The sequence below is a fragment of the Eumetopias jubatus genome, unplaced genomic scaffold, assembly GCF_037043125.1.
Source record: "Eumetopias jubatus isolate StellerSeaLion01/CBP00866 unplaced genomic scaffold, mEumJub1_p1.0 scaffold_1, whole genome shotgun sequence".
NCBI lineage: Eukaryota > Metazoa > Chordata > Mammalia > Carnivora > Otariidae > Eumetopias > Eumetopias jubatus.
In genome coordinates, this window is record NW_028274807.1 from 207,313,794 (window position 1) to 207,377,327 (window position 63,534).

Consider the following 63,534-nt stretch of genomic DNA (forward strand, 5'->3'; position numbering starts at 1 on the left):
AAGACAGTATGTACATCCATTGAGCTGAGGCAAGGGAAGGACTTGGGGGCCTCAATGCCCTTTAAGTTTATATTCAGTGACTCTTGGTTTTATCTCTGTCTTCATACTTATTTTCAGAAATATTACCAATTCATTTTTTAAGTTTTTATATAAAATCCAGTTACTTAACATACAGTGTAATATTAGTTTCAGGAGATGGATTAAGTGATTCAACACTTCCATACAACATGGGTGCTCATCGCAAGTGCTCTCCTTCATCCCCATCACCTATTTCACCCATCTCCCACCCCCTCTGGTAACCAGCAGTGTGTTCTCCAGAGTTAAGGGTCTGTTTCCTGGTTTTCTCTCTCTCTCTCTCTTTTTCCATACCCTTGATTGTTTTGTGTCTTAAATTCCAGACAATAAGAAAACCTGGATAGCAGCCTAGTTATTCTGGAGAAGAATCCAAACATTAAACAACTGGCAATATTTTTGAAATTGGTGTGAGGACAAATAAAAACAGAAGGAACAATTGGTATCTATTTAAAGAGAATTTAGAGTTTCAAATCCCCTCCTTGCCTCTACTTGGTCAACATCTGCAATGTCTTCTCTCACCCCAGCAGAAATCTGGGGTATTATTCTCTGGAGATGTCTCTGAACTGCAGGATGGTAGACACATACCCTAATCCAAACTCTAACCCTAGCCCTAACCATAACACCTAACCCTAACCTAATCCTAACCCTCTGGAGGGGTCCCTGAAGTGCAGGATACCAAACACATACCCTCACTCTGGCCCTAAACCTAACTGTAACCCTAACCTTGGCCCTAATCCTAACACTAATGCTGGGCCTGAGGGGAAAAAAAAAGTAGAAGTGGTATATATATGCAATGGAATATTACTCGGCCATCAAAAGAAGAATGAAATCTTGCCGTTTGCAACAACTTTGGTGGAGATAGAGAGTATTATGCGAAATAAGTCAGAGAAAGACAAATACCACATGGTTTCACTCATGTATGGAGTTTAAGGGAAAAAAAAACCCCACAAATGATCAAATGGAAAAGAAAAAGAAAGAAAGAAAGAGGCAAACCAAGAAACAGACTCTTAACTATAACATACTGAGGGTTACCAGAGAAGAGGTGGGTAAGGGAATGGGAGAAATAGGTGATGGGGATTTAGGAAGGCACTTGTCGTGATGAGCACTGGGTGATGTATGGAAGTGTTGAATCACTATATTGTCCACCTGAAGCTAAGATTACACTGTAGGTTAACTAACTGGGATTTATTTTTTTGTTTGTTTTTTAAATTTTATTATGTTATGTTAGTCACCATACATTACATCATTAGTTTTTGATGTGGTGATCCACGATCCATTGTTTTCATATAACACCCAGTGCTCCATGCAGTACCTGCCCTCCCTAATACCCATCACCGGGCTAACCCGTCCCCCCACCCCCCTCCCCTCTAGAACCCTCAGGTTGTTTCTCAGAGTCCATCGTCTCTCATGGTTCGTCTCCCCCTCCGATTCCCCCCCTTCATTTTTCCCTTCCTTCTCCTAACGTCCTCCATGCTGTTCCTTATGTTCCACAAATAAGTGAAACCGTATGATAATTGACTTTCTCTGCTTGATTTATTTCACTTAGCATCATCTCCTCCAGTCCCATCCATGTGGACGTAAAAGTTGGGTATTCATCCATTCTGATGGCTGAGTCATATTCCATTGTATATATGGACCACATCTTCTTTATCCATTCATCTGTTGAAGGGCATCTCGGCTCTTTCCACAGTTTGGCTATTGCAGACATTGCTGCTATGAACATTGGGGTGCATATGGCCCTTCTCTTCACTACCTCTGTGTCTTTGGGGCAAATACCCACTAACTGGGATTTAAATAAAAATCTTAAAACATGAGTAGTTTCAAAGCAAAATTATATGGAAACTCAAACACTAACTGAAACAGGATATAAAATAGCAGTAATTTCCTGATAACCTTGAGTATAATTAAATTGTCAAAGACCTAGAAACAAAATAATGTAACAGAGAATGTTCCTAGAACATTCTGGCCCATGGAAGATGCTCAGTTATTATTTGTTGAATGAATCAGGAAATAGGTCTCAAAGTATATGGACATTTACCATATAGCAAAGTTGTATTTCGATTTAGTTGGAATGGATTAAACTGCTAAATAAAAGCCGGCATAAATGCATATCCAACTGGAAGAATATGAAATAGGGCCCTCCCATCAGAATTCTACAAAAAAGGGGCGGAGCAAGATGGCGGAGGAGTAGGAGACCTAGATTTCTTCTGGTCTCAGGAATTCAGCTGAATAGGGATCAAACCATTCTGAACACCTACGAACTCAACAGGAGATCGAACAGGAGAGTAGCAAGAACTCTCTGAACAGAGAAGCGACCACTTACTGGAAGGTAGGGCGTGCGGAGAAGTGAATCCAAGGCGATAATCGGGAGGATAGACGGCGGGGGAGGGGCCTCCGCCGGCCGCTTCTGGCAAGTGATAGAGCCGCGGAGCACAAAATTGGACCTTTTAGAAGTTGGCTCGACTGAGGGACGTCGCTGCAGTGGCTAAGCGGGGGGTGGAATCCTCCCGGGACAGTGTGGTCTCAGAACCCTTGGGGTCACAGAGAGACCGGGGGTACCTGAGTGCGCCAGAGCTCCCAGGTATCGGAGCGGGGAAGCCGGCTGCAGAGACAGAGCAGAGTCGCGGGCTCTCAGCTCGGGGTTGCCATAAACTGTGATCTGCGGCCCAGTCGGGGCACGGCTCCCCCAGCAGGGACCCAACAAGCAGCAGATCCGGGGAGACTCCCCTTCCTTCCCGGGGAGGAGTGGTGCGGGAACGCACTGCAGGGATCTGCTGGGTTTGGACACTCCGTGCGGGGTCGAGTGCCAGAGATAGCAACGCTCGATCACAGGCTGGGTGAGCACGGAGTGCGGCCGGAGACCGGGGACACGGAAATGACTGCTTTTCTCTGGGGGCACACTGAGGAGCGGGGCCCCGAGTTCTCAGCTCCTCCGGGTGGAGATTGGGAGGCCACCATTTCTGCCCTGGTCCTCCAAAGCTGTACCGAGAGCTTGCAGGGAACAAAAGCTCCTGAGAGCAAACAGGAGAAGCTTCCTTAGCCCGGACCGACAAGGGCGGGGCAATTCCGCCTCCGGCAAAGACATTTGGAAACCACAGCAACAGGTCCCTCCCCCAGAAGATCAGCACAAACAGCCAGCAAGTCAAGACCAATTTGATCGATCAAGGAGAATGGGAGAACTCCAGCGCTAGGGGAATACTGCACATAGATTCATGGCTTTTTTTTTTTTTTCTAACATGATCCATTATTTCATCAAAGTTAATTTTTGTTGACTGTTTTTTTTTTATTTTTCTTTTTCCCTTTTTCAACCAACATCTTATCAATCCCTTTTTAGAAAAAAACAAACATTTTTTATTTTTCATTTTTAGAGTCATATTTTATCCCTTCATAGTAGTTACCCTTATTTTTGGCATATATATATATAAGTTGTTCTCTCTTTAAAATTTTGAGGTACAGTTTCTTCTAACAGATCAAAATATACCCTAAATCACTAGTGTATGGCTTTGTTCTAGTCTCCTGCCTGATCACATTCTCTCCCTTTTTCCTTTTTTTTTTCTTAAATCTTCTTTCTTTTTTCAAACAACTTATCTTACCAAGTCCTTTTATAAAATCTTTTATAATTTTCATCTTTACAGTCATCTTCCATCCCTTCATTGTATCAACCCTTATTTTGTACATATATGTCTTTCTTCCTTTAAAATTGTAGGAGGCACTTTTTTCTAACAGACCAAAATACGCCCAAAATCTAGTGTGTGGCACTGATCTATGCACTAGCCTGATCATATTTGATCATATTCTGCTTTTTTTGTATTGTTTTGTTTTTATCTTTTTTTATCTTTTTTTTTTCTTTTTCTCTTTCTTTTTTCTTTCTTTCCCTTTCTTTTCCCCTGGTTTCAGGTCTTTTCTGATTTGTATACAGTATATTTGCTGGGGACATTGTAAACCTGTTAGCATTTTGTTCTCTCATTCATCTATTCTCCTCTGGACAAAATGAGAATACGGAAGAAATCACCTCAGCAAAAAGAACAAGAGGTAGTACCGTCAGCCAGGGACCTACTCAATACGGACATTAGTACGATGTCGGACCTAGAGTTCAGAATCATGACTTTAAAGATACTAGCTGGGCTTGAAAAAAGCGTGGAAATTATTAGAGAAACCCTTTCTGGAGAAATAAAAGAACTAAAATCTAACCAAATCGAAATCAAAAAGGCTATTGATGAGGTGCAATCAAAAATGGGGACACTAAATGCTAGGATAAATAAGGCAGAAGAGAGAATCAGCGATATAGAAGACCAAATGATGGAAAATAAAGAGGCTGAGAAACAGAGAGAGAAACAACTACAGGATCACGAGGGCAGAATTCGAGAGATAAGTGATACGATAAGATGAAACAACATTAGAATAATTGGGATCCCAGAAGAAGAAGAGAGAGAGAGAGGGGCAGAAGGTATATTGGAGCAAATTATAGCAGAGAACTTCCCTAATGTGAGGAAGGAAACAGGCATTAAAATCCAGGAGGCACAGAGAACCCCTCTTAAAATCAATACTAATAGGTCAACACCCCGACATCTAATAGTAAAACTTACGAGTCTCAGAGACAAAGAGAAAATCCTGAAAGCAGCTCGGGAGAAGAGATATGTAACCTACAATGGTAGAAACATTAGATTGGCAACAGACCTATCCACAGAGACCTGGCAGGCCAGAAAGGACTGGCAAGATATCTTCAGAGCACTAAACGAGAAAAATATGCAGCCAAGAATACTATATCCAGCTAGGCTGTCATTGAAAATAGAAGGAGAGATAAAAAGCTTCCAGAACAAACAAAAACTAAAGGAATTTGCAAACACGAAACCAGCCCTCCAAGAAATATTGAGAGGGGTCCTCTAAGAAAAGAGAGAACCTAAAAGCAGCAAAGAGCAGAAAAGAACACAGACAACAGACAGTTAACAGTCACCTTACCGGTAATACAATGGCACTAAATGCATACCTTTCAATAGTTACCCGGAATGTAAATGGGCTAAATGCCCCAATCAAAAGACACAGGCTATCAGACTGGATTAAAAAACAAGACCTATCCATATGCTGTCTGCAAGAGACTCATTTTAGACCCAAAGACACCCCCAGATTGAAAGTGAGGGGGTGGAAAACCATTTACCATGCTAATGGACACCAAAAGAAAGCTGGGGTGGCAATCCTTATATCAGACAAACTAGATTTTAAAACAAAGACTGTAATAAGAGTTGAGGAAGGACACTCTATCCTACTTAAAGGGTCTATCCAACAAGAAGATCTAACAATTGTAAATATCTATGCCCCGAACATGGGAGCAGCCAATTATATGAGGCAATTAATAACAAAAGCAAAGAAACACATTGACAACAATACTATAATAGTGGGGGACTTTAACACCCCCCTGACTGAAATGGACAGATCATCTAAGCAAAAGATCAACAAGGAAATAAAGACTTTAAATGACACACTGGACCAAATGGACCTCACAGACATATTCAGAACATTCCATCCCAAAGCAACGGAATACACATTCTTCTCTAGTGCCCATGGAACATTCTCCAGAATTGATCACATCCTAGGTCACAAATCAGGTCTCAACTGGTACCAAAAGATTGGGATCATTCCCTGCATATTTTCAGACCACAATGCTTTGAAACTAGAACTCAACCACAAGAGGAAAGTCGGAAAGAACTCAAATACATGGAGGCTAAAGAGCATCCTACTAAAGAATGAATGGGTCAACCAATAAATTAAAGAAGAATTAAAAAAATTCTTGGAAACAAATGAAAATGAAAACACAACTGTTCAAAATCTTTGGGATACAGCAAAGGCAGTCCTGAGAGGAAAGTATATAGCAATACAAGCCTTTCTCAAGAAACAAGAAAGCTCTCAAATACACAACCTAACCCTACACCTAAAGGAGCTGGAGAAAGAACAGCCAATAAAGCCTAAACCCAGCAGGAGAAGAGAAATCATAAAGATCAGAGCAGAAATCAATGAACTAGAAACCAAAAGAACAGTAGAACAGACCAACGAAACTAGGAGCTGGTTCTTTGAAAGAATGAACAAGATTGATAAACCCCTGGCCAGACTGATCAAAAAGAAAAGAGAAATGACCCAAATCAACAAAATCATGAATGAAAGAGGGGAGATCACAACCAACACCAAAGAAATACAAACAATTATAAGAACATATTATGAGCAACTCTATGCCAGCAAATTAGATAACCTGGAAGAAATGGGTGCATTCCTAGAGATGTATCAACTACCAAAATTGAACCAGGAAGAAATAGAAAACCTGAACAGACCTATAACCACTAAGGAAATTGAAACAGTCATCAAAAATCTCCCAAGAAACAAAAGCCCAGGGCCAGATGGCTTCCCAGGGGAATTCTATCAGACAATTCAAGAAGAATTAATACCTATTCTCCTGAAACTGTTCCAAAAATAGAAATGGAAGGGAAACTTCCAAACTCATTTTATGAGGCCAGCATTACCTTGATCCCAAAACCAGACAAAGACCCCATCAAAAAAGAGAATTACAGACCAATATCCTTGATGAACATGGATGCAAAAATTCTCACCAAAATACTAGCCAATAGGATCCAACAGTACATTAAAAGGATTATTCACCATGACCAAGTGGGATTTATTCCTGGGTTGCAAGGCTGGTTCAACATCCGCAAATCAATCAACGTGATACAATACATTAACAAAAGAAAGAGCAAGAATCATATGATCCTCTGAATAGATGCAGAAAAAGCATTTGACAAAGTACAACATCCTTTCTTGATCAAAACTCTTCAGAGTATAGGGATAGAGGGTACATAGCTCAATATCATAAAAGCCATCTTTGAAAAACCTACAGCGAATATCATTCTCAATGGGGAAAGGCTGAGAGCTTTTCCCCTAAGGTCAGGAATGCGGCAGGGATGTCCACTCCCACCACTGCTATTCAATATAGTATTAGAAGTCCTAGCCACAGCAATCAGACAACAAAAAGAAATCAAAGGCATCCAAATCGGCAAAGAGGAAGTCAAACTCTCACTCTTTGCAGATGATATGATACTGTATGTGGAAAACCCAAAAGACTCCACCCCAAAACTGCTAGAACTCATACAGGAATTCAGTAAAGTAGCAGGATATAAAATCAATGCAAAGAAATAAGTGGCATTCCTATACACCAACAACAAGCCAGAAGAGAGACAAATCAAGGAGTCGATCCCATTTACAATTGCACCCAAAACCATTAGATACCATTAGAATAAATCTAACCAAAGAGGCAAAGGATCTGTACTCAGAAAATTATAAAATACTCAGGAAAGAAATTGAAGAAGACACAAAGAAATGGAAAAACGTTCCATGCTCATGGATTGGAAGAAGCAACATTGTGAAGATGTCAATGCTACCTAGAGCAATCTACACATTCAATGCAATCCCCATCAAAATACCATCCACTTTTTTCAAAGAAATGGAACAAATAATCCTAAAATTTGTATGGAACCAGAAAAGACCCAGAATAGCCAGAGGAACACTGAAAAAGAAAAGCAAAGCTGGCGGCATCACAATTGCGGACTTCCAGCTCTATTACAAAGCTGTCATCATCAAGACAGTATGGTACTGGCACAAAAACAGACACATAGATCAATGGAACAGAATCGAGAGCCCAGAAATGGACCCTCAACTCTATGGTCAACTTATTTTTGACAAAGCAGGAAAGAATGTCCAATGGCAAAAAGACAGTCTCTTCAACAAATGGTGTTGGGAAAATTGGACAGCCACATGCAGAAGAATGAAACTGGACCATTTCCTTACACCACACACAAAAATAGACTCCAAATGGTTGAAAAACCTAAACGTGAGACAGGAGTCCATCCAAATCCTAAAGGAGAACACAGGTAGCAACCTTTTTGACCTTAGCCGCAGCAACTTCTTCCTAGAAACATCGCCAAAGGCACGGGAAGCCAGGGCAAAAATGAACTATTGGGATTTCATCAAGATAAAAAGCTTTTGCACAGCCAAAGAAATAGTCCACAAAACCAAAAGACAACCGACAGATTGGGAGAAAATATTTGCAAATGACATATCAGACAAAGGGCTAGTATCCAAAATCTATAAAGAACTTACCAAACTCAACACCCAAAGAACAAATAATCCAATCAAGAAATGGGCAGAAGACATGAACAGACATTTCTCCAAAGAAGACATCCAAATGGCCAACAGGCACATGAAAAAGTGCTCAACATCGCTCGGCATCAGGGAAATCCAAATCAAAACCTCCATGAGATACCACCTCACACCCGTCAGAATGGCTGAAATTAACAAGTCAGGGAACGACAGATGTTGGCGGGGATGTGGAGAAAGGGGGACCCTCCTACACTGTTGGTGGGAATGCAAGCTGGTGCAACCACTCTGGAAAACAGTATGGAGGTTCCTCAAACAGTTGAAATTAGAGCTACCATTCGATCCAGCAATTGCACTACTGGGTATTTACCACAAAGATACAAATGTAGGGATCCGAAGGGGTACGTGTACCCCAATGTTTATAGCAGCAATGTGCACAATAGCCAAACTGTGGAAAGAGCCAAGATGTCCATCGACAGATGAATGGATAAAGATGAAGTGGTATATATACACAATGGAATATTATGCAGCTATCAAAAGGAATGAGATCTTGCCATATGCAACGACGTGGATGGAACTGGAGGGTGTTATGCTGAGTGAAATAAGTCAATCAGAGAAAGACATGTATCACATGACCTCACTGATATGAGGAATTCTTAATCTCAGGAAACAAACTGAGTGTTACTGGAGTGGTTGGGGGTGGGAGGGATGGGGTGGCTGGGTGATAGACATTGGGGAGGGTATGTGCTATGGTGAGCGCTGTGAATTGTGCAAGACTGTTGAATCACAGATCTGTACTTCCGAAACAAATAACGCAACATATTTTAAGAAAAAAGAAAAAGAAGAAGATAAAAGGAGAGGAAGAAAAGGAGAGTATGTCAGAGGGGGAGACGAACCATGAGAGATGATGGACTCTGAAAAACAAACTGAGGGTTCTAGAGGGGAGGGGGTAGGGGAATGGGTTAGCCTGGTGATGGGTATTGAGGAGGGCTCGTTTTGCATGGAGCACTGGGTGTTATGAACAAACAATGAATCATGGAACACTGCATCAAAAACTAATGATGTAATATATGGTGATTAACATAACAATAAAAAAATTAAAAGAAAAAAAAGCAATTCTACAAAAAAACCAGACAAATTATGACTTCAGTGTAATAGCAACCAATACAATATAAATGAACATCAAGAAAACTACATATAAAATTTACAGGTGGCCAAATTCATCTTAATAAAGTAAGAAAATCAGAAGTAAGGAGATAGATACATTTTAATTAAATTTTAAAGTTTTATGGTCAAAATATGTTCTGAAAGTTAATTGAGAAACAATTGTTTAAGGAAATAGCCTGAAATGCTGAAAACTGAAATTAAAAAAAAAGAAGGAGTTGGGTAACTTATGGTCATAGAAAAATAAAAACCAATCAGAAAGGTCATCAAATACATAGTTTGCTAAAACAGGGATAGTTTAAGAAAACAACAAGAAATGTCTCTTTCACCCAGCAGCCAGGGGAACAAACTTACAGAGCTGTTACATTGTTTGTGGTTGGAACTTTTAAACTGGTGGCCAAGGGGTTACTCTGAATTTGCTGGCAGGAAAGTAAGTGTTACAAGGTTGAAGGCAGAACCTGAAGGCAGCTGGGTTCCAAATACTGATATTCTTTAACTCAGGGTTTCTCTGTCTCTGCACATGGACATTCTGGCCAGATCCTGCCCTGGGGTGGGGTGTATCCTGTGCATTGTACGGTGTTTAGACATTCCTGTCCTCCACGCACCCCTCTCCACTGTGACAGGCAAAGCTGGCTCCAAACAGTGATCAGTGACCCCCACAGGGGACAAAATCATACCCAATTAGAACCACACATTGAGTGTAACAATCTCAAACTACTTTTTCCAGCATTGCTATAATAGCAATTTAATGATAAAGAACATGAAAGACCACCAAAAGTGTGAGTAGCAGTCACTCTGTGGAATTGATATTAGCACTGAATAAATACATTAATTATTTAATCAAGCAAACAAAGAAACACAGTGATCACTCATTTTGAGTTGAGTTGAATTGGCTCTCAGGTGATGAGGGGTCAATGTTCTTGGTTTCCATTCTCTCTGACCGTGTCATCCACTGTCCACTGGGATGTTGGACTCACCTGCTGGGGTGTCTGGCAGGAAGACGTCCTTGTGGAAGTGTGGAAGTCTGAATTCCTCCCTGGACAGCAGATGATAGGGGTAAAGCTCTGTCCTCAGTTGATGGCAGCAGGAAAGAGTAAAGCATCAGCCCCCAGCCAGAATTAGGACTCAGAACAAAGAGAGAAAAACCATGGCCCTTCCTGTCCAAGGTTGTACAGGGTGACAGACTAGAGATAAGGACGTATTTACAACTCCCTGTGTCTGCTCATTAGGCACACTTCCCTCTTGTGACTCCAGCATGGTTCCCAAGTGGAAAACTGTTTTGCACACAAAGGAATTTTTTCTAATGAACCTCTGTTCCCAAGAGACCCATTTAGAAGTTGTGAATCCAGTTTTTTTTTTCACTCTCTTTCTCTGAACTTGCCCTCTTCCTGATGTGTGAATCTCCTAGCACCTTCTCTCAGCTCCGGCGTATAATTTTCTCCAAGTCTACGACCCAGGAACCCACTTGGATTAGGTTTCTCTATCTTCAAAGCATTGAGACATGGTGGAGACCCAACCCTGGTGTCTCCAGACTGTTCTTCTTTTCAATAAGGCAGAGAAGTAAGTTCCTCTGATAATAAACCTTGGCCACTACACACGCTTCAAGACACATTTGTCATTACAATTAGGAATTTCTTACTTCATCTCAAGTTAAAAACTGTCACTTGACTCTTGTTATAAAATATTTGTTAGTTCTAAGTGATATACCTAGGTCTTTGTGAGAGCTATCACCTGTACTGAGTGACTTATAGGGATTGTTTGATTTTATTTTGGCAAACATATTATCCTTGAGGAAGTATATTTCTTAACTCCATTCTCCATGCAGAAATGGTGCTTGGTGACATCTAGAGATATGCCCCCAAGTTAATGTTTGACTACGTGTTGGGCCGTGAATGTGATTCTCTCAGGATGCTTCTAGTTCTCAAGCTCTGGGGCAGTGGTTCTCAACCAGAAATGAATTTTCGCCTGAGGATGTCTGGTAATGTCTGATGCTCTGAACACCTACATCCACGAGATAGGAGCCTCCAAAAATAGAATTACGCTGTCCCAAATGTCAAAGAGAACAAATGAGAAAATCTTTTTCTAGACCAACACTTCTTCAACTTCCTATTGTCTACAAGGTGTCCATGAATCCACACAGATCCCATTACAAACGCAGAATCTGATCACTGTCCTATGTAGCCCAGACTCTGCATTTCGAGCAAGCTCCCAGGTGATGCTGATGTTAGGGTCCTGGTCTGTGGACCACTGTTTGATTAGCAAAGCTATGATCGTGTGTTAGGTGTAGGTAGTTTTATGTATTCTGCACCAATAATCATCATTGCTTGTAATTTTGAAGGAACAGGGTATTCACTCATTCTAGAGACTGTGTAAATTCTGTGTTTGTTTCTTTTATATGCTGTTCCTCCAGTGACACATATTAAAACACTTCTGAAAAAAACTTTTTGAAAAGCAGAATAAGGGCCTCCCAAATATGTGCGCAACCTAATCCCCAGGACCTATGCACATGTTATTGTTTGTAGCAAGGGAGAATTAAGGTGGGAGATTGAACGGAGTTCCCAATCAACTAACATTCAGATGAAATATCAGCTAGGGTTGGAGAAATTGGCAAACACTGTGTACTGTTGGTGAATATGCATGTTGGTGAAGCCACTGTGGAATACAGTAATAATTAAAACCAGAGTTAACATGTGATCCTGTATTTGCACTTCTGGATGTTTACCCAAGGAAAACAAAAACATTAATTGGAAAAGATGCATGCATCTGTATGTTTATTTGCAGCATTATATACAATGTTCTACAGATGGAAACAACCAATGGATATATGTATATATCCATATGCATACATATATATGGAAATATACACCACATCTTTTTTAAAAAAATTTTTTGTTGTTATGTTAATCACCATACATTACATCATTAGTTCTTGATGTAGTGTTCCATGATTCATTGCTTGTGCATAACACCCAGTGCTCCACGCAGAACGTGCCCTCCTTAATACCCATCAACAGGCTAACCCATCCCCCCACCCCCCTCCCCTCTAGAACCCTCAGTTTGTTTTTCAGAGTCCATCATCTCTCATGGTTCCTCTCCCCCTCCGACTTACTCCCCTTCATTCTTCCCCTCCTGCTATCTTTTTCTTCTTTTTTTTTTATCTTAACATATCTTGCATTATTTGTTTCAGAACTACAGATCTGTGATTCAACAGTCTTGCACAATTCACAGCGCTCACCATAGCACATACCCTCCCCAATGTCTATCATCCAGCCACCCCATCCCTCCCACCCCCCACCACTCAGCAACCCTCAGTTTGTTTCCTGAGATTAAGAATTCCTCATATCAATGAGGTCATAGGATACATGTCTTTCTCTGATTGACTTATTTCACTCAGCATAACACCCTCCAGTTCCATCCACGTCATTGCAAATGGCAAGATCTCATCCCTTTTGATGGCTGCATAATATTCCATTGTGTATATATACCACTTCTTCTTTATCCACTCATCTGTCAATGGACATCTTGGCTCATTCCACAGTTTGGCTATAGTGGACATTGTTGCTATAAACATTGGGGTGCACGTACCCCTTCGATCCCTACATTTGTATCTTTGTGGTAAATACCCAGTAGTGCAATTGCTGGATCGTATGGTAGCTCTATTTTCAACTTTTTGAGGAACCTCCATACTGTTTTCCAAAGTGGCTACACCAGCTTGCATTCCCACCAGCAGTGTAGGAGGGTGCCCCTTTCTCCACATCCCTGCCAGCATCTGTCGTTTCCTGACTTGTTAATTTTAGCCATTCTGACGGGTGTGAGGTGGTATCTCATGGAGCTTTTGATTTGGATTTCCCTGATGCCAAGCGATATTGAGCACTTTTTCATGTGCCTGTTGGCCATTTGGATGTCTTCCTTGGAAAAATGTCTGTTCATGTCTTCTGCCCATTTCTTGATTGGATTATTTGTTCTTTGGGTGTTGAGTTGGATAAGTTCTTTATAGATTTTGGATACTAGTCCTTTATCTGGTATGTCATTTGCAGATATCTTCTCCCATTCTGTCAGTTGTCTTTTGGTTTTGTGGACTGTTTCTTGCTGTGCAAAAGCTTTTTATCTTGATGAAATCCCAATAGTGCATTTTTGCCCTGGCTTCCCTTGCTTTTGGCGATGTTTCTAGGAAGAAGTTGCTGCAGCTGAGGTCGAAGAGGTTGCTACCTGTGTTCTCCTTTAGGATTTTGATGGACTCCTGTCTCACGTTTAGGTCTTTCAACCATTTGGAGTCTATTTTTGTGTGTGGTGTAAGGAAATGGTCCAGTTTCATTCTTCTGCATGTGGCTGTCCAATTTTCCCAACACCATTTGTTGAAGAGACTGTCTTTTTGCCATTGGACATTCTTTCCTGTTTTGTCAAAGATGAGTTGACCATAGAGTTGAGGTTCCATTTCTGGGCTCTCGATTCTGTTCCATTGATCTATGTGTCTGTTTTTGTGCCAGTATCATACTGTCTTGATGATGACAGCTTTGTAATAGAGTTGGAAGTCCGGAATTGTGATGCCGCCAGCTTTGCTTTTCTTTTTCAATAGTCCTCTGGCTATTCGGGGTCTCTTCTTACACAACATCTTCTTTATCCATATATCCATATATAAAATGACATTTAGGAGGGCGGAGCAAGATGGAGGAGGAGTAGGAGACCTGGATTTCGTCTGGTCTCAGGAATTCAGCTGGATAGGGATCAAACCATTCTGAACACCTACGAAAACAACAGGAGATCGAAGAAAAGTATAGCAACGACTCTCTGAACAGAGAAGCGACCACTTACTGGAAGGTAGGACGTGCGGAGAAGTGAATCCGAGGCGATATTCGAGAGGATAGACGGCGGAAGAGGGGCCTCTGTGGGCCGCTTCTGGCAAGTGATAGAGCCGCGGAGCACAAAATCGGAACTTTTAGAAGTCAGCTCCGCTGAGGGACGTCACTCCAGTGGCTAAGCGGGGGGTGGAACCCTCGCGGGACAGTGTGGTCTCAGGACCCTCGGGGTCACAGAAAGACCGGGGGTGCCTGAGTGCGCCAGAGCTCCCAGGTATTGGAGCGGGGAAGCCGGCTGCAGAGACGGAGCTGAGGCGCGGGCTCTCAGCTCAGGGTGGCCATAAACTGCGATCCGCAGCCCATTCCGGCCACTGTTCCTCCAGCAGGGACCCAACAAGCGGCAGAGCCAGGGAGACTCCCCTTCCTCCCCCGGGAGGAGCGGCGCGGGAGCGCACCGCAGGGATCTGCTGGGTTTGGAGACTCCACACAGGGTCGGGTGCGAGAGATAGAAACGCTTGGTCACAGGCCGGGTGAGCACGGAGTGCGGCCGGAGACCGGGGAGATGGGAGTGACTGCTTTTCTCTGGGGGCGCACTGAGGAGCAGGGCCCTGAGTTCTCATTTCCTCTGGGGCGGAGATTGGGAGGACGCCATTTCACTCTCATCCTCCAAAGCCGAACGGAAAGATTGCAGGGAACAAAAGCTCCAAACCTGAGCAGATTACTTAGCCCGGACCAACATGGGTGGGGCAATTCCGCCTCCAGCAAAGACGTGTGGGAACCACGGCCAACAGGCCCCTCCCCCAGAGGATCAGCAAGACAGCCAGCCAAGACCAAGTTTACCGATCAAAGAGAACGGCAGAGCTTCAGTGCTAGGGGAATACCGCACATATAATTCATGACTTTTTTTACCATGATTCTTTAGTCTTTCAAAGTTAATTTTTTACCTGTTTTTTTATTCGATTTTTTCTTTTTCCCTTTTTCAACCAACATCTTATCAAACCCTTTTTTTAAAAAAAATTTTATTTTTCATTTTTAGAGTCCTATTCTTTCCCTTCATAGTAGTTACCCTTATTTTTGGCATATATATTAGTTGTTCTCTTTTTAAAATTTTGAGATACAGTTTCTTCTAACAGATCAAAATATACCCTAAATCTCTAGTGTATGGATTTGTTCTAGTCTCCTGCCTGATCACATTCTCTCCCCTTTTTTTTCTTTCTTTCTTTCCTTTTTTTCAAATCCTCTTCTTTCTTTTTTCAAACATCTTCTTATCAATTCCTTTTTAAAAATGTTTTATACTTTTCATCTTTACAGTCATATGCCATCCCTTCATCATATCAACCCTTATTTTGTACATATATAAGTCTTTCTTTAAAATTTTAGGAGGCACGTTTTTCTAACAGACCAAAATACACCCAAAATCTAGTGTGTGGCACTAATCTATGCGCCAGCCTGATCATATTTGAGCATATTCTGTTTTTTTTGTATTGTTGTGGTTTTGTTTGTTTTTCTCTTTTTCTTTTTCTTTTTTTTTCCTCTTTCTTTTTTCTTTCTATCCCTTTCTTTTCCCCTGGTTTCAGGTCTTTTCTGATTTGTTTAGAGTATATTTTCTGGGGACGTTGTTAACGTGTTAGCATTTTGTTCTCTCATTCATCTATTCTCCTCTGGACAAAAGGACAAGACGAAAAAAATCACCTCAACAAAAAGAACAAGAGGTAGTACCGTCTGCCAGGGACCTACTCAATACGGACATCAGTGCGATGTCAGACCTAGAGTTCAGAATCATGACTTTAAAGATACTAGCTGGGCTTGAAAAAAGCGTGGAAATTATTAGAGACACCCTTTCTGGAGAAATAAAAGAAGTAAAATCTAACCAAGTCGAAATCAAAAAGGCTATTCATGAGGTGCGATCAAAAATGGGGGCACTAACTGCTAGGATAAATGAGGCAGAAGAGAGAATCAGCGATATAGAAGACCAAATGATGGAAAATAAAGAAGCTGAGAAAAAGAGAGATAAACAACGACTGGATCACGAGGGAAGAATTCGAGAGATAAGCGATATGATAAGACGATATGACATTAGAATAATTGGGATCCCAGAAGAAGAAGAAAGAGAGAGAGGGGCAGAAGGTATAATGGAGCAAATTATAGTGGAGAACTTCCCTAATGTGGGGAAGGAAACAGGCATCAAAATCCAGGAGGCACAGAGAACCCCTCTCAAAATCAATAAAAATAGGTCAACACCCCGACATCTAATAGTAAAACTTACGAATCTCAGAGACAAACAGAAATTCCTGGAAGCAGCTCAGGATAAGAGATATGTAACCTATAATGGTAGAAACATTAGATTGGCAACAGACTTCTCCACAGAGAACTGGCAGGCCAGAAAAGATTGACATGATATCTTCAGAGCACTAAAAGAGAAAAATATGCAGCCAAGAATACTATATCCACCTAGGCTGTCATTGAAAATAGAAGGAGAGATAAAAAGCTTCCAGGACAAACAAAAACTAAAGGAATTTGAAACCACGAAACCAGCCCTCCAACAAATATTGAAAGGGGTCCTCTAAGCAAAGAGACAGCCTAAAAGCAGCATAGACCAGAAAGGAACACAGACAATATGTAGTAACAGTCACCTTAGAGGCAAAACAATGACACTAAATTCATATCTTTCAATAGTTACCCTGAATGTAAAAGGGCTAAATGCCCAATCAAAAGACATAGGCTATCAGATTGGATTAAAAAACAAGACCCATCCACATGCTGTCTGCAAGAGACTCATTTTAGACCCAAAGACACCCCCAAATTGAAAGTGAGGGGGTGGAAAACCATTTACCATGCTAATGGACACCAAAAGAAAGCTGGGGCGGCAATTCTTCTTCAGACAAATTAGATTTAAAACAAAGACTGCAATAAGAGAAGAGGAAGGACACTCTATCCTACTTAAAGGGACTATCCACTAAGAAGATGAAACAATTGTAAATATCTATGCCCCGAACATGGGAGCAGCCAATTATATAAGGCAATCAATAACAAAAGCAAAGAAACACATTGACAACAAAACAATAATAGTGGGGGACTTTAACACCCCCCCTCACTGAAATGGACAGATCATCTAAGCAAAAGATCAAGAAGGAAATAAAGACTTTAAATGACACACTGGACCAAATGGACTTCACAGACATATTCAGAACATTCCATCCCAAAGCAACGGAATACACATTCTTCTCTACTGCCCATGTCACATTTTCCAGAATAGATCACATCCTAGGTCACAAATCAGTTCTCAACTGGTACCAAAAGATTGGGATCTTTCCCTGCATATTTTCAGACCACAATGCTTTGAAACTAGAACTCAATCACAAGAGGAAAGCCAGAAGGAACTCAAATACATGGAGGCTAAAGAGCATCCTACTAAAGATTGAATGGGTCAACCAGGAAATTAAAGAAGAATTTAAAAAATTCATGGAAACCAATGAAAGTGGAAACGCAACTCTTCAAAATCTTTGGGATGCAGCAAGGGCAGTCCTGAGAGGAAAGTATATAGCAATACAAGCCTTTCTCAAGAAACAAGAAAGCTCTCAAATACACAACCTAACCCTACACCTAAAGGAGCTAGAGAAAAAACAGCCAATAAAGCCTAAACCCAGCAGGAGAAGAGAAATCATAAAGATCAGAGCAGAAATCAATGAACTAGAAACCAAAAGAACAGTAGAACAGATCAACGAAACTAGGAGCTGGTTCTTTGAAAGAATTATAAGATTGAGAAACCACTGGCCAAACTTATCAAAAAGAAAAGAGAAATGACCCAAATCAACAAAATCATAAATGAAAGAGGAGACATACAACCAACACCAAAGAAATACAAACAATTATAAGAACATATTTGAGCAACTCTATGCCAGCAAATTAGATAACCTGGAAGAAATGGATGCATTCCTAGAGATGTATCAACTACCAAAACTGAACCACGAGAAATAGAATACCTGAACAGACCTATAAACACTAAGGAAATTGAAGCAGTCATCAAAAATCTCCCAAGAAACAAAAGCCCAGGGCCAGATAGCTTCCCAGGGGAATTCTACCAAACATTTCAAGAAGAATTAATACCTATTCTCCTGAAACTGTCCCAAAAAATAGAAATGGAAGGAAAACTTCCAAACTCATTTTATGAGGGCAGCATTACCTTGATCCCCAAACCACACAAAGACCCCATCAAAAAGGAGAATTACAGACCAATATCCTTGATGAACATGGACGCAAAAATTCTCACCAAAATACTAGCCAATAGGATCCAACAGTACATTAAAAGGATTATTCACCACGACCAAGTGGGATTTATCCCTGGGCTGCAAGGTTGGTTCAACATCCGCAAATCAATCAACGTGATACAATGTATTAACAAAAGAAAGAACAAGAATCATATGATCCTCTCAATAGATGCAGAAAAAGCATTTGACAAAGTACAGCATCCTTTCTTCATCAAAACTCTTCAGAGTATAGGGATAGAAGGTACATACCTCAATATCATAAAACCCATCTATGAAAAATCTACAGCGAATATCATTCTCAATGGGGAAAAACTGAGAGCTTTCTCCCTAAGGTCAGGAACGTGGCAGGGATGTCCACTCTCACCACTGCTATTCAACATAGTTAGAAGTCCTAGCCACAGCAATCAGACAACAAAAAGAAATCAAAGGCATCCAAATCCGCAAAGAGGAGGTCAAACTCTCACTCTTTGCAGATAATATGATACTTTATGTGGAAAACCCAAAAGACTGCACCCCAAAACTGCTAGAACTCAGGAATTCAGTAAAGTGGCAGGATATAAAATCAATGCACAGAAATCAGTTGGATTCCTATACATCAACAACAAGACAGAAGAGAGACAAATTAAAGAGTTGATGCCATTTACAATTGCACCCACAACCATAAGATACCTAGGAATAAATCTAACCAAAGAGGCAAAGGATCTGTACTCAGAAAACTATAAAATACTCAGGAAAGAAATTGAAGAAGACACAAAGAAATGGAAAAACGTTCCATGCTCATGGATTGGAAGAAAAAACATTGTGAAGATGTCAACGCTACCTAGAGCAATCTACACATTCAATGCAATCCCCATCAAAATACCATCCACTTTTTTCAAAGAAATGGAACAAATAATCCTAAAATTTGTATGGAACCAGAAAAGACCCCAAATAGCCAGAGGAATATTGAAAAAGAAAACAAAGCTGGCGGCATCACAATTCCCGACTTCTGGCTCTATTACAAAGCTGTCATCATCAAGACAGTATGGTACTGGCACAAAAACAGACACATAGATCAATGGAACAGAATTGAGAGCCCAGAAATGGAACCTCAGCTCTATAGTCAACTACTCTTTGACAAAGCAGGAAAGAAAGTCCAATGGAAAAAAGTCTCTTCAACAAATGTTGTTGGGAAAATTGGACAGCCACATGCTGAAGAATGAAACTGGACCATTTCCTTACACCACACATGAAAATAGACTCCAAATGGTTGAAAGACCTAAACGTGAGAGAGGAGTCCATCAAAATCCTAAAGGAGAACACAGGTAGCAACGTCCTCAACCTCAGCCGCAGCAACTTCTTCCTAGAAACATCACCAAAGGCAAGTGAAGCTAGGGCAAAAATGAATGGGATTTCATCAAGATAAAAAGCTGTTGCACAGCAAAAGAAACAGTCCACAACATCAAAGGACAACCCACAGAATGGGAGAAAATATTTGCAAATGACTATCAGATAAAGGGCTAGTATCCAAAATCTATAAAGAACTTATCAAACTCAACACTCAAAGAACAAATAACCCAATCAAGAAATGGGCAGAAGACATGAACAGACACTTTTCCAAAGAAGACATCCAGATGTCCAATAGACACATGAAAAAGTATTCAACATCACTCAGCACAAGGGAAATCCAAATCAAAACCTCCATGAGATACCACCTCACACCAGTCAGAATGGCTAAAATTAACAAGTCAGGAAACGACAGATGTTGGTGGGGATGCGGAGAAAGGGGAACCCTCCTACACTGTTGGTGGGAATGCAAGCTGGTGCAACCCCTCTGGAAAACAGTATGGAGGTTCCTCAAACAGTTGAAAATAGAGCTACCATACAATCCAGCAATGCACTACTGGGTATTTACCACAAAGATACAAATGTAGGGATCCAAAGGGGTATGTGCCCCCCGATGATTATAGCAGCAATGTCCACAATAGCCAAACTGTAGAAAGAGCCAAGATGTCCATCGACAGATGAATGGATAAAGAAGAAGTGGTATATAAACACAATGGAATATTATGCAGCCATGAAAGGAATGAGATCTTGCCATTTGCAATGACATGGATGGAACTGGAGGGTGTTATGCTGAGTGAAATATGTCAATCAGAGAAAGACCTGTATCATATGACCTCACTGATATGAGGAAGTCTTAATCTCAGGAAACAAACTGAGGGTTTTGGAATGGTGGGGTGTGGGAAGGATGGGGTGGCTGGGTGATAGACACTGGGGAGGGTATGTGCTATGATAAGCGCTGTGAATTGTGCAAGGCTGTTGATATCACCGATGTGTACCTCTGAAACAAATAATGCAATATATGTTAAGAAAAAAAAAAAGATAGCAGGAGGGAAGAATGAAGGGGGGTAATTCGGAGGGTGAAGACAGTCAAGGAGAGATGATGGACTCTGAAAAATAAACTGGGGGTTTTAGAGGGGAATGGGGTGCGGGGATAGGTTAACCTGGTGATGGGTTTTAAAGAGGGCACGTTCTGCATGGAGCACTGGGTGTTATGCACAAACAATGAATCATGGAACACTACATCAAAAACTAATGATGTAATGTATGGTGATTAACATAACAATAAATAATTTTAAAGAAAAACAACTTATGTACACTCCTAAATTATACATACAACTTGCACTATATACTCTTCACCTTTGTACAGGTCCTTTAATTCTCCAAAGTGTACCCTTTACATATACAAGTTATTGTGTATAATTTTACACCAATGATTTATTCTGTGGAAAAAAATCTAATGGTGCATGGCTACGGGTAGGATCTAGAGCACGGGGAGCTGAGTCTCACTTAAGAAGGGTGCGAGATAGCACTTCCAACGGGGAAGAAAGCCAAGTGTTAATATGGATATACGAACAATGGAATTAAATTTAAGTAATTCACATGATAACCCAATTTATTCTGTGAATAGATTAACCCACATATGGAAATGTAGTAATAAGAGCCCATGAATTGGCTGAGACAGAAGAGCACACAACCACACACAATACCATGGATGAGGGTTTGAAACACCATGCAGAGATTCACACCTGATTCTAGATCCATGAGGAGCCAGCAGAGTTCAGAAACACTCCCTAGCATATAATTCCATTTGATTTTAAAGGTATTATGATATCCCATTTGACAAGGACAGCCTGTTATACAGCAATAGCTGACTGACACAATAATCCAAGCGAACAGACATGAGGCAATTAGCGTGCACTGTTTTTTGTCTGTGGCATACGATCTGACATTAAGGAGAGCAATTAGTCATTCTGCTATTCAAGTTTCCTTCCAATGACTTTATGAGCAGTGACTGGGTGTGGGCCACCTTCCAGGTAACTGGGAATATTTGAAGGACATGCTTGTTGTGTAGAACTGCTGACCCTGAACCACAGGACCAGAAGGACATCCAGCTCTTGTGTGAAGCATCCTCTGCTCATGCAAGTGGATGGGATTTCTGAGCAGGAAGGAGATACGAAATGGATGATACCGATGTTGTTCCTTCACTGCATTTTAGGAAAATTTTAGGAAAAGGGAGTTATTTCATCGAAAAATAAGAGAGTCATATTAGCAGGTAGCATTAGAAGTTTTCAAGTGGAAATAGGAAAACAAATCTGTGATAAAACAGGTGCACTAAGCAATCCGTCACCTCAATGAATAAACCCCCTCAGTTGTGGACTCCAAACATCTCTGCTTCAATAAATAGATGCACAGCATAAAAAATAAATATTTTGATTATTAACAAAATGGTTGGTTTGAAATGTTGCACGCTTGTAGTTCTTATTTTTTTATCTTTTAATTCCAGTATAATTAACGTACATAGTCATATTAGTTTCATGTGTACAATATAGTGATTCAGCAATTCTATACATTACTCAGTGTTCATAACAATAAGTGTATTCTTAATCCTCAGCACATATTTCACCCAACCTCCACCCACCTCCCCTCTGGCAACCACCACTTTTTTCCCAATATTGAAGAGTCTAGATTTTTGCTTGTCTCTTTTTTTCATGGTTTGTTTTGTGTCCTAAATTCCACATATGGGTGAAATCATATGGTATCAGTCTTTCTTTGACTGACTGATTTCTCTTATTATTATACCCTCTAAGTCCGTCTGTGTTGTAGATGGCTACATTGAATAAAAATCTTCTGCACAGCAAAGGAAACAGTCAACAAAACTAAAAGACAACTACTGAGTGGTAAAAGATATTTGCAAATGATCTATCCAATAAGGGATTAATATCCAAACTATATAAAAAAGTATACCAAAAAAATTAATGGTAATTCAATTAAAAATGACAAGAAACATGAATACACATTTCTCCAAAGAAGACATCCAGATGATCAACAGACCCATGAAAAGATGGTCAATGGCACTCATCAGCAGGGAAACACAAATCAAAATCACAATGAGATATCAACTGATACCTGTCAGAATGGATAAAATTAACCACAGAGGAAACAACTGATGTTGGCAAAGATGTGGAGAAAGGGGAACCCTCTTGCACAGTTGGTGGGAATGCAAACTGGTGCAGCCACTTGGGACACAGAGTGGAGGGGCTCAAACAATTGAAAATAGAACTACCCTATGATCCATGGATCCCACTACTTGGATTTACCCAAAGAAAATTCATCCTCATACTTGTGGTCATCAGAGAAACTAAGAAAATATCAGGTCAATCTATTTATTCAAATTTTCTTCCCATGTAGACTTCCACCGGAGATATATTTTTACTCATCAGTGTTTAATAGTGACTATGGTAGGCATTCTGGAATATAATAGAATAAATAGTTGAATAATAGAATAAAACAAGAAACTAGTTTTAAAGCACAGGAACATGTTTGTAGAGAAAGTCCCTGACTTTAAGCTTTTGATTTCTGAAGCTTCCATTTCAGAGACAACCATGCTGAATAAACACATTGTCAGGTGTGTGACACTATTACCAGATAAGCACTCAGGCTGCCCCAGCCATGAAGAACCTCCTCAGAAAGCCCTGGGTAAACTGGATACTGACACATGAGTGACCATGCCTTCCCTTTCCTGGCCAGAATTTCACTCTTATGTTTTAAACTAGTCAATATAGAGTGAACCTAGGAACCCCTAGCCACTCTGTCCATGGATCCCAATAATGGGCCCCCTAGACCTTTTGGTTATCTCTACAAGAACCTTTGTTAATAAACCTCATCTTGTTAGAGTTCTCTGATGAGTGATGCTGAGCTGTGTCTTGCATTCACAATAAGAACCCAAGGGCAGGTGCAGCCACAGCAGAAGCTCTGGTGAGGGAAGCATCTGTGGGAATGTCCACAAGTACAGGGGTGCAGGGGAGTGTCCAGGCTTTCCTAGTCAGAGCACCCCTGTCAGTAGCCTGAGACCTAAACAGAACAAGATTAGAGACCACATTATTAGGAAGAGGAGTGAAGGTGTGATGTAAAAAGACTGACAGTCTCAAGGTAAAAACTGCTGTTTTGTATTCTCCTCTACAGTAAAGTTATGTGAAGGGCTCTTGGCCAAGTGTAGTTTCTTCCATATGAAAAATACAACCATAATTATTTTTTAGGAATTCTAGAGAAAATTTACTTGGCACAATATTAAGTGGTTTAAAAAGAAATTATTTTTAAGAAATCCAACTTGCCCTATGTAAGATGTAGAAATTTCCAGGGACCTGTGATCCAAGGCTTGGGAAAACAATGGGGACATATGAAAATCTAGAGAGGGGAACACTGTCTGTGTACCAGACAGAGCAGAAGCTTAATAAAGTGAGTTAAGCAAATGCATGGAGAAGTTGAATTCAAACGAACGGAAATTCCAGAAAATATATACAAGGAGCAGATTCTATTTCCACAGACTGATCAAAGAATAGCAGTTCCTGGCTCTGAGTCTGTGAGCCCTTCAAACATGGGCACTTCTTCAGCCCCAGGACGATGGCCCCTTACATCACTGGAACCCCAGTGATTCTTTTCAGAGCCCTCTTTATGTCTCTGTTCCTCAGGCTGTAGATGAAGGGGTTCAGGATGGGCGTGACCACCGTGTACATCACCGAGGCTACTGCACTTGAGTGGGAGCTCTGGGGAGCAGCAGAGCTAAGGTACACTCCTAGAATTGTACAATAAAACAAGGAGACAACGGAGAGGTGAGATGTACAGGTGGAAAATGCTTTATACTTGCCCTGAGCTGAGGATATCCTACGTATGGAGGAAACAATCTTCGAGTAGGAATAAAGAATCCCAGCCAGGGGAGAGCCACCAAGGAGCACAATCCCGAAATACATAACCATATCATTAAGGAAGGTGTCGGAACAGGCCTGCCCAACTACTTGATTGAATTCACAGAAAAAATGGGGGATTTCCACCTTTGTACGGAAGGACAGCCACAACACCGTTAAACTCTGTAACAAGGAATTGAGAACACTGATGACCCAGGACACCAGAACCAGCAGTCCACAGAGCCGAGGGTTCATGATGACCGTGTAGTGCAGGGGGTGACAGATGGCCACGAAGCGGTCATAGGCCATCACAGTCAGGAGAAAGTCATCCCAACCTCCAAAGAGTATGAAAAAGTACATCTGTGTGAGGCAGCCGGCATAGGTGATGACTTGGCTCTGAGTCTGGATGTTCCACAGCATCTTGGGGATGGTGGTGGAGGTGAAGCAGATGTCTGCAAAGGACAGGCTGGCGAGGAAGAAGTACATGGGGGTGTGGAGATGGGAGTCTGAGCTGACGGCCAGGATGATGAGCAGGTTCCCAAGCACAGTGATTAGGTACATGCAGAGGAAAAGCCCAAATATGATGTTCTGTAATTCTGGTTCCTCTGATAATCCCAGAAGAAGAAACTCTGAAATTCCTGTGTCATTGTCTCCTTCCATGTGGTGGTGGTGACTACAAGGAAAGAAAAAAAAAAAAGCATAAAAGTGTTGAATTATATGGGCTTCATTTATTTATTTATTTATTTTCTTTTCTTAAGTTTTTCTTTAAATGTCAGTTAGTGGGGCGCTTGGGTGGTTCAGTCGTCAAGCGTCTGCCTTCCACTCAGGTCATGATCCCAGGGTCCTGGGATCCAGCCCCACATCAAGCTCCCTGCTCGGTGGGAAGCCTGCTTCTCCCTCTCCCATTCCCCCTGCTTGTGTTCCCTCTCTTGCTGTCTCTCTCTCTGTCAAATAAATAAATACAATCTTAAAAAAAAAAAGGAGGTTCATCAAATGCAGGAAAGAAATGGACATGAGAGGTCACAGAGATCTAATAACCTGAAGGGATTCCTGAGAGACTGTGATGAGCAGAAAGCTTCCCCGGTTCTGGCAGCCTTCCAGCCCCTGCCACATGCCCTTGCTTCCCAGAATTATTAACAAAGCAGAAAAATAACAGTGTATCTAAACAAGAAAATAGTGGTCTTTTTATGATGTCAGACATTTTACTGATTGAATATCCCTCTAGAAAAATGTGCAAAGGGAATAAACCTGCAATTTACAATAGAAAATACACACTGTAGGACACAATGTAGGACATTAGAAGGGGATTTTTAAAGATGAAATAATAAAAGACTTTTCTGAATGATTTTAAGTGCCAAATTTTTGAATCAGAAAACCAGGTTTTGAACATCAGATCTACCACATATACAATGTTGGAACTTGGGAGAGACAATCAATCCATTCCAAATGGGAATATCCTCACTCAGAGAGTGGGGACAGCAGTACCCATCCTCCTAGGGTGGATACAGCATTGGTCACTACATGTAGGAAGCTTATAGCACTGTTCCTTCCTGTGAGTAAATGAGTTATTTTCACCATTGAACAGATTTGGGTGCGTTTTCTCTGCTTTTCACAAATGCCTCCATCGTTTTACACACTTTTTGGTCATGAAGTAATACAAGAAAAGCTACTTAGCCTACCCCTTGTTGCATATTAAATACACTTTTCCATGTGAATACTCAGTGTGAGAGAAGGTTCTGAGAAATGTGTATCTCAGGAACTGCTGTCGCAAGGGAATAGTTACCTGCATGGGTCTGGGTCTTTCTATAAATACAGAACATGTACAAAACCACCACATTCTAAACAGTCAAATACTCTGATTTCCTGCTCCCCTTAGCTGCAAAACTCCTTGGACATGTTCTAATTTCTCTGGAATCACTTTAGGTTGCCCACTCCTTCCCCTGTCTCATCCAACTGGACTTCCATTCCCACCATGTATCATCAACAACGATGCCTGTATTGCTGGGTCCTATGGACACTTCTCTTTTGAACACACTACGTAAATTAATTATAAATGAGTGTACCTAGTCTCAGGTGACCTCAGGTCAAAGTTCTCAGCTTCCATTCTCTCTGCTCCTTTCCTGAAGTACCTGCTGAGCTCTCAGGCTCACCTGGTTGGGGTCTCTAAGATGAAAGTCTCCATGTGGAGGTCTGAATTCCTCCCCGGATGGTTGATGCTCGAGACCGCAGCTCTGTTCCCAGACAGGACAGCAGGAAGCAAAGAGGCATGGGTCCCCCAGCCAGACTTAGGAACCCAGAAATAACAACCGTGTTGTGGCCATCCAAGGTTTCACATGCTGAAGCTCTGCAGCAGAGGAGATATTTACAGCTCTGTGTCTGCTCATTAGGCACTGTTTCCATTGTTACTCCCACCTCAGAGCACTGCATTCCCAGTGGGCAACTGGTCTGGACAGAAAGGCAACTTTTCCTGCTGATATTTTGTTCCTGGGAGGCCAGATTAGAAGTCAAGTGAATCCATTTTTTTTTTAATCCTCTTTCTCATGAATTTACCTGCCTTCCAGAGTTCTAACCTCCTTGACTTTACCTTAACTCTGAGATACTGAATTTCTTTAGTTGATGGTTTACTTTACCATTTACAGCTTTAGGGTGATTTTAGTAAATAGACTCCAAATGGTCGAAAGACCTAAACGTGCAAGAGGAGTCCATCAAAACCCTAAAGGAGAACAGAGGCAGCAACCTCTTCGACCTCAGCCGCAGCAACTTCTTCCTAGAAACATCGCCAAAGGCAAGGGAAGCAAGGGCAAAAATGAACTCTTGGGATTTCATCAAGATAAAAAGGTTTTGCACAGCCAAAGAAACAGTCAACAAAACCAAAAGACAACTGACAGAATGGGAGAAGATATCTGCAAATGACATATCAGATAAAGGGCTAGTATTCCAAATCTATAAAGAACTTCTTAAACTCAACACCCAAAGAACAAATAATCCAATCAAGAAATGGGCAGAAGACATGAACAGACATTTTTCGAAAGAAGACATCCAAATGGCCAACAGACACATGAAAAAGTGCTCAACATCGCTCGGCATCAGGGAAATCCAAATCAAAACCTCCATGAGATACCACCTCACACCCGTCAGAATGGCTAAAATTAACAAGTCAGGAAATGATAGATGTTGTCGGGGATGGGGAGAAAGGGGAACCCTCCTACACTGTTGGTGGGAATGCAAGCTGGTGCAACCACTCTGGAAAACAGTATGGAGGTTCCTCAAACAGTTGAAAATAGAGTTACCATACAATCCAGTAATTACACTACTGGGTATTTACCACAAAGATACAAATGTAAGGATCCCAAGGGGTACGTGCACCCCAATGTTTATAGCAGCAATGTCCACAACAGCCAAACTGTGGAAAGAGCCAAGACATCCATCGACAGATGAGTGGATAAAGAAGAGGTGGTATATATACACAATGGAATATTATGCAGCCATCAAAAGGAATGAGATCTTGCCATTGCAACAACGTGGATGGAACTGGAGGGTGTTATGCTGAGTGAAATAAGTCAATTGTCAATCAAAGAAAGACATGTATCCTATGACCTCACTAATATGAGGAATTCTTAACCTCTGGAAACAAACTGAGTGTTGCTGGGTTGGTGCGGTGTGGGAGGGACAGGGTGGCTGGGTGATAGACATTGGGGAGGGTATGTGCTATGGTGAGTACTCTGAATTGTGCAAGACTGTTGAATCACAGATCTTTACCTCTGAAACAAATAATGTAATATATGTTAAGAAAAAAAAATAAGATAGCAGGAGGGGAAGAATGAAGAGGGGGAATCGGAAGGGGAGACGAACCATGAGAGATGATGGACTCTGAAAAACAAACTGAGGGTTCCAGAGGGGAGGGGGATGCGGGGATGTGTTAGCCTGGTGATGGGTATTAAAAAGGAACGTTCTGTGTGGAGCACTGGGTGCTATGCACAAACAATGAATCATGGAACACTAAATCAAAAACTAATGATGTAAGGTGTGGTGATTAACATAACAATAAAAAATTTTTTAAAAATTTAAGGAGGGCTCCTGGGTGGCTCAGTTGGTTCAGCGACTGCCTTCGGCTCAGGTCATGATCCTGGAGTCCCGGGATTGAGTCCCACATTGGGCTCCCTGCTCAGCAGGGAGTCTGCTTCTCCCTCTGACCCTCTTCCCTCTCGTGCTCTCTAGCTCTCATTCTCTCTCTCTCAAATAAATAAAAATATCTTAAAAAAAGTTTAAAAAAAATTTAAGGAAAAAAATGACATTTATACACACACACAACACAGACACACACACACACATACACGCATATATATATAATGGCAATGCAATATACATGGCAAGATTTCATTCTTTTTTATGGCTGAGTAATATTCCATTTTATTATATATATAATAAATGCAAATTTATATATATGATAGTAATATATATAAATACAAATTTATAATACATGATAGTAATATATTAATACTAATATATAAATCATAAATTTATAATATGTGATATATAAAATATATATTTATTTATTATATAAATAAAATGGAATATTACTCAGGCATGACAAGGAATGAATTCATGCCATTAACGATGAGGTGGACAGAGCTAGAGTGTATTATCCTAAGCAGAATAAGTCAGTCAGAGATATACAAATACCATATGATCTCACTCATGTGTGGAATTTAAGAAATAAATGAACAAAGGGAAAAAGATAGAGGCAACCCAAGAAACGTTCTTTTTTTTAAGAATTTATTTATGTATTTGAGAGAGAGTGAGAGAGAGAGCATAAGAGGGGGAAGGTCAGAGGAGAAGCAGACTCCCTGCTGTGCAAGAACCCTGATGAGGGACTCGATCCCAGGACCCTGGGATCATGGCCTGAGCCAAAGGCAGACGCTTAACAGACTGATCCACCCAGGTGCCCCCAAGAAACAGAGTCTTAACTATAGAAAACAAACCAGACGGGGGGGATGAGGCTGGGGGAGAATGGGTGATACATGTGATGGGGACTAAGGAGGGCAGTTGTGATGAGCATCAGGTGATGTATGGAAGTGCTGAATCATTATACTGTATCCCTGAAACTAATAAAACACTGTATATTAATTATACCTCAATTAAAAAATTTTTAAAGAAGAAATAAAAAATGAATGTAAAAAAAGATGAAAAGATAAAAAGATTAGCTATGATTGTCCAGGTGGGACAAACGTAATCACAGCAGTCCTCCAACGTTGAGGGAGACAAAACCTATGGCATCAGAGAGACTGAAAATGCTGCCCTGCTGTCTCTGAAGGTGGAGGAAGAGCCATGAGCCCAGGAATGCAGGTGGCCAGCAAGAGGGACTGGAATTGGAAAGGAAACAGATCCTTCCTTGAGCCTCCAGAAGGAGCTCAGCCCTGCAGACATGCTGTTATTAGCCCGATGAGACTGCTTCCCAAGCTTCTGACTGCAGAACTGTAAGAGCATGTATGTGTTTGTTTTAAGGAACTAGTGTGGGGATATTTCACAGCAGCGGGAGGAATCTCATATGGACATAGTCATGAAATTATTTGGGAAAAATGAATTTAGGCCCCTCAATTCCTTCATCAGTTTCCCTTGGATAAGGGTGATTTATATAAAAAAAACCCACAGTAGATAGGAAGGAAATTTTAATATGATTTGGAGCTATTCTGCCCCATCAGCTAGTACAGTGAATTCTCTGTGGCATAAATATGAGAGTGGTTTGACTCCGAGGGCTTTGAGGTAGTGGCATTTGAAAGGAACTCATGATCAAAGTTAAAGTCTCTCACTGTAATTTAAATCTTTGTCTGTATTTCTGCATCCTTTTATTTCATGTTCATTCTTTCAGTGCCATCCTCTCCAGTTTTCTCAAGATTCCTATCAACATAAAAGATGAAATCATAAATGCATCTGTGTATGTACACATGACAAGCTTATTTGAAAGAAAATGCGTGCAAACACACACATATCCAAGACACCACCATTACCCTCAAACGTTTCACAGAGGTAAAATAGGAAGTTCCACACATTTTACTCATTCCCCACAACGTCCATATGAAGTTACGTTTAGAATCCCACATTACCTTCAGAAATAGGGAATATATGCTCAGGATCATTAAATTTTAGTAATTACATAGCAAAGCAGTTAAAACGTACGCACGGTCTTAAATCATATACAAATAGAAACTTGCAACATGTACTCTTCGTTTTTTATGCAGGTCCTTGAATTCACCAATGTGTGCACTTCACATATGCAGGTTATTGTGTATAATTATACTCCAGTGATTTATTCAGTGAAACAAACCTAATGGTACATGTCTATGGGTAGGATCTTGAGCACAGGTAGCTGATTCTCACTTAAGAGGGGTGGGAGATAGAACTTCTAATGGGGAAGAAAGCCAAGTGTTAATTATGCATGTATGAACAACAGAATTGAATTTACATAATTCACAGGAGAAACCATTTTTTTCTATGAGTAGGAGATTAACCTACATATGGAAATGTAATAATAAGAGCCCATAAAGTGGCTGAGTCTGAAGAGCACTCCAACCACACACGACATCATGGATGAGTTTAGAAAAAGAATCTAGACATTCACACCTGACTCCAGATCCATGAGGACCCAGCAGAGATCAGAAACGGTCCCCAGCATATAATTCCAGTTGATTGTAAAGGTATTATGATATCCCATTTGACAAGGACAACTTATTATACATCAAGAGTTGACGGACACCATAATCCAAGGGAACAGACCTGAGGCAATTACAACAGGTGGTCCTTTTTACTTGTGGCATATCTGACCTTAAGGAGAGCAGGCATGATCATTCTGTTATTCAAGTTTACTCCCAATGACTTGATGAACAAGTGACTATGTGTGGGCTCCTTTCTGGGTTTCTGGGAGGGTGTAAGAACTGGTGAGACATCCAGCTCTCCTGTGAAGCGTCCTCTGATCAGGCAGGTGGAAGAAATCTCTGAGCAGGAAGGACATACAAAATGGATGATGCTGATACTGTTCATTCACCATCGCTTGGCATTTTTGACAATTATTAGGAAAAAGGGGTTATTTCCTGTTACAATAAAAGAGCCATATTACCAGGTAGCATTGGAAGTTTTCAAGTAGATAGAGGAAAATAACTCGCCAATAAACATAGAACACACAAAGCAATCGTTCACCTCAATGAATAAACCCCCTCAGCTGTGGACACCGGTCTTCTTTGCTTCAATAAATCAATGCACAGGAAAAAGAAATATGTTGGATAGTAAGAAAACGAGGAGTTTGAAATGTTGCACCTTCCTATTTCTTAAATATTTTAATTTTTTAAAATTCCAGTATAATTAACATACAGTGTAATATTAGCTTCAGTTATACCATATAGTGATTCAGCAATCCTCTACATTATAGTGCTCATCAAAATAATCGTACTCCTAACCCCATCACCTATTTCACCCATTCCCCCACTCACCTCCCCTCTGGCAACAACCACTTTGTTCTCCATCTCTCATTGTTTTGTTTCTTAAATCCCACATATGAAGGATGCCTATGTGGCTCAGTTGGGTAAGCATCTGCCTTCAGCTCAGGTTATGATCCTGGGGTCCCGGTATTAAGCCCTACATTGGGCTCCCTGCTCAGCGGGGAGTCTGCTTCTCCCTCTCCCTCTGCCACTCCCACTGGTTGTTCTCTCTCTCTCTTGCTCTCTCTCTCCCTCAAATATATGGATAAAATCATTTAAGAAAACTCCACATATGAGTGAAATTATATGGTATTTGTCTTTCTCTGACTAACTGATTTCACTTAACATTATACCCTCTAGATCCATCCATGTTCTAAATGCTTACATCAAAATAAAAAGTTTCTACACAGCAAAGGAAACAATCAACTGTCAGGTTTGGCCAGCAAACCCTGGGACAGTGAATGAAAAGATTACTCTAGACACCTTAGTAGGAGAAAGGAGAGGGCCTGGGGACCAGATGCTCTAGTGGCGAAAGGTCTCGAGCCAGACTCTGCCTCCACCTTTATTGTGAATGTTATCAATATAACAAGGGCATAAGAAAAACAAGAAGGAATGTGAAGCTGTAATAAGCAAGACAGTGGCATTGAGAGTATCGTGTGAATAAAACAAGCTGTGCTTGGGATGGACATGTTTCTCCTAAGTCAAGCATTTACTCCCTGGATGAGGGCATTGAGCCGCAACGAGAATCTGGCTGTTTTCAGCCCAGAAACCCTAAAGGGGCCCAGTTTTCCAGACACTCCTTCTTTGCTTTTCAACCTGTCTCATCCAGGGAGGCATGTGTTTATTAAATCTTCTTTATCAAGACTCTATGAATTCCCACAGGCAACAAAACAAAAAGACCACCCACTGAATGGGAGAAGATATTTGCAAATTATACATCCAATAAGGGATTAATATCCAAAATATGTAAAGAACTTATATAAATCAACACCAAAAAATTAATAATAATTCAATTAAAAAATAGCCAGAAGACATGAACACAAATTTCTCCAAAGAAGACATCAGGATGATTAACAGACACATGGTAAGAAGACATCCAGATGATCAACAGACACATGCTCAACATCACTCATCATCAGGGAAATGCAAATCAAAATCACAATGAGATATCACCTCACACCTCTCAGAATGGCTAAAATTAACAATACAGGAAACAACAGATGTTGGCGAGGATGTGTAGAAAGGGGAACTCTCTTGCACTATTAGTGGGAATGCAAACTGGTGCCTCCACTCTGAAAAAGAGTATGGAGGTTTCTCAAAAAATTAAAAATAGAACTACCCTTTGATGCAGGGAATCACACTCTTGGGCATTTACCCACAGAAAATGCATCTTCACATTTGAGGTCATCTCTGACACTAAGAACATATCAGGTCAATCTATTCAAATTTATCTTTCCATGTAGACTCCACTGGGAGATATATTTCTTCTAATCACTGTTTACCAGTGGCCATGTTAGGCAATGGGGACACCTAGGCAGATAATAGCAAAAAAAGAGTAGTTTTAATGCACAGTAGCAAGTTTGTAGAGAAAGTGCCTGACATTAAGCTTTTGATTTCTGAGGCATCCATTTCAAGGACAACCATGTTGAATAAATATGCCAGGTGTGGGACACTATTATCAGAGAAGTAGCTCTTCAGAAAGCCCTGGAAAACCCCAATACTGACACATGAGTAATCATGCTTTCCCTCTGTGCCAGAGTTTCACTCTTATGCTTTAAACTTGTTAATAAAGAATGTACCTGCCAACCACTAGCCACTCTGCTCATGGACCTCAATAAAGGCGGGGCTCCAGTTGTAGGCTGTCTCTCTCTTGCTCTGATTCTCTGCCCCCCTAGACCTTTCTGGCTCTGCCCTCCAGGACCTGTGAGTAATAAACCTGGTTGGGTTAGAGTTCTCTGATGGTTGATGCTGAGGCATGTCTTGCAATCACAATAACCCAAGGGCAGGCGCAGCCACAGCAGAGGCTCTGGTCAGGGAAGCATCTGTGGGAATGTCCACAAGCACAAGGGTGCAGGGGAGTGCCCGGGCTTTCCTAGCCTGAGCATCCTTGTAAGTAGCCAGAGACTTAAAGGGAACAATGTTAGAGTCCACCTTATAAGGAAGAAGAGTGAAGGTAGTGATGTAAAAAGATGGACAGACTTTAGGTGAAAACTGTGGCTTTGTATTTTCATCTACATTAAACTTATGTAAGGGGTATAGTTGCCAATTACAGTTTCTTCCAAATGAAGAATATAACTCATGATTATTGTCTTGGGAAATCTAAGGACAACTTATTTGGCTTGGTATAAGGTCATTTGAAATGAAATTATTTTTAAGAAATCTAACTTGCCACATATAAGATATAGAAATTTCCCACTATTTTTGACCAAGATGGGGAAAATATTGGGATCATATGAAAATGGACAAAGGGAAAACTGTGTGTATATCAGACAGAGCAGAAGCTTAAAAAAGTAAGAAGGGCACGTGATCTGATGAACACTGGGTGTTATACACAACTAATGAATCATTGAACACTACATCAAAAACTAATGATGTCCTATATGTTGGCTAATTGAACTTAATTAAAAAAAAGAAAGTGAGTGACTTAAATGTATAGAGAAGTTGAATTGAAACAAATGGAAATTTCAGGGAATATATAGAAGGAGCAGATTCTACTCCCACAGCTTGTTCAAAAAATGGCAGTTCCTGGCTCTGAGGCTGTGAGCCCTGCAATCACGGGCACTTCTTCAGCCCCAGGACAATTTGCTCTTACATCACTGGAACCCCAATGATTCTTTTCAGAGCCCTCTTTATGTCTCTGTTCCTCAGGCTGTAGATGGAGGGGTTCAGCATGGGCGTGACCACCATATACATCACTGAGGCTACTGCACTGGAGTGGGAGCTCTGGGGAGCAGCAGAGCTAAGGTACACTCCGAGGCTTGTACAGTAAAATAAGGAGACAATGGAGAGGTGAGATGCACAGGTGGAGAATGCTTTGTATTTCCCATGAGCTGTTGATATCCCAAGTATGGAGGAAACTGTCTTACAATAAGAGTAAAGGATCCCAGTGAGGGGACCACCAGCCAGCAGCATAGTTGCAAAATACATCACAATGTCATTAAGAAAGGTGTCCGAACAGGCAAGTCGGACCACCTGATTGATTTCACAGAAAAAGTGGGAGATTTCCACCAATATACAGAAGGACAGCCATGACACCATTAAGCTTTGTAATAAGGAATTCAGGGCACTCATGATCCAGGACACCAAAACCAGCAGTCCACAGAGCTGGAGGTTCGTGATGACCATATAGTGCGGGGGGTGAAAGATGGCCATGAATTGGTCATAGGCCATCACAGCCAGGAGAAAGGCATCTAATCCTGCGAAGAGTAGGAAAAAGTATATCTGAATGATACAACCTTCATAGGTTATGGCTTTGCTCTGAGCCTGGATGTTCCACAGCATCTTGGAGATGGTGGTGGTGGCGAAGCAGATGTCTACAAAGGACAGGTTGTCCAGGAAGAAGTACATGGGGGTGTGGAGGTGGGAGTCAAAACTGACAGCAAAGATGATGAGCAGTTTCCAAACACAGTGATCAGGTACATGGAGAGGAAGAGCCCAAATATGAGGGGCTGCAGTTCTGGTTCTTCTGAAAATCCCAGAAGAAGAAACTCTAAAATTCCTGTATCATTTCTTGGTTCTATGTGGCCGAGGTGACTACCAGGGAACAAAAAATAACATGACTAATTTTTTCAATAATGAACAGTATAAATATCATTGAAATTATACAATTTCTATTTTACATTCAAACGTGAATATACAGGGGTGCCTGGGTGGCCCAGATGGTTGAGCGTCTGCCTTCGGCTCAGGTCATGATCCCAGGGTCCTGGGATCAAGTCCCGCAACGGGCTCCCTGATGAGCAGAGAGCTTGCTTCTTCCTCTCCCTCTGCTTCTCCCCTGCTCATGCTCTCCCTTCTCTCTGTATCTCTGTCTCAAATGAATAATAATTTTAAAAAAGTGAATAGGGCGCCTGGGTGGCTCAGTCGTTAAGCGTCTGCCTTTGGCTCAGGTCATGATTCCAGGTCCTGGGATCGAGCCCTGCATCGGGCTCCCTGCTTGGTGGGAAGCCTGCTTCTCCCTCTCCCACTCCCCCTGCTTGTATTCCCTCTCTTGCTGTGTCTCTCTCTGTCAAATAAATAAATAAAATCTTTAAAAAATTTTTTAAAAAGTGAATATACATAGTTTTTGTATGGAACTTGTCCCCTGTTGGGACAGCCCCCCTCATGCCAGCTCTGAATAAAAATGCACATCCCACACATGGCCTGTTCACTAAGTACTCCTGTGTTCTATACGTTCAATGAGAAATTCTGTCACATGTTTAAGGAATAAACTTGAGTACTGACTAACCTCCAGGCAAAGACTGTAGGTGTCAAGAAACAAGTCTGCACAGTTCAAGGATGGAGAAGATAAGCAAAGAAAGGATCAGAGAGAATATCAGAAGGTGACAGGTGCTATGAAGAAAAAGCCAGTAGAAAGGAAAGAGTGCACGGAGGTGTTATTTTTTTCTGGTTGCTCAGGTACACAGGCACACATTTACACAGAGGCTCCAAGGGGGAAACAGCAGGAAACACAAGGTTATCCAGGGAAATGTGTGCCAAACAGATGGAACAAACATTGCGAAGGCTTTAACAAAAGACTTGGGGTGGGCGCCTGGGTGGCTCAGTTGGTTAAGCGACTGCCTTCGGCTCAGGTCATGATCCTGGAGTCCCGGGATCGAGTCCCGCATCGGGCTCCCTGCTCAGCAGTGAGTCTGCTTCTCCCTCTGACCCTCCCCTCTCTCATGCTCTCTCTATCTCTCTCTCTCAAATAAATAAATAAATAAAATCTTTAAAAAAATAAAATAAAATGAGCTTTTTTTAAAAAAAAGAAAAGACTTGGGTTTTTTTTAATTAATTTTTAAAACTTGAGTGTGGTCGACACACTATGTTACATTAAATTTGGGTGTACAACACAGTGACTCAACAAGTTTAAACATTGCACCGTGTGGAGCTTCCATCTGTCACCACACGATGCTATTATGATATCGCTGACTATATTCCCTAGGCTCTGCCTTTTATTCCTGTGACTCATTCATTTCTTAACTGGAAGCCTGTACCTCCCACTCCCCTTCAGCATTCTGCTTTTTCGTTTGTTCATTTATTGTTTTAAAAAATCAAGGCTTAAGCTACGAGGAGGCAAGAGAGTGGAAGAGTAGGGGACCTCATTTCATCTGGTCCCTTGAATTTAGCTAGATAAGTATCAAATCATTCTGAACACCCATGAATTCAACCTAAGATGTGAGAAAAGAATATCTGGAACTCTACAAGCAGAAAAGCGACCACTTTCTGCAAGGTAGGAGGTACGGAGAAGTGAATCTGAGGGGAGATATCAGAAGATAAACAGTGGGGGAAGGGAGCCTCCCTAAGCCAGCTACCAGAAAGTGATACAGCCCTAGAGGGCCAAATCGGAACCCTTAGAAATCTGCTCCAGTGAGAGACGTCCCTGCCTGAAAGGTGCTCAGGTAGAAATGGGCAGAATTCTAAGTGGGACTGTGTGGTCTCAGGATTCCCAGAGTCACAGAATTAGTGGGGGTACCTGAGCTGGTACAGTTCCCAAGCATTAGAGTGGGGAAACTGGTTACAGTCAGCAAGCCCAGGAGGGGTCTCAGCTGGGTTTGTCATAAACTGTGAGCTGGGGCCAACTGGGAGACTGCTCTCCACCTCCGGACCCTGCAGAGGACTGGCATGTGGGGACCCTCTACCAATCCCAGGGAGGGGTGGGACGGTGATGAACATGGATGCAAAACTTCTCACCAAGATACTAGTCAATAGGATCCAACAGAACATTAAAAGGATTACTCACCAAGACCAACTGGAATTTATTCCTGGACTGCAAGGGTGGTTCAACATCGGCAAATTATTCAGTGCCATACCACATTAATAAAAGAAAGGCCAGGAATCATATGATCCTCTCAACTGATGCAGAAAAAGCATTTGACAAAATACAACATCTTTTCTTGATTAAAACTCTCCAAATGTAGGTTAGAGGTAACATACCTCAATATCATAAAAGCCATCTACGAAAAGATCACAGTGAATATCATTCTCAATGGGGAAAAACTGAGAGCTTTTCCCCTAAAGACAGGAAGACAACAGGGATGCCCGCTCTCACCACTATTGTTCACATTACTAGAAGTCCTAGTCCCAGCAATCGAAGAAATAAAAGGTATCTGAACTAGCAAAGAAGTCAAACTCTCACTCTTTGCAGATGACATGATACTTTATGTGGGAAACCCAAAAGACTCCACCCCCAAATTGCGAGAACTCATACAGCAACTCAGCAACATGGCAGGATACAAAATTAATACACAGAAATCAGTTGCTTTTCTATACACTAGGAATGAAATTGAAGAAAGGGAAATTAAGATATCGATCTCATTTACAATTGCACTAAAAATGATAAGATACCCAGGAATAAACCTAACCTAAGAGGTAAATGATCTATACTGTAGAAAGTACAGAACACTTATGAAAGAAATTGAGAAAGACACAAAGAGATGGAAAAACATTCAATGTTCATGGATTGGAAGAATAAATATTGTTAAAATGGTCATGTTACCCAGAGCAATCTACACATTCAATGCCATCCTTATCAAAATACCATTAACATTTTTCATGGAGCTGGAACAAACAATCCAAAAATTTGTATGGAAAAAGAAAGACCCTGAATCACCAGGGGAATGTTGAAAAAGAAAACCAAACCTGCGGGCATCACAATGCCTGAATTCAAGCTCTATTAGAAAGCTGTGATCATCAAGACAGCATGGTACTGGCACAAAAACAGACACATAGGTCAATGGAACAGAAGAGACAGCCCAGAAATGGACCCTCAATTCTATGGTCAACTAATCTTCAACAAAGCAGGAAAGAATGTCCAATGGAAAAAAGACAGTCTATTCAACAAGTGGTGTTGGGAAAATTGGACAGCCACATGCAGAAGAATGAAACTGGACCATTTCCTTATACCACACACAAAAATAAACTCAAAATGGTTGAAAGACCTAAATGTGAGACAGGAGTCCATCAAAATCCTAGAGGAGAACACAGGCAGCCACCTCTTCGACCTCAGCTGCAGCAACTTCTTCCTAGAAACACTGCCAAAGGCTGGGAAGCAAGGGCAAAAATGAACTATTGAGACTTCATCAAGATAGAAATCTTTTGCACAGCCAAAGAAACAGTCAACAAAACCAAAAGACAACTGACAGAATGGGAGAAGATATCTGCAAATGACATATAAGATAAAGGGCTAGTATCCCAAATCTATAAAGAACTTCTTAAACTCAACACCCAAAGAACAGATGATCCAATCAAGAAATGGGCAGAAGACATGAACAGACATTTCTCTAAAGAAGACATACAAATGGCCAACAGACACATAAAAAATGCTCAACATCACTTTTCATCAGGGAAATATAAATCAAAACATAATTGCGATACCACCTTACACCAGTTAGAATGGCTAAAATTAACAAGACAGGGAACAACAAACATTGGCGAGGAATATGGAGAAAAGGGAACCCTCTTACACTGTTGGTGGGAATGCAAGCTGGTACAGCCACTCTGGAAAAACAGTATGGAGGTTCCTTAAGAAGTTAAAAGTAGAGCTACCCTACGACCCAGTAATTGCACTACTTGGTATTTATCACAACAATACAAATATAGTGAAATGAAGGGGCACATGCACCCCAATGTTCATAGCAGCAAAGTCCAGAATAGCCAATCTGTGGAAAGAGCCATGATGTCCATTCATACCTACCATTTACATCCACGTGGATGGAACTGGAGGGCAATAAGCTAAGTGAAAAAAGTCAACCAGAGAAAGACAATTATCATATGGTTTCACTCATGTGGAATATAAGAAATAGTGGAGAGGATTATAAAGAAAGGGAGGGAAAACTGAATGGGAAGAAGTCAGAGAGGGAGACAAACCATGAGAGACTCTTTAATCTGGGAAACTAACTGAAGGTTTCTGAAGGAGAGCTGGGTGGGGGAATGGAGTAACTGGGTGATGTGCATTAAGGAGGGCACGTGATGTGATGAGCATTGGGTTGTATATGCACCTGATGAATTTGTGAACACTACATCTGAACTACTGATGTACTATATTTTGGCTAATTGAATTTATATAAAAAGAAAAACCAAAAAATTAAAAAAATAAAAGATCAAGGAGGCTCAAAAGAAAGCCAGTGCGTAGAGGGGAATGATCAAGTGAGAGAGTGATGAGAAGTGGTGGCTGAGAACGTTGAAGAATGGGGTGGCCTCCCTGGTAGTGATGAAACTTCATTACACAAGGAACTCCCTCCTTCACATGGTGTACCTCAAACAGGATCAATTTTGTTTCCATGGAATTATTGCATGGAAATGGTCTCCCTTCTTATTTTCATATATTAGGTAATAATCTGGCACCGGTATTTTAAGGGTCACATATAAGAGCAATGGGTTCCAGAACCCCTGCCTTGAGAAATTCTGATGTTACCCACACAAGGACACATATACACACACACTATGGCCTCCTGGGACCATGGCACTACCAGGATGTTCTCAACCCCAACCACAATAACTAGGCAAACAATAATATGAGGTAAGCTGACAACATCGCATTGTCTTTCCCCTAAAAATGTAAAACTTCATCCAAATTCCAATAGTTAAGTCTCCAATGAGCATGTGATCATGAGTCTCCAATTTAATATGTTCATTTTGTATTCAGTATTTAAAGAAACGTAAAAAAATCATTCCCAAAATTTTGAGGAAGAAATGTGGGGAGAAAGATCTAATAAGCTCAGGGGGCCCGTAGAAATGGTGAGGAGCAGTAAATGTCCTGGTTCTGGCAATATTCCAACCCCAGTTAAAGCACCTTGATGCCCAGACTAATAAAGAAGCAAAGGAAAATTTATCCAAAAGAAAAAAGTAGGGATGTCTTTACGGTTATCAAGACATCTTACTGATTGAACGTTGCACCAGAATAACAAGCAAAGGGAAGACACCCACAATTCACAAAGGAACTACACACAGTACAACAGAAGTGGGGGATTTTAAAAGATGATTTGCTAAAAGAACTTTTCTAAATGACATAAAATGCAAAACTTCTAATTAGAAACTCAGGCTTTGAATTTTGGATCTACTCATATTTCCTATTTGAACTTGGAGCACAACCAGACTGTTCCAAATGTTAATATCCTCCCCTAACTAGTAGGGCTAGAGATGTCCAACCTCCTCAGGTGGTTGACAGATTTAGTGAATATATGGAAAGAGCTTAACATAGTCCCTCCTGTTGATAACGAGTGCTGATCATTGGTGATGAGATTTGGCTGAGTTTTCTCGGATTGCTTCCCCACCTCTGGGTCCCCAATTCCACAGCCTTCTTTCAGCTCCTTGTTGGCTCTCCACCTACCACAGGGTGGCGCCCTCTAGCGAGTACTCACATTTACCCAGAGAGATCTTTCTATATTGCAGTTAAGTTACTGTCCAACTCCGCACCTTAACACCTTCCTGGTGACTCCCTGCTGGAGACTGAACCCCAAATTCTGTAGCTCGCAACACTTGGCTTGCCTCCCCTGACTGACCCTCCAGCTTCCCACTCACACTGTCTTGCCCACATCGATGTCACAAACACTGAACTTGAGTTGTAGCTTCACCTGAAGCCCCAATCTCCAAGGCTCAGAGCCTCCATACACAGCTGCCCTCTGCTTGGAGTCACTCACTGGTCTGTTTAGGATCATTCACCTCCTCTCCATCTTCACAATCCCATCTCCTCTTTCAGACTCCAAGGACTCATCTCCTTCACTAACTTGTTTTTGTTTTGCTGGGCTTTTGTAACATTCACAAAAAAAAGGACACTTTCTCTTGCAATAATTTAGAAGTAGGGGTTATCAGGGTGTAATTTTTATTTAATTCTATGTCCATTTTCCCGCTAGAATGTGAGCGCATGGGGCATGTTATAAATACCCCTGCCCTTTACCCCCAGACACAGTTTGGATAGGAACAGTAGGAATAAATACATATTGCATAAAGGAATGAGAGAATCTGTGCTCACAGAAGTTGCCAGTGATGAGAGAGAGAACAGAAGTAGGGAGTTACTAGCAACAGGTATGGAGGATGTGGGAGAGGAATATTTTCCATATTCTGAGCTTGGGACCATTTGTGGGTCAGGTTGTGGTTTGTAAGAATAAAATAGAATAGAATAAATAAGGCACAATAGGAAATATTAGAGTGCATCCTACGTAGTCAGGGTGCATAGCAAATCATTTTCGTGTAAGTTCAACAGACATTTCTTTTTTTTACATATAAATAAATTGACTAGAAATGAGTGAGCTCACCCACCAACAAACACAATGGTCTCTTGGCCCTGGGCTCAGCTGGTTAGGCTTCCAGGTGACCTCAGGTAAAAGCTCTCAGCTTTCATTCCCTCTGAACTTTTCCTGAAATACCTGCTGAGCTCTGAGACTCACCGGGATGGGGTCTCTGAGAGGAAGGTCTCCATGTGGGGGTCCGAACTCCTTCCTGGATGTTTCATGGTGGAGACTGAAGCTCTGTTCCCAGACAGGATGGCAAGAAGTAGTGAAGCATGGGTCCCACAGTCAGACTTAGGAATCCAAAAGCAAAAACCATGTCTCCTCCAGCTTGAAACGGTTGAACGTGCTCAGAGCCTACAGCAGAGGAGATATTTATAGCTCCTTATGTTTGCTGTATCTGTTCCCTATACCTGCTCATTCGACACATTTCCCATTATTACTCCAACCCCTGAGTACATCACCCCATGGGAACTTATCTGGACTGAATGAAATTCTTCCCTGTAGATTCTCCGTTCCCAAGAGACCAGATAAAATTCAGGTGAATCCACTGTTTATTACTCCTCCCTGAACTCTCCTGGCTTCCAGAACTCTAACACTGAAACTTTCCACAGGCCTGAGTGAATGTTTTTTTCCAAAACTAAGACTGAGGAACCTGCTTTGACCATATTCTTTGTGTCTCCAAAACATTGACTTGTGGTGGGAGCACAACTCCTCATAGCTCCAGAAAATTGTTCTTCCTACTCCAACAAGTAAAAGTCTGTTCCTTTCCTATAAAACCACGGGTACAACAATCCTTGGATTCATAATTCTTTTCACAAATCAATTAGGAACTTTGTATGTTTCATACAGGTTAAAAGTTGATATTTAGTCTTTAACTTTTAAAACATTTGATATTATAAGAAATCTACTTGGACCATTTAAGGTATCATGGGCTGAACTCAGACTCTTATATGAATTCTCTCATTTATTTTGTGCAAAAGCCATTCTATGAGGAACATAAAGTGATGAGCCTTATTCCACATTTGCAGAAATGTACTTGGAAGGGTCGAGTGATCAACCCAGAATTATGATCTGGGTCATTATAATGTACTTTGATTGGAATGCAACCAGATAGGCCAAGGGTTCTCAATCAGGGATGATTTTTGCCTCCAGAGGACACTTGAAATTATCTGGAGAAATTTTTGACTATCATAGTGTGGGAACTGCTACTTTTAGGGTGCCTGAGACAGTCTGCATTTGTATCTAGCTCCCATTCATCTTGGTGTGTAGACACATTTGAGGTCAAGGCTGTGGTCCAGTGTCAGGGTTAGTTGTGTTCTTCTTCTCCCAGAATACCCCATCCACCTCAGGTCTGACTTTTGGTGCTCAAACAAGTTAACAAGTGTCTCTTTTCCCTCGTGACAGAAATTAAACATGTAAAGTCTTTGTTTCCTGTCCATAAAGTGGAGAAATTCCATTTAAGGATTTGGTCAGAGAACTTAGTAATATTTTAGAGCTCACAGAAAATTCCCTGGCACAGAGCGGGTGCTCCATCCACGAAGACAATTGTGACCATTTAAGTTCCACATTTCCTAAGCTCACGATGACACCATAAAAGGTCTGTTAGGATAGGAAGTGAGTCCAGGATTACTCTGCCTCTGGGACAGTTTTCTGGGTGGGTAGGGAATGAAGTGGGTGTCATTGGCAGCATCCTGAAAAACTGGGCACTCATCCCACACTCTCACATTCATTCCTGGGAGAAGTCCCCAAGATTCTGCTGGACATCCAGACTCACAGCAAAGCCATAACATAGGAAGGATGCCTCAGCCAGACATTTGATGTTAATGTAAATGTTGGATATTCATCCTTTCTGATGGCTGAGTAATATTCCATTGTATATATGGACCACATCTTCTTTATCCATTCATCTGTTGAAGGGCATCTCGGCTCTTTCCACAGTTTGGCTATTGTGGACATTGCTGCTATGAACATTGGGGTGCATATGGCCCTTCGTTTCAGTACATCTCTGTCTTTGGGGTAAATACCCAGGAGTGCAATTGCGGGGTCATAGGCTAGCCCTATTGTTTTAAGAAATCCAAACCATTACCGAAGATTACCAAGAAAATATCAGGGTGTAATACCAAGAACATACATCAAGTGTAAATGACTGGTTATAAAGTGGAAAGGGGAACCCAAGATATAATCTGAAGGAAAAGAAAGAAGACAAGGAAGACCCAAGGAGAGAACTGCTTTAAAATGTGTACACCTGGGGAAAAAATAAAAATACTGGATGAAGGAAGCTGGGATCTCTGGGCCTCCATATTGTGGGCCCAGCTACTCAGGAGAGTCCTGTAATGGGCCTGACAATGAGAGGCACCACCCTGCCAAGGAGCCTGCTCAGGCCCCCCTCATGTCCCTGTTCCTCAAACTGTAGATGAAGGGATTCAGCATGGGGGTGAAAATGATGTTGTACATCACCGAGGCCACCAGACTCGTCCTAGTGGATGAAGTTGCTGCAGAACTGAGGTGGACCCCAAGGCCTGTGCCATAGAACAAGGAGACCCACATGTGGAAAAGGCTTTGTACTTGCCCGCAGCTGAGGAAATGCTGGGTATGGAAGAATCAATTTGATAGTAAGAAGAAAGTATTCCATGGAAACGAATCACGGCTAGATGCCCAATTGCAGAATACACCACTATGTTATTGATGAGGGTGTAAGAACAGGACAGCTTCAGGTCTTTCAGAAGATCACCAAAAAAAAGTGTGGAATTTCCATGTTTGTGCAGAAGGACAGCCTCAAAAGGGTCAAGGTCTCAAGCAGGGAGCCCATGACACTGATTCACCAGGACTCCAAGGTCAGCAGCCCACAGAGCTGGAGGTTCATGATGACCAAGTTGTACAGGGGTTGACCGATGGCCACAAAGTGATCATAGGCTTTAAATTGTCCAGGCATCCAAACACAATAAAAAAAAATATCTGGGGTGCCTGGGTGGCTCAGTTGGTTAAGCGACTCCCTTCAGCTTGGGTCATGATCCTGGAGTTCTGGGATCGAGTACCACATCGGGCTCCCTGCTCGGCGGAGAGTCTGTTTCTCCCTCTCACCTACTTCCCTCTCATGCTCTCTGTCTCTCATTCTCTCTCTCAAATAAATAAATAAAATCTTTAAAAACAAAAATCTGGCTGAGGCATCCTTCATATGTTATGGCTTTGCTGTGAGTCTGGATGTTGAGCAGAATCTTAAGGATGGTGGTAGAGGTGAAACAGATGTCTACAAAGGACAGGTTGGAGAGAAAGAAGTACATGGGAGTATGGAGGTGGGAGTCAGAGCTGATGGCAAGGATGATGAGCAAGAAATGACCATGTTGCTCCCTTAAAACAAATCAATTTATTTTCTGATAGTTCTGGAAGTCAGAAGACTGAAATAGGTCCCCCTGAGCTAACATCACTCTGTCTGCAGAGAAGAGTTCATTGTGGAGGTCTGGGGAGAATAGGTTTTCTTGCCTATTTCAGCTTTAGGGCCACCTGTACTCTCTGGTTTATGTCCCTTCCCTTTACCTTCAAAGCCAACAAAATAGCATCTTGAATTCTCTCTCTGACTCCAAGATTTCTGCCTCCCTCTTCCACCACTGCAGGACTCTTGTCATCTATTGAGCCCAGCTGGATAATCAAAATAACTTTATCCTGGGCCAGCTGACTAGCAATGTTAATCCCATTTGCAACCTTAATTCTCCCTTGCCATGACACAAGACATATCCAAAGATTCTGTAGTTTAAGATGTGGAAATATTCGGGGGACATTATTCTGCCGACTAAAGTGTTTTTCCGAGGTATATTTAATGTCAACTCAGGGGCCCTTCTTTGGAGAATCAAACACAATTGATCTCAACTCTGGGGTGAGTACTGAGTCTTTTCTCTCCAAACCACACAGGAAGAGGATCACATGGCTTATTTACTAAAATCACCCTAAAGCTGTAAATGGTAAAGTAAACCATCAGCTAAAGAAATTCAGTATCATCTCAAAGTTAAGGTAAAGTCAAGAAGTTACAATTCTGGAAGGCAGGTAAATTCATAAGAAAGAGGATTAAAAAAAAAATGGATTCACCTGACTTCTAATCTGGCCTCCCAGGAACCAAGTATCAGCAGGAAAAGTTGCCTTTCTGTCCAGACCAGTTGCCCACTGGGAATGGAGTGCTCTGAGGTGGGAGTAACAATGGAAACAGTGCCTAATGAGCAGACACAGAGCTGTAAATATCTCCTCTGCTGCAGAGCTTCAGCATGTGAAACCTTGGACTGGCCACAACATGGTTGTTATTTCTGGGTTCCTAAGTCTGGCTGGGGGACCCATGCCTCTCTGCTTCCTGCTGTCCTGTCTGGGAACAGAGCTGCGGTCTCGAGCATCAACCATCCGGGGAGGAATTCAGACCTCCACATGGAGACTTTCATCTTAGAGACCCCAACCATTTCAGTCTGAGAGCTCAGCAGGTATTGCAAGAAAGGAGCAGAGAGAATGGAAGCTGAGAACTTTGACCTGAGGTCACCTGAGACTAGGTACACTCATTTATAATTAATTTACATAGTGTGTTAAAGAGAAGTGTCCATAGGACCCAGCAAAACAGGCATCGTTGATGATACATGGTGGGAATGGATGTCCTGTTGAATGAGACAGGGGAAGGAATGGGGGACCTAAAATAGTTCCAGTGGAATTAGAACATATCCGAGGAGTTTTGCAGCTAAGGGGAGCAGGAAATCAGAGTATTTGGCTTGGAGCATGGGTGGTGAACTGTTTAGGATGTGGTGGGTTTTGAACATGTTCTGTATTTATAGAAAGACCCAGACCCTTGCAGGTAACTCTTCCCTTGCGACAGCAGTTCCTGAGATACACATTTCTCAGAAGCTTCTCTCACACTGAGTATTCACATGGAAAAGTGTGTTTCATATGCAACAAGGGGTATGCTAACTAGCTTTACTTTGTAATACTTCATGACCAAAAAGTGTGTAAACGATGGAGGCATTTGTGAAACGCAGAGAAAACGCTCCCAAATCTGTTCAATGGTGAAAATAACTCATTTACTCACAGGAAGGAACAGTGCTATAAGCTTCCTACATGTGGTGACCAATGCTGTATCCACCCTAGGAGGATGGGTACTGCTGTCCCCACTCTCTGAGTGAGGATAGTCCCATTTGGAACGGATTGATTGTCTCTCCCAAGTTCCAACATTGTATATGTGGTAGATCTGATGTTCAAAACCTGGTTTTCTGATTCAAAAATTTGGCACTTAAATTATTTGGAAAAGTCTTTTATTATTTCATCTTTAAAAATCCCCTTCTATTGTCCTACATTGAGTACTACAGTGTGTATTTTCTGTTCTAAATTGCAGGTTTATTCCCTTTGCACATTTTTCTAGAGGGATATTCAATCAGTAAAATGTCTGACATCATAAAAAGCCCACTGTTTTCTTCTTTGGTTACACTGTTATTTTTCTGCTTTGTTAATTATTCTGGGCAGCAAGGGCATGTGGCAGGGGCTGGAAGGCTCCCAGCACTGGGGAAGCTTTCTGCTCATCACAGTCTCTCATGAATCCCCTGAGTTTATTAGATCTGCTTTACCACTCGTGTCCATTTCTTTCCTGCGTTTTATGAACCTCCTTTTTGTTTTTTTAAAGATTGTATTTATTTATTTGACAGAGAGAGACACAGCGAGAGAGGGAGCACAAGCAGGGGGAATGGGAGAGGGAGAAGCAGGCTTCCTACCAAGCAGGGAGCCCGATGCGGGGCTCGAACCAAGCACCCTGGGCTCCTGACCTGAGTCAAAGGAAGACGCTTGACGACAGAACCACCCAAGCGCCCCAATAACTGACATTTAAAGAAAAACTTTAAAAAAAGAAAAAAAAGGATTAAATAAATAAATGAATCCCATAAAATTCAACACTTTTATGCTCTTTTTTTTCTTTCCTTGTAGGCAGCACCACCACATGGAAGCAGACAATGACACAGGAATTTCAGAGTTTCTTCTTCTGGGATTATCAGAGGAACCAGAATTACAGCCCATCATATTTGGGCTTTTCCTCTGCATGTACCTAATCATTGTGCTGGGGAACCTGCTCATCATCCTGGCCGTCAGCTCAGACTCCCATCTCCACACCTCCATGTACTTCTTCCTCACCAGCCTGTCCTTTACAGACATCTGCTTCACCTCCACCACCATCCCCAAGATGCTGTGGAACATCCAGACTCAGAGCCAAGTCATCACCTATGCTGGCTGCCTCACACAGATGTACTTTTTCATACTCTTTGGAAGTTGGGACAACTTTCTCCTGACTGTGATGGCCTATGACCGCTTCGTGGCCATCTGTCACCCCCTGCACTACACGGTCATCATGAACCCTCGGCTCTGTGGACTGCTGGTTCTGGTGTCCTGGGTCATCAGTGTTCTCAATTCCTTGTTACAGAGTTTAACGGTGTTGCAGCTGTCCTTCCGTACAAAGGTGGAAATCCCCCATTTTTTCTGTGAACTCAATCAAGTAGTTGGGCAGGCCTGTTCTGACACCTTCCTTAATGATATGGTTATGTATTTCGGGATTGTGCTGCTTGGTGGCGCTCCCCTGGCTGGGATTCTTTATTCCTACTCGAAGATTGTTTCCTCCATACGTAGGATATCCTCAGCTCAGGGCAAGTATAAAGCATTTTCCACCTGTGCATCTCACCTCTCCGTTGTCTCCTTGTTTTATTGTACAATTCTAGGAGTGTACCTTAGCTCTGCTGCTCCCCAGAGCTCCCACTCAAGTGCAGTAGCCTCGGTGATGTACACGGTGGTGACGCCCATGCTGAACCCCTTCATCTACAGCCTGAGGAACAGAGACATAAAGAGGGCTCTGAAAAGAATCACTGGGGTTCCAGTGATGTAAATGCCAATTGTCCTGGGGCTGAAGAAGTGCCCATGATTGCAGGGCTCAGAGTCTGAGAGCCTGGAACTGCCATTCTTAGATCAGGCTGTGGAACTAGAACCTGCTCCTTCCACATGTTTCCTGGAATTTTCATTTGCTTAAATAATTCCACTTCTCCTTACATTTAAGTAACTCACTTTACTAAGCTTCGGCTCTGGCTGATATACAGACAGCTTCCCCTTTGTCCATTTGCATACACTCCCCAAATTTTCCCCAACCTTGGTCGCAAATGCCTGGAAATTTCTGTATCTTACATGGGGCAAGTTGGATTTCTTAAAAATAAATTTATTTCATAGACTTCTACCATGCCAAGTAAATTTTTCCTAGCTTTTCCAGAAGGATAGTGTTGAGTTGTGTTGTCCTTTTGGAAGTGAGTACACTTGGCCGCTAAGCCCTTCACCTAATTTTATTGTAGATGAAAATAGAAAAGCCCAGGGTTCACCTAGAGTCTGTATATCTTTTTACATCGCTTCCTTCACTCCTCTTCCTGATGATGTGGACTCTAACATTGTTCTGTTGAAGTCTCAGGTTGTGACAGGGATGCTCAGGCTCGGGAAGCCTGGGCACTCCCCTGCACCCCTGTGCTTCTGGACATTCCCACATATGCTTCTCTGACCAGAGCCTCTGCTGGGGCCACACTGGCCCTTGGGTTCTTACTGTGATTGCAAGAGACACCTCAGCAATGCCCATCAGGGAGCTGTAACAAAACCAGGTTTATCCTCACAGGTCCTGGCGAGCACCTGGGATCCCAAAGCCATTCAGGGAGGTGTCAGAGAGGGCGAGTGGCATTGAGAGGGAGACAGAGCTCCCCTGAGGGATCTGCCTTTACCAGGGCCCATGGCCAGAGTGGTTAGAGGTTTGTGGGTTCACACTTTATTGGAGATTTTTATATGATTAGAATTTGGGTGCTCAATGGGAAAATCAGGGTCACTCTTGTGTCAGTATGGAGGTTACCCAGGGCTTTTTGAAGAGGTACTTCATAGGTGGGGCAGCCTGAGTGCTTATCTGGTAATTGTGTCCCTCACCTAATAGTGTGTTTACTCAACCTGACTACCTTAGAAATGCATGCCTCAGAGATCAAAAGCTTAATGTCAGGTCATTACATTACAATCAAAATGCTTAATGTCAGGCAGTTACTCTGGAAACATGCTCCTGTGTTTCTGAACTGGTCTCCTGCTTTTATTCTGTGATGCAGCTCCCTGTCCAGGAAGCCTACCATAGCCACTGGCAAACACTGAGTAGCAAACATATACCTCCCAGTGCAGTCTACATGGAAAGACAAATTTGAACAAATAGATTGACCAGGTATATTCTTCGTGTCAGGATAATCACAAATATGATGAAGCAAAATTTCAAAAATTTTATTACTATGCAAAATATTTCTTTTTTATGATTTCCTTTGTTCTACTCACTTTGGGCCTTCTTTTTCTTTAGGAAAGAGTACTTTGAATATAAAATCAGTACCAGGGACTGATTTAGAGCAGGCATACCAAATGTGAATTACCTTAATTTAATTTCCTTTTTCCCATATCCCTAGAGACACTGCTTTCTTCCTAGTTAGGAGTGATACCTTCCATCCCTGTTCATTGTGAATCAGCTACACCAGTGCACTAGATCTTACCCTCAGCTATGGTCCACTAGACTTTTTCCTTCAACTATATCCCTGAAGTATAATTATATGTAATAAACTGCACCTATTTAAACTATATAGCCTCACATTTGTGGTGAGCCCATCATAGCCTAAAGAGTTGGCGGTTGAACCACTATGTTGCACACTGGAAACTAAAGAACTTTGTGTGTCAACTACACTTTGAAAAAATTTTTAAATAAACTATACAGGTTGATGCATAGAGGAGTTGGGCAACATTTAGGAGGACATTCTGAATGATTCTGTTTCTATAAATTCCAAAAAGTGCACAATAAGCTTTAACTACTTTGTTCTGTAAATTATTAAAATTTCATGCCCCTGACCCTCAGTTTTCTTTTTTTTTTATGGAATCTTTTTTTAAATTTTTTATTGTTATGTTAATCTCCTTACATTACATCATTTGTTTTGGATGTAGTGTTCCATGTTTCATTGTTAGTGCATAACACCCAGTGCTTCATGCAGAACGGGCCCTCTTTAATATCCATCACCAGGCGAACCAATCCACCCATGCTCCTCCCCTCTAGAACCTTCAGTTTGTTTTTCAGAGTCCATCATCTCTCATGGTTCATCTCCCCCTCCATTTCCCTGCTTCATTCTTCCCCTCCTGCTGTCTTCTCCTTTTTTTTTTTTTTTTTTTTTGGACATGTATTGCATCATTTGTTTCAGAGGTACAGATCAGGGTGATTCAACAGTCTTGCAGAATTCACAGCACTTGCCATAGCACATACCCTCCCGAAATTCTATCACCCAGCCACCCCATCCCTCCCACCCCCCACCACTCCAGCAACACTCAGTTTGTTTCCTGAGATTAAGAATTCCTCATATCGGGGATGGAGCAAGATGGCGGAGGAGTAGGAGACCTAGATTTCCTCTGGTCTCAGGAATTCAGCTGAATAGGGATCAAACCATTCTAATCACCTACGAACTCAACAGGAGATCGAAGAGGAGAGTAGCAACAACTATCTGAACAGAGAAGCGACCACTTTCTGGAAGGTAGGACGTGCGGAGAAGTGAATCCGAGGCGATATTCCGGAGGATAGACGGCGGGGGAGGGGCCTCCGCCGGCCGCTTCTGGCAAGTGATACAGCCGCGGAGCACAAAATCGGAACTGTTATAAGTCGGCTCCGCGGAGGGACGTCGCTCCAGTGGCTAAGCAGGGGGTGGAATCCTGCGGGACAGTATGGTCTCAGGAACCTTGGGGTCACAGGAAGACCAGGGGAGCCTAAGTGCGGCAGAGCTCCCAGGGATTGGAGCGGGGAAGCCGGCTGCAGAGACGGAGTCGAGGTGCGGGCTCTCAGCTTGGGGTTGCCATAAACTGTGATCCGCGGCCCAGGCGGGGCACTGCTCCTCCAGCAGGGACCCAACAGGCGGCAGATCCGGGGAGACTCCCCTTCCTTCCCTGGGAGGAGCGGCGCAGGAACGTACCGCAGGGATCTGCTGGGCTTGGAGACTCCACACGGGGTCGGGTGCTACAGATAGCAACGCTCGGTCACAGGCCGGTTGAGCACGGAGAGCGGCCGGAGACCGGGGACAAAGGAGTGAATGCTTTTCTCTGTGGGCGCACTGAGGAGCGGGGCCCTGAGTTCTCAGCTCCTCGGGGTGGAGATTGGGAGGCCACCATTTTTGCCCTGGTCCTCCAAAGCTGTACCGAGAGCTTGCAGGGAACAAAAGCTCCTGAGATCAAACCCGAGCAGCTTGCTTAGCCCGGACTCACAAGGGCGGGGCAATTCCGCCCCCGGCAAAGACATTTGGAAACCACAGCAACAGGCCCCTCCCCCAGAAGATCAGCACGAACAGCCAGCAAGCCAAGACCAAGTTTACCGATCAAGGAGAACGGGAGAACTCCAGCGCTAGGGGAATACTGCACATAGAATTCATGGCTTTTTTTTTACGATGATTCATTAGTTCATCAAAGTTAATTTTTGTTAACTGTTTTTTTTCTTTTTTCCTTTTTCAACCAACATCTTATCAATCTCTTTTAAAAAAAAAAACATTTTTTATTTTTCATTTTTAGAGTCATATTTTATCCCTTCATAGTAGTTACCCTTATTTTTGGCATATATATATAAGTTGTTCTCACTTTAAAATTTTGAGATACAGTTTCTTCTAACAGATCAAAATATACCCTAAATCACTAGTGTATGGCTCTGTTCTAGTTTCCTGCCTGATAACATTCTCTCCTTTTTTCTTTTTTTTTTTAATCTTCTTTCTTTTTTCAAACAACTTCTTATTTTATCAAGTGCTTTTATAAAATCTTTTATAATTTTCATCTTTTTTAAATTTTTTTATTGTTATGTTAATCACCATATATTACATCATTAGATTTTGGTTATAATTTTCATCTTTACACTCATCTTCTATCCCTTCATTGTATCAACCCTTATTTTGTACATATACATCTTTCTTCCTGTAAAATTTTAGGAGGCACTTCTTTCTAGCAGACCAAAATACGCGCAAAATCTAGTGTGTGGCATTGATCTATGCACTAGCCTGATCATATTTGATCACATTCTGCTTTTTTTATATTGTTCTGTTTTTGTTTTTATCTTTTTTTTTCTTTTTTTTTCTCATTCTTTTTTCTTTCTTTCCCTTTCTCTTCCCCTGGTTTCAGGTCTTTTCTGATTTGTATACAGTATATTTGCTGGGGACGTTGTAATCCTGTTAGAATTTTGTTCTCTCATTCATCTATTCTCCTCTGGACAAAATGACAAGACGAAAAAAATCACCCCAGCAAAAAGAACAAGAGGTACGACCGTCAGCCAGGGACTTACTCAATACAGACATTAGTACGATGTCGGACCTAGAGTTCAGAATCATGACTTTAAAGATACTAGCTGGGCTTGAAAAAAGCGTGGAAGTTATTAGAGAAACTCTTTCTGGAGAAATAAAAGAACCAAAATCTAACCAAGTCAAAATCAAAAAGGCTATTGATGAGGTGCAATCAAAAATGGGGGCACTAACTGCTAGGATAAATGAGGCAGAAGAGAGAATCAGTGATATAGAAGACCAAATGATGGAAAATAAAGAGGCTGAGAAAAAGAGGGAGAAACAAGTACAGGATCATGAGGGCAGAATTCGAGAGATAAGCGATACGATAAGATGAAACAACATTAGAATAATTGGGATCCCAGAAGAAGAAGAAAGAGAGAGAGGGGCAGAAGGTATATTGGAGCAAATAATAGCAGAGAACTTCCCTAATGTGAGGAAGGAAACAGGCATCAAAATCCAGGAGGCACAGAAAACCCCTCTCAAAATCAATAATAAGAGGTCAACACCCGGACATCGAATAGTAAACTTACGAGTCTCAGAGACAAAGAGAAAATCCTGAAAGCAGCTCGGGAGAAGAGATATGTAACCTACAATGGTAAAAATATTAGATTGGCAACAGACATATCCACAGAGACCTAGCAGGCCAGAAAGGACTGGCAAGATATCTTCAGAGCACTAAATGAGAAAAATATGCAGCCAAGAATACTATATCCAGCTAGGCTGTCATTGAAAATAGAAGGAGAGATCAAAAGCTTCCAGAACAAACAAAAACTAAAGGAATTTGCAAACACGAAAGCAGCCCTCCAAGAAATATTGAAAGGGGTCCTCTAAGCAAAGAGAGAGCCTAAAAGCAGCAAAGATCAAAAAGGAACACAGACAACATACAGTAACAGTCACCTAAAGGCAATACAATGGCACTAAATTCATACCTTTCAATAGTTACCCTGAATGTAAACGGGCTCAATGCCCCAATCAAAAGACACAGGCTATCAGATTGGATTAAAAAACAAGACCCATCCATATGCTGTCTGCAAGAGACTCATTTTAGAACCAAAGACACCGCCAGATTGAAAGTGAGGGGGTGGAAAACCATTTACCATGCTAATGGACACCAAAAGAAAGCTGCGGTGGCAATCCTTATATCAGACAAACTAGATTTTAAAACAAAGACTGTAATAAGAGATGAGGAAGGACACTCTATCCTACTTAAAGGGTCTATTCAACAAGAAGATCTAACAATTGTAAATATCTATGCCCCGAACATGGGAGCAGCCAATTTTATGAGGCAATTAATAACAAAAGGAAAGAAACACATTGACAACAATACAAAAATAGTGGGAGACTTTAACACCCCCCTGACTGAAATGGACAGATCATCTAAGCAAAAGATCAACAAGGAAATAAAGACTTTAAATGACACACTGGACCAAATGGACTTCACAGACATATTCAGAATATTCCATCCCAAAGCAACGGAATACACATTCTTCTCTAGTGCCCATGTCACATTCTCCAGAATTGATCACATTCTAGGTCACAGATTAGATCTCAACCGGTACCAAAAGATTGGGAGCATTCCCTGCATATTTTCAGACCACAATGCTTTGAAACTAGAACTCAACCACAAGAGGAAAGTCGGAAAGAACTCAAATACATGGAGGCTAAAGAGCATCCTACTAAAGAATGAATGGGTCAAACAGGAAATTAAAGAAGAATTTAAAAAATTCATGGAAACCAATGAAAATGGAAACACAACTGTCCAAAATCTTTGGGATACAGCAAAGGGAGTCCTGAGAGGTAAGTGTATAGCAATACAAGCCTTTCTCAAGAAACAAGAAAGCTCTCAAATACACAACCTAACCCTACACCTAAAGGAGCTGGAGAAAGAAGAGCAAATAAAGCCTAAACCATGCAGGAGAAGAGAAATAATAAAGATCAGAGCAGAAATCAATGAAATAGAAACCAAAAGAACCGTAGAACAGATCAAAGTAACTAGGAGCTCGTTCTTTGGAAGAATTAACAAAATTCATAAACCTCTGACCAGACTGTTCAAAAAGAAAAGAGAAATCACCCAAATCAACAAAATCATGAATGAAAGAGGAGAGATCAAAAACACCACCAAAGAAATACAAACAATTATAAGAACATATTATGAGCAACTCTATGCCAGCAAATTAGATAACCTGGAAGAAATGGGTGCATTCCTAGAGATGTATCAACTACCAAAACTGAACCAGGAAGAAATAGAAAACCTGAACAGACCTATAACCACTAAGGAAATTGAAGCAGTGATCAAAAATCTCCCAAGAAACAAAAGCCCAGGGCCAGATGGCTTCCCAGGGGAATTCTATCAGACATTTAAAGAAGAATTAATACCTATTCTCCTGAAACTGTTCCAAAAACTAGAAATGGAAGGAAAACTTCCAAATTCATTTTATGAGGCCGCCATTACCTTGATCCCAAAACCAGACAAAGACCCCATCAAAAAGAAGAATTACAGACCAATATCCTTGATGAACATGGATGTAAAAATTCTCAACAAAATACTAGCCAATAGGATCCAACAGTACATTAAAAGGATTATTCACCACGACCAAGTGGGATTTATCCCTGGGCTGCAAGGCTGGTTCAACATCCGCAAATCAATCAACGTGATACAATACAGTAACAAAAGAAAGAACAAGAATGATATGATCCTCTCAATAGATGCAGAAAAAGCATTTGACAAAGTACAGCATCCTTTCTTGATCAAAACTCTTCAGAGTATAGGGATAGAGGGTACATACCTCAATATCATAAAAGCCATCTACGAAAAACCTACAGCGACTATCATTCTCAATGGGGAAAAGCTGAGAGCTTTTCCCCTAAGGTCAGGAACGCGGCAGGGATGTCCACTCTCACCACTGCTATTCAATATAGTATTAGAAGTCCTAGCCACAGCAATCAGACAACAAAAAGAAATCAAAGGCATCCAAATCGGCAGAGAGGAAGTCAAACTCTCACTCTTTGCAGATGATATGATAGTGTATGTGGAAACCCCAAAAGACTCCACCCCAAAACTGCTAGAACTCCTACAGGAATTCATGCAAGTAGCAGGCTATAAAATCAATACACAGAAATCAGTGGCATTCCTATACACCAACAACCAGACAGAAGAGAGACAAATCAAGGTGTCGATCCCATTCACTATTGCACCCAAAACAATAAGATACCTAGGAATAAATTTAACCAAACAGGCAAAGGATCTGTACTCAGAAAACTATAAAATACTCAGGAAAGAAATTGAAAAAGACACAAAGAAATGGAAAAACGTTCCATTCTCATGGATTGGGAGAACCAACATTGTGAAGATGTCAATGCTACCTAGAGCAATCTACACATTCAATGCAATCCCCATCAAAACACCATCCACTTTTTTCAAAGAAATGGAACAAATAATCCTAAAATTTGTATGGAACCAGAAAAGACCCCAAATAGCCAGAGGAATATTGAAAAAGAAAAGCAAAGCTGGCGGCATCACAATTCCGGACTTCCGGCTCTATTACAAAGCTGTCATCATCAAGACAGTATGGTACTGGCACAAAAACAGACACATAGATCAATGGAACAGAATAGAGAACCCAGAAATTGTCCCTCAACTCTATGGTCAACTTATCTTTGACAAAGCAGGAAAGAATGTCCAATGGAAAAAAGACAGTCTCTTCAACAAATGGTGTTGGGAAAATTGGACAGCCACATGCAGAAGAATGAAACTGGATCATTTCCTTACACCACACACAAAAATAGACTCCAAATGGTTGAAAGACCTAAACGTGAGACAGAAGTCCATCCAAATCCTAAAGGAGAACACAGGTAGCAACCTCTACGACCTCAACCGCAGCAACTACTTCCTAGAAACATCACCAAAGGCACGGGAAAACAGAGCAAAAATGAACTATTGGGATTTCATCAAGATAAAAAGCTTTTGCACAACAAAAGAAACAGTCCACAAAATCAAAAGACAACCGACAGATGGGAGAAAATATTTGCAAATGACATATCAGATAAAGGGCTAGTATCCAAAATCTATAAAGAACTTATCAAACTCAACACCCAAAGAACAAATAATCCGATCAAGAAATGGGCAGAAGAAATGAACAGACATTTTTCCAAAGAAGACATCCAAATGGCCAACAGGCACATGAAAAAGTGCTCAACATTACTCAGCATCAGGGAAATCCAAATCAAAACCTCAATGAGAAACCAACTCACACCAATCAGAATGGCTAAAATTAACAAGTCAGGGAACAACAGATGTTGGCGGGGATGTGGAGAAAGGGGAACCCTCCTACACTGTTGGTGGGAATGCAAGCTGGTGCAACCCCTCTGGAAAACAGTATGGAGGTTCCTCAAACAGTTGAAATTAGAGCTACCATTCGATCCAGCAATTGCACTACTGGGTATTTACCCCAAAGATACAAATGTAGGGACCCGAAGGGGTACGTGCACGCCAATGTTTATAGCAGCAATGTCCACAATAGCCAAACTGTGGAAAGAGCCAAGATGTCCATCGACAGATGAATGGATAAAGAAGAAGTGGTATATATACACAATGGAATATTATGCAGCCATCAAAAGGAATGAGATCTTGCCATTTGCAACGACGTGGATGGAACTGGAGGGTTTTATGCTTAGTGAAAGAAGTCAATCAGAGAAAGACATATATCATATGACCTCACTGATATGAGGAATTCTTAATCTCAGGAACAAACTGAGGGTTGCTGGAGTGGTCGGGGGTGGGAGGGATGGGGTGGCTGGGTGATAGACATTGGGGAGGGCATGTGCTACAGTGAGCACTGTGAATTGTGCAAGACTGTTGAATCACAGATCTGTACTTCTGAAACAAATAATGAAACATATTTTAAGAAAAAAGAAGAAGAAGAAGATAGCAGGAGAGGAAGAATGAAGGGGAGTAAGTCAGAGGGGGAGACGAACCAGGAGAGATGAATGACTCTGAAAAACAAACTGAGGGTTCTAGAGGGGAGGAGGGTAGGGGGATTGGTTAGCCTAGTGATGGGTATTAAAGAGGGCACATTCTGTATGGAGCACTGCATGTTACGAACAATGAATCATGGAACACTACAACAAAACAAATGATGTAATATATGGTGATTAACATAACAATAAAAAATTAAAAAAAAAGAATTCCTCATATCAGTGAGGACATATGATACATGTATTTCTCTGATTGACTTATTTAACTCAGCATAAAACCCTCCAATTCCAACCATGTCGTTGTAAATGGCAAGATCTCATTCCTTTTGATGGCTGCATAATATTCCACGGTGTATATATACCCCCTCTTCTTTATCCATTCATCTGTTGATGGACATCTTGGCTCTTTCCCCAATATGGCTATTGTGGACATTGCTGCTATAAACATTGGCGTGCACGTACCCATTCAGATCCCTACATTTGTATCTTTCTGTTAAATACCCAGTAGTGCAATTGCTGGATTGTATGGTAGCTCTATTTTCAACTGTTGAGGAACCTCCACACTGTCTTCCAGAGTGTTTGCACCAGCTTGCATTCCCACCAACATTGTAGGAGGGTTCCCCTTTCTCCGCATCCCCACCAACATCTATCATTTCCTGACTTGTTAATTTTAGGCATTTGACTGTTGTGAGGTGGTATCTCATTGAGGTTTTGATTTGGATTTCCCTGATGCCGAGCGATGTTGAGCACTTTTTCATGTGTCTGTTGGCCATTTGGAAGTCTTCTTTGGAGACATGTCTGTTCATGTCTTCTGCCCATTTCTTGATTGGATTATTTGTTCTTTGGGTGTTGAGTTTGATAAGTTCTTTATAGATTTTGGATACTAGCCCTTTATCTGATATGTCATTTGCAAATATTTTCTCCCATTCTGTTGGTAGACTTTTGCTTTTGTTGACTGTTTCTTTTGCTCTCCAAAAGCTTTTTATCTTGATGAAATCCCAATATTCATTTCTGCCCTTGCTTCCCTTGCCTTTGGAGATGTTTCCAGGAAGAAGTTGCTGCGGTTGAGGTCAAAGAGGTTGCTACATGTGTTCTCCTTTAGGATTTGGATGGACTCCTTTAGGATTTGGATGGACTCCTGTCTCACGTTTAGGTCTTTCAACCTAATTTGGAGTCTATTTTTGTGTGTGGTGTAAGGAAATGGTCCAGTTTCATTCTTCTGCATGTGGCTGTCCAATTTTCCCAACACCATTTGTTGAAGAGACTGTCTTTTTACCATTGGACATTTTTTCCTGCTTGTCAAAGATGAGTTGACCATAGAGTTGAGGGTCCATTTCTGGGCTCTCTATTCTGTTCCATTGATCTATGTGTCTGGTTTTGTGCCAGTACCATACTGTCTTGATGATGGCAGCTTTGTAATAGAGCCGGAAGTCCGGAGTTGTGATGCTGCCAGTTTTGCTTTTCTTTTTCAACATTCCTCTGGCTATTCAGGGTCTCTTCTGGTTCCATACAAATTTTAGGATTATTTGTTCCATTTCTTTGAAAAGAGTGGTTGGTATTTTGATGGGGATTGCATTGAATGTGTAAATTACTCTAGGTAGCGTTGACATCTTCACAATATTTGTTCTTCCAATCCATAAGCATGGAAGGTTATTCCATTTCTTTGTGTCTTCCTCAATTTCTTTCCTGAGTATTTTATAGTTTTCTGAGTACAGATCCTTTATCTCTTTGGTTAGATTTATTCCTAGGTGTCATATAGTTTTGGGTGCAATTCTAAATGGGATCGACTCCCTAATTTGTCTCTCTTCTGTCTTGTTGTTGGTGTATAGGAATGCCACTGATTTCTGTGCATTGATTTTTATATCCTGTCACTTTACTGAATTCCTGTAGGAGTTCTAGGAGTTTTGGGGTGCAGTCTTTTGGGTTTTCCAGATAAAGTATCATATAATCTGAAAAGAGTGAGAGTTTGACTTCCTCTTTGCCAATTTGGATGCCTATGATTTCTTTTTGTTGTCTGATTGCTGTGGCTAGGACTTATAATACTATGTTGAATAGCAGTGGTGAGAGTGGACATCCCTGCCGTGTTCCTGACCTTATGAGGAAAGCTCTCAGCTTGAGGCTCCGTTTTCTTATTTCTGAAGATAACATGGGGATAATAAAATCAATTTCACAGTGATATTGTGGCTAATAAACAAAGGTGTGGTCATATTTTGTAGATCCCTAAGAAAATGCTCAAAGGTGAGGGGTATGATATTTGTATGTGCGTGTGTTTATTCACACTTTTCTTTGAAGAAAACCTGGGTGCTCATGTGCACACACACAGAATCATTATTAGGTGATCTTTCCTGTCACAAGTAAACTTGACAGAAAGTGGGAGAGGATAAGAATGAAAAGAATGAATATTTAGATTAGCGTGAAAGTTAAAATATGTAAAAATTTGGACACAAAGATTTAAGATAGAACAAATCGCCTTAAGGATTCAGCTTTTCTAGGTTAGTACCTGCAAGTCAGCATGGCTCGTGGCATGGGAGATCTTCTGTACCAGCTCGTGGGGCTGAACAACTCCAAAGTGACTTCAGACTCCATTGTCTACTTGAAGTAGGGCACCAACACGGTATATCCTTATCCAAGAGAATGTAAATGAATAAAATCCAAGGCTGCTTTCACTTCCCTTGAACAAAGTGTTATTGGATAAATGTCTGGATTAGATTTTCACTGTGGTTGCAAGAAATGACCATGCTGCTCCCTTAAAACAAATCAATTTATTTTCTGATAGTTCTGGAAGTCAGAAGACTGAAATAGGTCCCCCTGAGCTAAAATCACTCTGTCTGCAGAGAAGAGTTCATGTGGAGGTCTGGGGAGAATAGGTTTTCTTGTCTATTTCAGCTTTAGGGCCACCTGTACTCCCTGGTTTATGTCCCTTCCCTTTACCTTGAAAGCCAGCAAAATAGCATCTCGAAATCTCTCTCTGACTCCAAGACTTCTGCCTCCCTCTTCCACCACTGCAGGACTCTTGTCATCTATTGAGCCCAGCTGGATAATCAGAATAACTTTATCCTGGGTCAGCTGACTAGCAATGTTAATCCCATTTGCAACCTTAATTCTCCCTTGCCATGACACAAGACATATCCAAAGATTCAGTAGATTAAGATATGGAAATATTCGGGGGACATTATTCTGCCGACTAAAGTGTTTTTCCGAGGTATATTTAATGTCAACTCGGGGGCCCTTCTTTGCAGAATCAAACACAACTGATCTCAACTCTAAGGTGTGTACTGAGTCTTTTCTCTCCAAACCACACAGGAAGAGGATCACATGGCTTATTTACTAAAATCACCTTAAAGCTATAAATGGTAAAGTAAACCATCAACTAAAGAAATTCAGTATCATCTCAAAGTTAAGGTAAAGTCAAGGAAGTTAGAATTCTTGAAGGCAGGTAAATTCATGAGAAGGAGGATTAAAAAAAAATGGATTCACCTGACTTCTAATCTGGCCTCCCAGGAACCAACTATCAGCAGGAAAAGTTGCCTTTCTGTCCAGACCAGTTGTCCACTGGGAATGGAGTGCTCTGAGGTGGGAGTAACAATGGAAACAGTGCCTAATGAGCAGACACAGAGCTGTAAATATCTCCTCTGCTGCAGAGCTTCAGCATGTGAAACCTTGGACTGGCCACAACATGGTTGTTATTTCTGGGTTCCTAAGTCTGGATGGGGGACCCATGCCTCTCTGTTTCCTGCTGTCCTGTCTGGGAACAGAGCTGTGGTCTCGAGCATCAACCATCCGGGGAGGAATTCAGACCTCCACATGGAGACATTCATCTTAGAGACCCCAACCAGGTGAGTCTGAGAGCTCAGCAGGTATTTCAGGAAAGGAGCAGAGAGAATGGAAGCTGAGAACTTTGACCTGAGGTCACCTGAGACTAGGTACACTCATTTATAATTAATTTACGTAGTGTGTTCAAAAGAGAAGTGTCCATAGGACCCAGCAATACAGGCATCGTTGTTGACAATACATGGTGGGAATGGAAGTCCAGTTGGATGACACAGGGGAAGGAATGGGGGACCTAAAATGGTTCCAGTGAAATTAGAACATATCCGAGGAGTTTTGCAGCTAAGGGGAGCAGGAAATCAGAGTGTTTGGCTTGGAGCATGGGTGGTGAACTGTGTAGGGTGTGGGGGGGTTTGAACATATTCTGTATTTATTGAAAGACCCAGACCCTTGCAGGTAACTATTCCCTTGCGACAGCAGTTCCTGAGATACACATTTCTCAGAAGCTTCTCTCACACTGAGTATTCACATGGAAAAGTGTGTTTCATATGCAACAAGGGTTATGCTAACTAGCTTTACTTCATAATACTTCATGACCAAAAAGCGTGTAAACGATGGAGGCATTTGTGAAACACAGAGAAAACGCTCCCAAATCTGTTCAATGGTGAAAATAACTCATTTATTCACAGGAAGGAACAGTGCTATAAGCTTCCTACATGTGGTGACCAATGCTGTATCCACCCTAGGAGGATGGGTACTGCTGTCCCCACTCTCTGAGTGAGGATATTCCCATTTGGAATGGATTGATTGTCTCTCCCAAGTTCCAACATTGTATATGTGGTAGATCTGATGTTCAAAACCTGGTTTTCTGATTCAAAAATTTGGCAG

At 41.5% G+C, this 63,534-nt stretch overlaps 2 protein-coding genes and 2 pseudogenes across 3 annotated transcripts; 1 reads left to right on the forward strand and 3 right to left on the reverse strand.

Annotated features, from left to right (window-relative positions):
• Nucleotides 1-24,393: 24,393 nt before the first annotated feature.
• On the reverse strand, nt 24,394-25,326 carry LOC148165151 (olfactory receptor 7A17-like). Its single transcript, XM_088022367.1, has one exon. The coding sequence runs from the start codon at nt 25,324-25,326 to the stop codon at nt 24,394-24,396; it is 933 nt and encodes a 310-aa protein (XP_087878493.1).
• Nucleotides 25,327-34,946: 9,620 nt separating this feature from the next.
• Nucleotides 34,947-42,786, reverse strand: LOC114203934 (olfactory receptor-like protein OLF4; annotated as a pseudogene).
• A 2,155-nt stretch (nt 42,787-44,941) lies between these two features.
• Nucleotides 44,942-46,974, reverse strand: LOC148165152 (olfactory receptor 7C1-like; annotated as a pseudogene).
• A 1,502-nt stretch (nt 46,975-48,476) lies between these two features.
• LOC148165153 (olfactory receptor 7A17-like) lies at nt 48,477-53,220 on the forward strand. 2 transcript variants are annotated; one of them, XM_088022369.1, is made up of 2 exons: nt 48,477-49,422; nt 53,192-53,220. In XM_088022369.1, exons 1-2 carry the CDS (start codon nt 48,477-48,479, stop codon nt 53,218-53,220), a joined length of 975 nt encoding a protein of 324 aa, XP_087878495.1. The 2 variants fall into 2 exon arrangements, with proteins under 2 accessions (XP_087878495.1, XP_087878498.1); XM_088022372.1 differs by lacking the exon at nt 53,192-53,220 and having other exon boundaries at nt 48,477-49,448.
• The last annotated feature ends 10,314 nt before the right edge of the window (nt 53,221-63,534 follow it).

Coding starts and splice junctions, on each gene's coding strand:
- LOC148165151 (XM_088022367.1), bottom strand. CDS start 25,326: ATGGAAGGAGACAATGACACAGGAATTTCAGAGTTTCTTCTTCTGGGA.
- LOC148165153 (XM_088022369.1), top strand. CDS start 48,477: ATGCTCTTTTTTTTCTTTCCTTGTAGGCAGCACCACCACATGGAAGCA. Junction 49,423..53,191: donor CATAAAGAGGGCTCTGAAAA/GAATCACTGGGG, acceptor CCTTATTTTTGG/CATATATATATAAGTTGTTC.